The following is a 72,089-nucleotide window of genomic DNA, read 5'->3' on the forward strand; positions in this document are numbered from 1 at the left end:
GATTCAATTCCATCCCATTGCATTACATTCCTTTCCATTCCATTCCAAACCACTCCGCTCGTATTGATTCAATTCCATTCTATTCCATTCCATACCATACCATACCATTCCATTCCATTCAATTGGTTCAATTTCATTCTATTCCATTCCATTTCATTCCATTTCATTCCATCCCATTCCACTCGGGTTTATTCAATTCCATTCTATTCCATTCCATTCCATTTTTTCCATTCCATTCCATTCCATTTCATTCCCTTCCACTCAGGTAGATTCGATTCCATTCCATTCCATTCCATTCCATTCCCCTCCATTTCATTCCATTCTATTCTATTCCGTTCCATTTCATTCCATCGGGTTGATTCAATTCCATTCTATTCCTTTCCATTCCGTTCCATTCAGTTCCACTCCATTCCATTCCATTCCATGCCACTCGGGTTGATTCAATTTCATTCTATTCCATTCCATTCCATACCATTCCATTCCATTTCCTTCCATTCCATTACAATCCATTCCATTCCACTCCACATCACTCCATTCCATTCCAATCCAATCCATTCCACTCAGGTTGATTCCATTCCATTCCATTCCATTCAATTCCATTCAATTCCATTCCATTCCACTCCATTCCACTCGGGTTGATTCCATTCCATTCCATTCCATTCCATTTCAGTTGATTCAATTCCCTTCTATTCCATTCCATTCAATTCCATTCCACTATGGTAGATTCCATTCCATTCCATTCCATTCCATTCCATTCCATTGCATTCCATTCCATTCCACTCGGGTTCACTCCATTCCATTCCATTCCATTCCATTCCATTCCATTCCATTCCACTCCTCTCGGGTTGATTCCTTTCCATTCCATTGCATTCCGTTGTTTTTCATTCCTTTCCATTCCATTCCACTCGGGTTGATTCCATTCCATTCTATTCGTTTCCATTCCATTCCATTACATTCTGTTCCCTTCCACTCGGGTTGATTCCATTCCATTCCAATCCATTCCATTCCATTCCATTCCATTCCATTTCATTCCGTTCTATTTCATTCCATTACATTCCACTCGTGTTGATTCCATTCCATTCCATTGCATTCTATTCCATTCCTTTCCATTCCACTCGGGTTGATTGAATTCCCTGCATTCCATTCCATTCCATTCCGTTCCATTCCATTCCATTTCATTCCATTCCACTCGGGTTGATTCAATTCCATTCTATTGCATTCCAATCCATTCCTTTCCACTCCATTCCATTCCACTCGGGATGATTCACTTCCATTCTATTCCATTCCATTCCATTCCATTCCACTCAGGTTGATTCCTTTCCATTCTATTGGTTTTCACTCCATTTCATTCTATTCCATTCCATTCCATTCCGTTCTATTCCATTCCATTACATTCCACTCGTGGTGATTCCGTTCCATTCTATTCCATTCTATTCCATTCCTTTCCATTCCACTCGGGTTGATTGAATTCCCTGCATTCCATTCCATTCCATTCCATTCCCTTCCATTCCATTCCATTGCACTCGGGTTGATTCAATTCCCTTCTATTTCATTCCAATCCATTCCATTCCATTCCATTCCACTTGGTTTGATTCACTTCCATTCTATTCCATTCCATTCCATTCCATTCCATTCCCTTCCATTCCACTCGGGTTGATTCATTTCCATTCTATCGGGTTTCACTCCATTCCATTCCATTCCATTCCATTCCATTCATTTCCACTCGTGCTGATTCAATTCCATTCTATTGCATTTCACTCTATTCCATTCCATTCTATTCCACTCGAGTGGATTCCATTCCATTCTACTGCATTCCATTTAATTCCATTCCATTTTGCAAGAGCGGATTCCATACCATTCTAATGCATTCTTTTCCATTCCAATCCATTCCATTCCATTCCATTCCATTCCATTCCATTCCATTCCATTCCACTCGAGTTGATTCAATTACATTCTACTGCATTTCACTCTATTCCATTCCATTCCATTCCATTTCATTCCATTCCATTTCATTCCATTACATTCCACTCGTGTTGATTCAATTCCATTGTGTTCCATTCCATTCCATTCCATTCCACTCCGGTTGACTCCATTCCGTTAAATTCCATTCCACTAGGGTTGATTCCATTCCATTCAATTCCATTTGATTCCATTCTATACCATTCCATTTCATTCCATTCCATTCCATTCCATTCCACTCTGATTGATTCAATTCCATTCTATTCCATCTCATTCCATTCCATTCCACTCGGGTTGATTCATTCCCATTCTATTCGGTTTCTCTCCATTCCATTCCATTCCATTCATTTCCACTCGGGTTGATTCAATTCCATTCCGTTGCATTTCACTCCATTCCATTCCATTCCATTCCACTCGAGTGGATTCCATTCCATTCTATTGCATTCCATTCAATTACATTCCATTTTGCAAGAGTGGATTCCATAATATTCTATTGCATTCCTTTCCATTCTACTCCATTCCATTCCATTCCATTCCATTGCCTTCTCTTCCATTCCATTACACTCGGGTTGATTCAATTACATTCTACTGCATTTCACTTTGTTCCATTTCATTCCATTGCATTCCATTCCATTGCATTCCATTCCACGCCCTTACACTCGGGTTGATTCAATTCCATTGTGTTCCATTCCATTCCATTCCATTCCATTCCACTCCGGTTGATTCCATTCCATTCCATACCATTCCATTCCATTCCATTCCATTCCATTCCATTCCATTCCATTCCATTTGATTCAATTCCATTCTATTCCATTCCATTCCATTCCATTTCATTCCATTCCATTCCATTCCAATCCTCTTGGATTGATTCAATTCCATTCTATTCAATTCCATTCAATTCCATTCCATTCCAGGCCATTCTATTCCATTCCATTCCAATAGTGTTGATTAAATTCAATTCCATTCAATTGCATTCCATTCCATTCCATTCCGTTCCATTCCATTCCATTCCATTCTATTCCATTCCATTCCATTCCACTCTGGTTGATTCAATTCCATTCCATTCCACTCCATTCCATTTCATTCCATTCCATGCCATTCCATTCCATTCCGTTCCATTCCAATTGATTCAATTCCATTCTATTCCATTCCTTTTCATTCAATTACGTTCCATTCCATTCCATTCCATTTCGCTCCACTCCATTCCATTCCATTTCATTCCACTCCTCTCCATTCCATTCCATTCCAGTCCTCTCGTATTGACACAATTCCATCCCATCCCATTTCATTCCATTACATTCCAATCCACTCCACTCGGGTTGATTCAATTCCATTCGATTCCATTCCATACCATTCCATTCCTTTCCTTTCCATTAAATTCCATTCCATTCCTTTCCATTTGGTTCAATTTCATTCTATCGATTCCATTCCATTCCATTCCATTCCATTTCATTCCGTTCCATTCCATTTCATTACATTTCACTGGGGTTTTTTCAATTCCATTCTATTCCATTCCATTCCATTCCATTCCATTCCATTCAACTCAGGTTGATTCAATTCCATTCCATTTCATTCCAATCCATTCCATTCCATTCCATTCCATTCGATTCCATTCCATTTCATTCCAATTGTTTCAATTCCATTGCATTCCATTCCCTTCCATTCCATTCGACTCGGTTTCATTCAAGTCCATTCTACTCCATTCAATTCCATTCCATTCCAGTTGGGTTGATTCAGTTGCATTCAATTCCATTCCATTCCATTCCATTCCATTCCATTCCATTCCATTCCATTCATTCCCATTCAATTCCATTCAATCCCATTCTATTCCACTCAGGTTGATTCAATTCCTTTCCATACCATTCCATTAAATTCCATTCCATTCTATTCCATTCCTATTGATTAAATTCTATTCTATTCCATTCCGTTCAAATCCATTCCAGTTGTTTCCATTACATTCCTTTCCATTCCATTCCATTCCATTCCAGTTGATTCTATTCCGTTCTATTCCATTCCATTCCATTCCATTCCATTCCGTTTCATTCCATTCCATTTCATGCCATTTAATTCCATTCCAGTTGATTCAATTCCATTCTTTTCCATTCCATTCTATTCCATTCCCTTAAATTTCATTCCATTCCAATCAATTCCATTCCAATCAATTCCACTTCATTCCATTCCATTCTACTAAGTTTTATTCCATTCCGTTCCATTCCATTCCATTCCACTTGATTCAATTCCCTTCTATTCGATTCCATTCAATTCCATTCCAGTTCTTTCATTTGCATTCTACTCCATTCCATTCCACTCCATTCCATTCCATTCCATTCCATTCCATTCCTTTCCATTCCATTCGGGTTGATTCAATTTCTTTCTGTTCCATTCCATTCCATTCCTTTCCATTCCACTCGGGTTTAGTCCATTTCATTCCATTCCATACCTTTCCATTCTATTCCACTCCACTCGGGTTGATTCCTTTCCATTTCATTGCATTCCGTTCTTTTTCATTCCTTTCCATTCCACTCCACTCGGGTTGATTCCATTCCATTCCATTCCATTCTATTCCTTTCCATTACATTCCATTGCATTCTCTTCCATTCCACTCGGGTTGATTCCATTCCATTCCGTTCCATTCCATTCCATTTAATTCCATTCCATTCCATTCCATTCCATACCATTCCATTTAATTCCATTCCATTCCATTCCATTCTATTCCATTCCATTCCACTTCATTCCATTCTATTCCGTTCCGTTACATTCCCCTCGTGTTGATTCCATTCCATTCCATTCCATTCCATTCTATTCCATTCCTTTCCATTCCACTCGGGTTGATTGAATTCCATGCATTCCATTCCATTCCATTCCTTTCCATTTCATTTGATTCCACTCGGTTTGATTCAATTACATTCTATTTCATTCCAGTCCATTCCATTCCATTCCATTCCACTCGGGTTGATTCACTTCCATTCTATTCCATTCCATTCCATTCCATTCCATTCCGTTCCACTCAGGTTGATTCATTTCCATTCTATTGGGTTTCACTCCATTCCATTCCATTCCTTTCCATTCCATTCATTTCCACTCGTGCTGATTCAATTCCATTCTATTGCATTTCACTCCATTCCATTCCATTCTATTCCACTCGAGTGGATTCCATTCCATTCTATTGCATTCCTTTTAATTCCATTCCATTTTGCAAGAGTGGATTCCATACCATTCTAATGCATTCCTTTCCATTCCAATCCATTCCATTCCCTTCTATTCCATTCCATTCCACTCGGGTTGATTCAATTACATTCTACTGCATTTCACTCTATTCCATTCCATTCCTTTCCATTCCATTGCATTCCATTCCATTCCATTCCACTCGGGTTGATTCAGTTCCATTGTGTTCCATTCCATTCCATTCCATTCCACTCCATTCCATTCCATTCCACTCCGGTTGATTCCATTCCGTTAAATTCCATTCCACTAGGGTTGATTCCATTCCATTCAATTCCATTCGATTTCATTCCATAACATTCCATTTCATTCCTTTCCATTTCATTCCATTCCATTCCAATTGGTTCAATTTCATTCTATTCCATTGCATTCCATTCCATTTCATTCCATTCCATTCCATATGGCTTTATTCAATTCCATTCTATTCCATTCCATTCCATTCCACTCCGTTCCACTCAGGTTCATTCAATTCCATTCCATTCCAATCCATTCTTTTCCATTATATTACCTTCGATTCCATTCCATTCCATTCGAGTTGTTTCAATTCCATTGCATTCCATTGCATTCCATTCCATTCCATTCCATTCCATTCTGGTTTATTCAATTCCATTCTATACCATTCAATTCCATTCAATTCCAGTCAGGTTGATTCCATTCCATTCCATTCCATTCCATTCCATTCATTCCCATTTCATTATATTCCATCCCATTCCATTCCATTCCATTCATTCCCATTTCATTCTATTCCGTCCCATTCTATTCCACTCGGGTTGATTCAATTCCATTCCATTCCATTCCATTCCATTCCATTCCATTTCATTCCTACTGATTAAATGCCATTCTATTCCATTCCTTTCCATTCCAGTAGTTTTCATGACATTCCTTTCCATTCCATTACATTCCATTCCAGTTGATTCTATTCTGTTCTATTCCATTCCATTCCATTCCATTCCATTTCATCCCATTCCATTCCATTCCAGTTGATTCAATCTCATTCTTTTCCATTCCATTCCATTCCACTCCATTACATTCCAATCCAATCAATTCCACTCCATTCGATTCCTTTCTACTCGGGTTTATTCAATTCCATTCCATTCCATTCCATTCCACTTAATTCAATTCCTTTCTATTCCATTCCATTCAATTCCATTCAAGTTTATTATTTCCATTCTTCTCCATTCCATTCCATTCCATTCCTTTCCATTCCATTCCATTCCATTCCATTCGGGTTCATTCAAATACATTGTGTTCCATTCCATTCCATTCCATTCCATTCCATTCCATTCCATTCCACTCGGGTTTATTCCATTCCATTCCATTTCATTCCATTCTATTCCATTCCATTACATTCCCCTCGTGTTGATTCCATTCCATTCCATTCCATTCCATTTCATTCGATTCCACTCTGTTTTATTCAATTCTATTCTATTTCATTCCAATCCATTCCATTCCACTCGGGTTGATTCACTTCCATTCGATTCCATTCCATTCCTTTCCATTCCATTCCATTCCATTCCATTCCACTCGGGTTGATTCATTTCCATTCTATTGGGTTTCACTCCATTCCATTCCAATCCATTCCATTCCATTCATTTCCACTCGTGCTGATTCAATTCCATTCTATTGCATTTCACTCCATTCCATTCCATTCTATTCCACCCGAGTGAATTCCATTCCATTCTATTGCATTCCATTTAATTCCATTCCATTTTGCAAGAGTGGATTCCATACCATTCTAATGCATTCCTTTCCATTCCCATCCATTCCATTCCCTTCTATTCTATTCCATTCCACTCGGGTTGATTCAATTACATTCTACTGCATTTCACTCTATTCCATTGCATTCCATTCCATTCCATTCCATTCCACTCGGGTTGATTCAATTCCATTGTGTTCCATTCCATTCCATTCCATTCCATTTCATTCCACTCCGGTTGATTCCATTCCGTTAAATTCCATTCCACTAGGGTTGATTCCATTCCATTCAATTCCATTCGATTCCATTCCATACCATTCCATTTCATTCCATTCCATTCTATTCCAATTGGTTCAATTTCATTCTATTCCATTGCATTCCATTGCATTTCATTCCATTCCATTCCACATGGCTTTATTCAATTCCATTCTATTCCATTCCATTCCATTCCGTTCCACTCCATTCCACTCAGGTTGATTCAATTCCATTCCATTCCATTCCATTCCAATCCATTCCTTTCCATTATATTACATTCGATTCCATTCCATTCCATTCGAGTTGTTTCAATTCCATTGCATTCCATTGCATTCCATTCCATTCCACTCTGGCTTATTCAATTCCATTCTACTCCATTCAATTCCATTCAATTCCAGTCAGGTTGATTCAATTCCATTCTATTGCATTCCATTCCATTCCATTCATTCCCATTTCATTATATTCCATCCCATTCCATTCCATTCCATTCCATTCTATTCATTCCCATTTCATTCTATTCCATCCCATTCTATTCCACTCGGGTTGATTCAATTCCTTTACATTCCATTACATTCATTTCCATTTCATTCCTATGGATTAAATGCCATTCAATTCCATTCCATTCTGTTCCATTCCATTCCATTCCATTCCAGTTGTTTCCATGACATTCGTTTCCATTCCATTCCATTCCATTCCAGTTGATTCTATTCCGTTCTATTCCATTCCATTCTCTTCCATTCCATTTCACCCTATTCCATTCCATTCCAGTTGATTCAATTCCATTCTTTTCCATTCCATTCCATTCCACTCCATTCCATTCCATTCCAATCAATTCCACTCCATTCGATTCCATTCCGCTTGTGTTTATTCAATTCAATTCCATTCCATTCCATTCCATTCCATTCCACTTCATTCAATTCCTTTCTATTCAATTCCATTCAATTCCATTCCAGTTCATTGTTTCCATTCTTCTCCGTTCCATTCCATTCCTTTCCATTCCATTCCATTCCATTCCATTCCATTCCATTCGGGTTCATTCAAATACACTGTGTTCCATTCCTTTCCATTCCATTCTATTCCATTCCATTCCATTCCACTCGGGTTTGTTCCATTCCATTCCATTCTATTCCATTCCATTCCATTCCATTCCATTCCATACCATTGCAGTACGTTCCACTCCACTCGGGTTGATTCCTTTCCATTCCATTCCATTCCATTCCATTCCATTCTATTCCATTCCTTTCCTTTCCATTCCAATCGGGTTGATTCCACTCCATTCTATTCCTTTCCATTCCATTACATTACATTCCGTTCCATTCCACTCCAGTTGCGTCAATACCATTCTATTCCATTCCATTCCATTCCATTTCATTCCATTCCATTCTATTCTGCTCGGGTTGATTCAATTCCATTCCATTCCATTCCAGTCCATTCCAGTTGATTCAATTCCTTTCTATTCCATTCCATTCCATTCCACTCCATTCCATTCCATTCCAATCCATTCCAATTGGGATGATTCCATTCCATTCTATTCCATTCCATTCCATTCCATTCCATTCCATTACGTTCGATTCCATTCCATTCCACTTGAATTGATTCAATTCTATACTATTCCATTCCATTCCGCTTCATTCAATTCCATTCCATTCCATTCCATTCCATTTCATTCCTTTCCATTCCATTTCATTCCATTCCATTCCATTCCATTTCATTCCATTCCATTCCATTCCATTCCATTCCACTCCACTCGTCTCAACTCCAATCCACTCCACTCCACTCCATTCCACTCCATTCCATTCCAGTCCACTCCATTCCACTCCATTCCATTCCACTCCATTCCACTCCACTCCACTCCACTCCACTCCATTCCACTCCACTCCACTGCATTCCACTGCATTCCATTCCTTTCCAATCCATTCCATTCTACTCCATTACAATCAATTCCACTACATTCCGTTCCACTCCAGTCCACTCCACTCCACTCCACTCCATTCCACTACTCTACACTCCAATACACACCACTCCATTCCATTCCATTCCAATCCATTCCATTCCATTCCAATCCATTCCGTTCTATTCCAATACACTCCACTCCATTCCATTCCACTCCGTTCAATTCCATTTCACTCCACTCCACTCCATTCCACAGCACTCCACTCCACTCCACTCCATTCCACACCACTCCACTCCACTCCATTCCATTCCACTCCACTCCAATACACTCCACTCTACTCCATTCCATTCCACTGCACTCCACTCCAATCCATTCCATCCCAGGCCATTCCATTCTATTCCACCCTATTCCATTCCACTCCATTCCTCTCGACTCCATTGCATTCCACTCCACGCCACTCCAATCCACTCTACTCCATTCCATTGCATTCTGCTCCACTCCACTCCACTCCAATCCACTCCACTCCATTCCATTTGATTGCATTCCACTCCATTCCATTACATTCCATTACATTCCACTCCATTCCATTCCATTACATTACATTCCACTCCATTCCATACCATTAATTTTCACCCCATGCCACTCCATTCCACTCCACTCCATTCAACTCCACGACATTCCATTCCATTCCATTACTGTCCACTCCATTCCACACTACTCCATTCCATTCCACTACACTCAATTACACTCCATTCCACTCGATTCAGTTCCAATCCACACCACACCACTCCACTCCATTCCATTCCACTCCCCTCCATTACACTCTATTCCACTCCATTCCATTCCACTCCATTCAATTCCACTCCAATCCATTCCACTCCTTCCCACTCCAATATATTCCATTCCACTCCACTCCACTCCATTCCATTCCACTACACTCCACTCAATTCCACTCCATTACACACCACTGCATTTCATTCCACTCCATTCCATTCCATTCCATTCCATTCCACTCCATTCCATTCCATTCCATTCCATTCCATTCCATTCCACACCATTCCATTCCACTCCACTTCACTCCATTCCACTCCATTCTCCTCCATTCCATTCCACTCCCTTTCACTCCATTCCATTCCACTCCACTGCACTCCATTTCACTACAATCCATTCCACCCCATTCCATTCCATTCCTTTACGTTCCACTGCATTCCATTGAACTCCACTACATTCTATTCCACTACCCTTTTTACCAATCCATTCCACTCCTTTCATTCCACTCCACTCCACTGCCGTCCATTCCATTCCATTCTATTCCATGCCATTGCTTTCCATTCCGTTCCACTCCACTTCATTCCATTGAACTCCACTACATTCTATTCCACTACCCTTTTTACCAATCCATTCCACTCCTTTCATTCCACTCCACTCCACTGCCGTCCATTCCATTCCATTCTATTCCATGCCATTTCTTTCCATTCCATTCCACTCCACTTCATTCCACGCCATTGAATTCCATGGCATTCCATTTAATTCCACTCCATTCCATTCCATTCCATTCCATTCAATTGCATTCCAATCCACTAGACAAAATTCCATTACATTCCCTTCCATTCTGCTCCATTCCGTTCCACTCCACTTCATTCCATTCCACTCCACTCCAAATTATTCCATTCCATTCTATTCCACTCCATTCCATTCCACTCCAGTCAACTCCATTCCACTCAACTCCATTCCACTCCTCGCCACTCCAACACACACCACTCCATTCCATTCCATTTCAATCCATTCCATTCCACTCTATTCCAATACACTCCACTCCATTCCATTCCACTCCATTCAATTCCATTTCACTCCACTCCACTGCACTCCATTTCACACCACTCCACTCCACTCCACTCCAATCCACTCCACTCCACTCCATTCCACTCCTCTCCACTCCAATCTATTTCAACCCAGGCCATTCCATGCCATTCCACTCTATTCCATTCCACTCCATTCCTCTCAACTCCTTTCCATTCCACTCCATGCCACTCCAATGCACTCTACTCCACTCCATTGCATTCTGCTCCACTCCACTCCAATCCACTCCACTCCATTCCATTCGATTCCATTCCATTCCATTCCATTCCACTGCATTCCATTACATTCCATACCATTAAACTTCACCCCATGCCACTCCATTCCACTCCACTCCATTCAACTCCACGACATTCCATTCCATTCCATTCCTGTCCATTCCATTCCACACTACTCCATTCCATTCCACTCCACTCAATTACCCTCCATTCCACTCGATTCAGTTCCACTCCACACCACACCATTCCACTCCTGTCCACTCCATTCCATTCCACTCCATTACACTCCATTCCACTGCATCCCATTCCATTCCATTCCACTCCACTCCATTCCACTCCTTTCCACTGCATTATATTATATTCCACTCCACTCCACTCCATTCCACTCCATTCCACTCCATTGCACTCCATTCCATTCCATTCCACTCCATTCCATTCCACTCCACTCCATTCCATTCCACTCCACTCCATTCCACACCTTTCTACTCAATTATGTTATATTCCACTCCACTCCTCTCCACTCCACTCCATTGCTTTCCACTACTCTCTACTCAATTCCACTATTACACACCACTGCATTCCATTCCATTCCATTCCACTCCATTCCCTTCCATTCCATTTGATTCCACTCCATTCCATTCCATTCCACTCCAATCCATTCCATTCGACTCCACTCCATTCCACTCCTTTCTACTCAATTATGTTATATTCCACTGCACTCCTCTCCACTCCACTCCATTGCTTTCCACTACTCTCCACTCAATTCCACTATTACACACCACTGCATTCCATTCCATTCCACTCCATTCCCTTCCATTCCATTTGATTCCACTCCATTCCATTCCATTCCACTCCAATCCTTTCCACTTTATTGCGTTCCATACCACTCCATTACACTCCTCTCCACTCCATTCCACTCCATTACAGTCCTCTCTACTCCATTCCACTTCACTCCAATCCACTCCACTCCATGACACTCCATTCCACTCCACTCCACTCAACTCCACTCCAATCCACTCCTTTACACTCCTCTCCACTCCATTCCACTCCACTCCACTCCAAACCACTCCAATCCCCTCCATTCCACTCCACTCCATTCCACTCCACTCAATTTCATTACACTCCACTCCATTCAACTCTACTCCGTTCCGTTCCATTCCATTCCATTCCATTCCATTTCAATCCATTCAAATCCATTCCATTCCATTCCATTCCTTTCTAGTCCATTCCAGCCCACTCTAATAAATTCCATTCCCCTCCACTCCTTTCCACTCTATTCCACTCCATTCTATTTAACCCCACTCCACAACACTCCACTACTCTCCACTCCACTACACTCCACTCCATTCCATTAAATTCCATTCCTTTCTAGTCCATTCCAGCCCACACTAATCCATTCCATTCCCCTCCACTCCATTCCACTCTGTTCCACTCCATTCTATTTAACCCCACTCCACAACACTCCACTACTCTCCACTCCACTCCACTCCACTCCATTCCATTCAATTCCATTCAACTCCATTTCATTTCATTCCACTCCACTCCACTCCAGGACATTACATTCCACTCAACTCTATTCCATTTCGCTCCACTCCATTCCACTCCATTAAACTCCATTCAATTCCAGTCGTCTCCACTCTACTGCATTCCACTCCACTCCATTCAATTCTACTCCATTCCACACCACTCCATTCCTTTCTATTCCTTTCCTTTCCATTCCACTGCATTCCTTTCCATTCCATTCCACTCCACTCCAATCCATTCTGCTCCAATAACTCCACTCCATTCAGCTCCACTCCGTTCGACTCCACTCCATTCCACTCCTGTCCACTCCATTCCTCCCACTCCACTCCATTCCACTCAAATCTACTCCATTCCACTCCACTCCATTCCATTTTACTCCACTCCACTCCATTCAACTCCACTCTACTACTTTCCATTCCACTCCATTCCACTCCACTTCTTTCTACTGCACTCCATTCCACTCCACTCCATTCCACTCCACTAAAACCCATTCCACTCCAATCCACTCCATTCCACTCCATTCCATTACATTCAACTCCACTCCACTCCTTTCAACCCCAATCCACTCCATTCCATTCCACTCCACTCCACTCCATTCCACTGCACTCCACTCCATACCACTACACTCCATTCCACTCTGCTTCATTCCACTCCAGTCAATTCCAATCCAATCCATTCCTTTGCGTCTACCTCCACTCCATTCCATTCCAATACACACCATTCTACTCCATGCCCCTCCACTCCATTCGATCCCAATCCATTCCATTCCATCTCACTGTATTCCATTCCATTCCAATCCACTCAACTCCACTCCACCCCATTCCACTCCATTTCACTCCTGTCAATTCCATTGCCTTCCAATCAACTCCATTACATTCCAAACCACTACACTCCATTCCACTCGATGCCACTCCATTCAATTCCATTCCACTGCATTCCATTCCACTCCACTCCATTCCACTCCCTTCCATTCCATTCCATTCCATTCCACTGCATTCTATTCCACTCAACTCCATTCCAATCCATTCAACTCCAATCCATTCCAATCCATTCCACTCCACTCCATTCCACTCCCTTCCATTCCATTCCATTCCATTCCATTCCACTGCATTCTATTCCACTCAACTCCATTCCAATCCATTCAACTCCATTCCATTCCAATCCATTCCACTCCACTCCACTCCATTCCCCTCCACTCCACTCCAATCCACTCCACACCATAGCACTCCACTCCTTTCCATTTGATTCCAATCCATTCCAATCCACTCCATTCCAATCCATTCCATTCCACTGCAGTCCACTCCACTCAACTCCATTCCACTCCTCTCCACTCCACTACACACCACTCTATTCCATTCCATTCCAATCCATTCCATTCCACTCTATTCCAATCCAATCCACTCCATTCCATTCCACTACATTCTATTCCATTTCACTCCACTCCACTCCATTCCATACCAGCCCGCTCCACTCCACTCCTTTCCACTCCACTCCACTCCATTCTATTCCCCTCCACTCTATTCCACTCCATTCCACTCCACTTCACTCCACTCCATTCCATTCCATCTCAGGCCATTCCATTCCATTCCACTCTATTCCATTCCACACCATGCCTCTCCAATCTACTCCAGTCCACTCCATTGCATTCCATTCTACTCCAATCCACTCCAATCCATTCCATTCCATTCCTTTCCATTCCACTCCACTCCACTCCATAACAATCCATTCCATTCCACTCCATTCTGTTCCATTACACTCCACTCCATTCCACTCCACTTCATTCAACTCCACAACATTCCATTACATTCCTGTTCATTCCATTCCACTCTAACCCATCTAATTCCACTCCACTCAATTCCACTCCATTCCACTCCATTCCATTCCATTCCACTGATTTCCATTCCATTCCACTGCTTTCCATTCCATTCCACTCCACTTCACTCCACTCCATTCCACTACATTCCATTCCACTCCGGTCCACTCCACTCCCCTCGACCATATTCCACTCATCTCCACTCCACTGCACTCCACTCTATTCCATTCCATTCCAATCCATTCCATTCCACACCATTCCAATCCACCCCACTCTATTCCATTCCACTCCATTAAATTCCATTGCACTCTACTCCACTCCTTTCAATTCCACACCACTCCACTGCACTCCACTCCATTCCACTCCACTCCATTCCACTCCACTTAACTCCTTTCCATTCCACTCCACTCCATTCCTCTCCACTCAATTTCATTCTACTCTATTCCATTCCAATCCATTCCACTCCAATCCATTACACTCCACTCCACTCCATTCCACTGCCCTCCATTCCACTCCACTCCATTCCATTCCATTCCGTCCCACTGCTTTCTATTACACTCCACTACATTCTATTCCACTCCTCTACTTTCTACTCCTTTCCACTCCATTTCATTCCTCTCCATTCTAATCCACTCCACTGCCCTACACTCCATTCCATTCCATTCCCTGCCATTTCTTTCCATTCCATTCCACTCCAGTCCAATGAACTCCATTCCATTCCATTCCATGGCATTCCATTCCATTCCATGGCATTCCATTCCATTCCATGGCATTCCATTCCTTTCCCTGGCATTCCATTCCATTCCTTCCACTCCACTTCAGTCTATTCTATTCCACTCTATTCCACTCCAATCCATTCCACTCCACTCCACTCGACTCCACTCCATTCCACTCCTCTCCACTCCATTACTCTCCACTCCATTACTCTCACTCCACTCCCTTCCACTCCAATCTACTCCATTCCAGTCCACTGCATTCCTTTTCACTCCACTCCACTCCATTAAATGCCACTCTACTTCTTTCCATTCCACTCCACTCCACTCCATTCCAGTCCACTTACTTCTCCTGCACTCCACTACACTACACTCCATTCCACTCCTCTCCACTCCATTACACTCCACTGAAATCCATTCCACTCCAATCCACTGCATTCCACTCCACTCCATTTCATTCCATTCCACTCCACTCCTTTCAACTCCACGCCAGTCAATTCCATTCCACTCCACTCCACTCCATTCCACTGCACTCCACTACATTCCACTACACTCCATTCCACTGTGCTCCACTCCACTCCAGTCAATTCGAATCCACTCCATTCCTTTCCGTCCCACTCCATTCCACTCCAGTCCACTACAAACCATTCTACTCCATGCCACTCCACTCCATTCCATTCCCATCCATTCCATTCCATCCCACTGCATTCCATTCCATTCCAATCCACTCCACTCCACTCCACTCCACGCCATTCCACTGCATTCCAGTCCAATCAATTCCATTGTATTCCAGTACACTCCATTACATTCCACACCACTACACTCCATTCCACTCCATGCCACTCAATTCAATTCTATTCAACAGCATTCCATTCCACTCCATTCCATTTCATTCCACTCCACTCCATTCTACTCCACTCCTTCCCATTCCATTCCACTCCATTCCATTCCTTTCAGTTCCATTCCATTCCAATCCACTGCATTCCATTCCACTCCACTCCATTCAACTCCACAACATTCCATTCCATTCCTGTCCATTCCATTCCACTCTAACCCATTCCATTCCACTCCACCCAATTCCACTCCATTCCACTCCACTCCATTCCACACCACTCCACACCATTCCACTCCAGTCCACTCCATTCCATTCCATTCTATTCCACTCCATTCAATTCCATTCCACTCCACTTCACTCCATTCCATTCCACTCCATTGCACCCCATTCCATTCCATTCTTCTCCACTCCATTCCACTCCTTTCCACTACTTTATATTATATTCCACTACACTCCACTCCATTCCACTCCATTCAACTCGATTGCACTCCATTCCATTCCATTCCACTCCATTCCATGCCACTGAACTCCGTTCCATTCCTTTCTCCTCTATTACACTATATTCCACTCCACTCCTCTCCTCTCCTCTCCATTCCATTCCACTACTCTCCACTCAATTCCACTGTTTCACACCACTGCATTCCATTCTATTCTACTCCATTCCATCCCATTCCACTACACTCCACTCCATTTCACTCCATTTCCTTCCATTCCATTTGATTCAACTCCATTCCATTCCGTTCCACTCCATTCCATTCCGTTCCACTCCATTCCTTTCCACTCTATTCCGCTCGACTCCACTCGATTACACTCCTCTCCACTCTATTCCACTCCACTCCAATCCACTCCAATCCACTCCACTCCATGACACTCCATTCCACTCCAATCCACTCAACTCCTCTCCACTCCATTACACTCCTTTCCACTCCATTCCATTGTAGTCCACTCCAAACCACTCCAAACCAATCCATTCTTCTCCACTCCATTACATTCAACTCCACATCACTCCATTCCATTCCCTTCCAATCCATTCCACTCAGGTTGATTCCATTCCATTCAATTCCACTCCATCCCATTCCATTCCACTCCATTCCACTCCGGTTAATTCAATTCCATTGCATTCCATTCCATTCCATTTCAGTTGATTCAATTCTGTTCTATTCCATTCCATTCCATTTAAATTCTATTCAATTCCATTCCACTCTGGTTGATTCCATTCCATTCCATTCCAGTTGATTCAATTCCATCCCTTTCCATTTCATTCCATTCCATTCCATTTCATTCCATTCCACCCGGGTTGATTCAATTCCATTCTATTCCTTTCCATTCCAATCCATTCCATTCCATTCCATTCCACTCGGGTTGATTCATTTCCATTCTATTGGGTTTCACTCCATTCCATTCCATTCATTTCCACTCGGGTTGATTCAATTCCATTCTATTGCATTTCACTCCATTCCATTCCATTCCACTCGAGTGGATTCCATTCCATTCTATTGCATTCCATTCAATTCCATTACATTTTGAAAGAGTGGATTCCATAACATTCTAATGCATTCCTTTCCATTCCATTCCATTCCATTCCATTCCATTCCATTCCATTCCCTTCTATTCCATTCCATTACACTCCGGTTAATTCAATTACATTCTACTGCATTTCACTCCCATTCCATTCCATTCCATTCCCTTCCATTCCATTACACTCGGGTTGATTCAATTCCATTGTGTTCCATTCCATTCCATTCCATTCCATTCCGGTTAATTCCATTCCGTTCCATTCCATTCCACTAGGGTTGATTCCATTCCATTCAATTACATTCGATTGCATTCCATACCATTCCATTTCATTCCATTCCATTCCATTTCATTCCATTCCATTTCATTCCATTCCATTTCATTCCATTCCATTTCATTCCATTCCATTCCATTCCAATTGGTACAATTTCATTCTATTCCATTGCATTCCAACCATTTCATTCCATTCCATTCCACTTGGGTTTATTCAATTCCATTCTATTCCATTCCATTCCATTCCATTCCGTTCCACTCAGGTTGATTCCATTCCATTCCATTCCATTCCATTCCATTCCAATCCATTCCTTTCCATTACATTACATTCGATTCCATTCCATTCCATTCCAGTTGTTTCAATTCCATTGCATTCCATTCCATTCCACTCGGGTTGATTCAACTCCAGTCTACTCCATTCATTTCCATTCCATTCCAGTCAGGTTGACTCAATTCCATTCTATTCCATTCCATTCAATTCATTACCATTCCATTCAATTCCATCCCATTCTATTCCACTCCGGTTGATTCAATTACTTTCCATTCCATTCCATGTCGTTCCATTCCATTCTTATTGATTAAATTCCATTCCATTCCAGTTGTTTCCATTACATTTCTTTCCATTGCATTCCATTCCATTCCATGCCAGTTGATTCTATTCCGTTCTATTCCATTCCATTACATTCCATGCCATTCCATCTCATCCCATTCCATTCCATTCCAGTTGATTCAATTCCATTCTTTTCCATTCCATTCCATGCCATTCCATTCCAATCAATTCCACTCCATTCCATTACATTCTACTCGAGTTTATTCGATTCCATTCCATTCCATTCCATTCAAATCCATTCCATTCCATTCCATTACAATTCATTCAATTCCATTCTATTCCATTCCAGTTCATTCATTTCCATTCTACTCCATTCCGTTCCATTCCGTTCCATTCCATTCCATTCCATTCCATTCCATTCCATTCCATTCCATTCGGGTTGATTCAATTACATTCTGTTCCATTCCATTCCATTCCATTCTATTCCATTCCATTCCATTCCACTCGGGTTTATTCCATTCCATTCCATTCCATTCCATTCCATTCCATACCACTGCAGTCCATTCCACTCCACTTGGGTTGATTCCTTTCCCTTCCATTCCATTCCGATCTATTCCATCCCTTTCCATTCCATTCCACTCGGGTTGATTCCATTCCATTCCATTCCATTCTATTCCTTTCCATTCCATTCCATTACATTCCATTTCATTTCACTCAGGTTACTTCAATACCTTTCTATTCCATTCCATTCCATTCCAATCCATTCCATTCCATTCCACTCGAGTTGATTCAATTCCATTCCATTCCATTCCAGTCCATTCCAGTGGATTCAATTCCATTTTATTCCATTCCATTCCTTCCCATTCCATTCCACTCCATTCCATTCCAATCCATTCCATTCCAATCTATTCCACTTGGGATGATTCCATTCCATTCTATTCCATTCCATTCCATTTCATTCCATTCCATTACATTACGTTCGATTCCATTCCATTCCACTTGGGTTGACCCAATTCTATACTATTCCATTCCATTCCATTTCTGTGCATTCCATTCTATTCCATAGCATTCCATTCCACTCCGTTTCATTCCATTCCATTTCATTCCATTCCATTCCATTCCATGCCATTCCATTCCACTCCATTTCATTCCATTCCATTCCATTTCATTCCATTCCATTCCATTCCATTCCATTCCATTCCATTCCATTTCATTCCATTCCATTCCATTCCATTGCATTTCATTCCATTCCATTCCATTCCATTTCATTCCATTCCATTCCATTTCATTCCATTCCATTCCATTCCATTGCATTTCATTCCATTCCATTCCATTCCATTCCATTTCATTCCATTCCATTCCATTTCATTTCATTCCATTCCATTCCATTCCATTCCATTCCATTCCATTTCATTCCATTTCATTTCATTCCATTCCATTCCATTCCATTCCATTCCATTTCATTCCATTCCATTCCATTCCATTCCATTCCATTTCATTCCATTCCATTCCATTTCATTCCATTCCATTCCATTCCATTCCATTTCATTCCATTCCATTGCATTCCATCCCATTCCATTTCATTCCATCCCATTCCATTCCATTTCATTCCATTTCTTTCCATTCCATTGCATTCCATTCCATTTCATTCCATTCCATTCCATTCCATTCCATTCCATTGCATTCCATTCCTTTCCATTCCATTCCACTCCGCTCGTATTGATTCAATTCCATTCTATTCCATTCCACACCATACCATTCCATTCCATTCCATTCCATTCGATTCCATTCAATTGGTTCAATTTCATTCTATACCATTCCATTCCATTTCATTTCATTCCATTTCGTTCCATGCCATTCCACTCGGGTTTATTCAATTCCATTCTATTCCATTCCATTCCATTCCATTCCATTCCATTCCATTCCATTGCATTCCATCCCATTCCATTGCATTCCATTCTATTCCATTCCATTTCATTCCATTCCATTCCATTTCATTCCATTTCATTCCATTCCATTGCATTCCATCCCATTCCATTTCATTCCATTCCATTGCATTCCATTGCATTCCATCCCATTCCATTTCATTCCATTCCATTGCATTCCATTTCATTCCATTCCAATCCATTCCATTTCATTCCATTCCGTTGCATTCGATTCCATTCCATTTCATTCCATTCCATTGCATTCCATCCCATTCCATTTCATTCCATTTCTTTCCATTCCATTGCATTCCATCCCATTCCATTTCATTCCATTCCATTGCATTCCATTTCATTCCATTCCAATCCATTCCATTTCATTCCATTCCGTTGCATTCCATTCCATTCCATTTCATTCCATTCCATTCCATTCCATTCCATTCCATTCCATTACATTCCAAACATTATCCTCGGGTTGATTCCATTCCGTTCCATTCCATTCCATTCTATTCCATTCCTTTCCATTGCACTTCGGTTGATTGATTTCTATTGCTTTCCTTTACATTCCATTCCAATCCATGCCATTCCATTCCATTCCATTGCATTCCACTGCGGTTGATTCAGTTCCATTCCATTCCATTCCATTCCATCCCATTCAACTAGTGTTGATTCAATTCGATTCCATTCCATTCCACTCCATTCGTTTCCAGTCAATTCCATTCGTTTCCATTCCATTCCATACCACTCTGTTTGATTCAATTCCATTCCATTCCACTCCATTCCATTCCACTCCATTCCGTTCCATTCCAGTTGATTCAATTCCATTGTATTCTATTCCACTCCATTCCATTCCATTCCATTCCACTCCACTCCATTCCATTCCATTCCATTTCATTCCCGTCCACTCCATTCCATTGCACTCGGATTGATTCAATTCCATCCCATTCCATTACATTCCTTTCCATTCCATTCCAAACCACTCCGCTCGTATTGATTCAATTCCATTCTATTCCATTCCATACCATACCATACCATTCCATTCCATTCAATTGGTTCAATTTCATTCTATTCCATTCCATTTCATTCCATTTCATTCCATCCCATTCCACTCGGGTTTATTCAATTCCATTCTATTCCATTCCATTCCATTTTTTCCATTCCATTCCATTCCATTTCATTCCCTTCCACTCAGGTAGATTCGATTCCATTCCATTCCATTCCATTCCATTCCCCTCCATTTCATTCCATTCTATTCTATTCCGTTCCATTTCATTCCATCGGGTTGATTCAATTCCATTCTATTCCTTTCCATTCCGTTCCATTCAGTTCCACTCCATTCCATTCCATTCCATGCCACTCGGGTTGATTCAATTTCATTCTATTCCATTCCATTCCATACCAGTCCATTCCATTTCCTTCCATTCCATTACAATCCATTCCATTCCACTCCACATCACTCCATTCCATTCCAATCCAATCCATTCCACTCAGGTTGATTCCATTCCATTCCATTCAATTCCATTCAATTCCATTCCATTCCACTCCATTCCACTCGGGTTGATTCCATTCCATTCCATTCCATTCCATTTCAGTTGATTCAATTCCCTTCTATTCCATTCCATTCAATTCCATTCCACTATGGTAGATTCCATTCCATTCCATTCCATTCCATTCCATTCCATTCCATTCCATTCCACTCGGGTTCACTCCATTCCATTCCATTCCATTCCATTCCATTCCATTCCACTCCTCTCGGGTTGATTCCTTTCCATTCCATTGCATTCCGTTGTTTTTCATTCCTTTCCATTCCATTCCACTCGGGTTGATTCCATTCCATTCTATTCGTTTCCATTCCATTCCATTACATTCTGTTCCCTTCCACTCGGGTTGATTCCATTCCATTCCAATCCATTCCATTCCATTCCATTTCATTCCGTTCTATTTCATTCCATTACATTCCACTCGTGTTGATTCCATTCCATTCCATTGCATTCTATTCCATTCCTTTCCATTCCACTCGGGTTGATTGAATTCCCTGCATTCCATTCCATTCCATTCCGTTCCATTCCATTCCATTTCATTCCATTCCACTCGGGTTGATTCAATTCCATTCTATTGCATTCCAATCCATTCCTTTCCATTCCATTCCATTCCACTCGGGATGATTCACTTCCATTCTATTCCATTCCATTCCATTCCATTCCACTCAGGTTGATTCCTTTCCATTCTATTGGTTTTCACTCCATTTCATTCTATTCCATTCCATTCCATTCCGTTCTATTCCATTCCATTACATTCCACTCGTGGTGATTCCGTTCCATTCTATTCCATTCTATTCCATTCCTTTCCATTCCACTCGGGTTGATTGAATTCCCTTCTATTTCATTCCAATCCATTCCATTCCATTCCATTCCACTTGGGTTGATTCACTTCCATTCTATTCCATTCCATTCCATTCCATTCCCTTCCATTCCACTCGGGTTGATTCATTTCCATTCTATCGGGTTTCACTCCATTCCATTCCATTCCATTCCATTCCATTCCATTCCATTCATTTCCACTCGTGCTGATTCAATTCCATTCTATTGCATTTCACTCTATTCCATTCCATTCTATTCCACTCGAGTGGATTCCATTCCATTCTACTGCATTCCATTTAATTCCATTCCATTTTGCAAGAGCGGATTCCATACCATTCTAATGCATTCTTTTCCATTCCAATCCATTCCATTCCATTCCATTCCATTCCATTCCATTCCATTCCATTCCACTCGGGTTGATTCAATTACATTCTACTGCATTTCACTCTATTCCATTCCATTCCATTCCATTTCATTCCATTCCATTTCATTCCATTACATTCCACTCGTGTTGATTCAATTCCATTGTGTTCCATTCCATTCCATTCCATTCCACTCCCGTTGACTCCATTCCGTTAAATTCCATTCCACTAGGGTTGATTCCATTCCATTCAATTCCATTTGATTCCATTCTATACCATTCCATTTCATTCCATTCCATTCCATTCCATTCCACTCTGATTGATTCAATTCCATTCTATTCCATTTCATTCCATTCCATTCCACTCGGGTTGATTCATTCCCATTCTATTCGGTTTCTCTCCATTCCATTCCATTCCATTCATTTCCACTCGGGTTGATTCAATTCCATTCCGTTGCATTTCACTCCATTCCATTCCATTCCATTCCACTCGAGTGGATTCCATTCCATTCTATTGCATTCCATTCAATTACATTCCATTTTGCAAGAGTGGATTCCATACTATTCTATTGCATTCCTTTCCATTCTACTCCATTCCATTCCATTCCATTCCCTTCTCTTCCATTCCATTACACTCGGGTTGATTCAATTACGTTCTACTGCATTTCACTTTGTTCCATTTCATTCCATTGCATTCCATTCCATTGCATTCCATTCCACGCCCTTACACTCGGGTTGATTCAATTCCATTGTGTTCCATTCCATTCCATTCCATTCCATTCCACTCCGGTTGATTCCATTCCATACCATTCCATTCCATTCCATTCCATTCCATTCCATTCCATTCCAATTGATTCAATTCCATTCTATTCCTTTCCATTCCATTCCATTTCATTCCATTCCATTCCTTTCCAATCCTCTTGGATTGATTCAATTCCATTCTATTCAATTCCGTTCCATTCCATTCCATTCCAGGCCATTCTATTCCACTCCATTCCAATAGTGTTGATTCAATTCAATTCCATTCAATTCCATTCCATTCCAGGCCATTCTATTCCATTCCATTCCAATAGTGTTGACTCAGTTCAATTCCATTCAATTGCATTCCATTCCATTCCATTCCGTTCCATTCCATTCCATTCCACTCTGGTTGATTCAATTCCATTCCATTCCACTCCATTCCATTTCATTCCATTCCATGCCATTCCATTCCATTCCGTTCCATTCCAATTGATTCAATTCCATTCTATTCCATTCCATTTCATTCAATTACGTTCCATTCCATTCCATTCCATTTCACTCCACTCCATTCCATTCCATTTCATTCCACTCCACTCCATTCCATTCCATTCCAGTCCTCTCGGATTGACACAATTCCATCACATTTCATTCCATTACATTACATTCCAATCCACTCCACTCGGGTTGATTCAATTCCATTCGATTCCATTCCATACCATTCCATTCCTTTCCTTTCCATTAAATTCCATTCCATTCCTTTCCATTTGGTTCAATTTCATTCTATCGATTCCATTCCATTCCATTCCATTTCATTCCGTTCCATTTCATTCCATTTCATTCCATTCCATTCCATTCCATTTCATTTCATTCCATTCCATTCCATTTCATTCCATTCCATTCCATTCCATTCCATTCCATTCCATTTCATTCCATTTCATTTCATTCCATTCCATTCCATTCCATTCCATTCCATTCCATTCCATTCCATTTCATTCCATTCCATTCCATTCCATTTCATTTCATTCCATTCCATTCCATTCCATTTCATTTCATTCCATTCCATTCCATTTCATTCATTCCATTTCATTCCATTCCATTCTATTCCATTCCATTCCATTCCATTTCATTCCATTCCATTCCATTCCATTCCATTCCATTCCATTCCATTTCATTCCATTCCATTCCATTCCATTTCATTCCATTCCATTCCATTTCATTCCATTTCATTCCATTCCATTCCATTCCATTCCATTTCGTTCCATTTCATTTCATTCCATTCCATTCCATTCCATTTCATTCCATTCCATTCCGTTCAATTCCATTTCATTCATTCCATTTCATTCCATTCCATTCCATTCCATTCCATTCCATTCCATTCCATTCCATTCCATTTCATTCCATTCCATTTCATTCCATTCCATTTCATTCCATTTCATTCCATTCCATTCCATTCCATTCCATTCCATTTCATTCCATTCCATTGCATTCCATCCCATTCCATTTCATTCCATCCCATTCCATTCCATTTCATTCCATTTCTTTCCATTCCATTGCATTCCATTCCATTCCATTCCATTCCATTGCATTGCATTCCATTCCTTTCCATTCCATTCCATTCCATTCCATTCCAAACATTCTCCTCGGGTTGATTCCATTCCATTCCATTCCATTCTATTCCATTCCTTTCCATTCCACTTCGGTTGATTGAATTCTATTGCATTCCTTTCCATTCCATTCCAATCCATTCCATTCCATTCCATTCCACTGTGGTTGATTCAATTCCATTCTATTCCATTCCATTCCATTCCATTACATTCCACTCCATTCCATTCCATTCCATTCCATTCCACTCCATTCCATTCCATTCGGGTTCATTCCATTCCATTCCATTCCATTCCATTCCTTTCCAGTCGATTCCATTCCATTCCATTCCATTCCATTCCATTCCATTCCATACCACTCGGGTTGATTCAATTCCATTCCATTCCACTCCATTCCCTTCCATTCCATTCCATTCCATTCCATTCCATTCCATTCCAGTTGATTCAATTCCATTGTATTCTATTCCATTCGATTGCATTCCATGCCATTCCACTCCACTCCAATCCATTCCATTCCATTTCATTCCCGTCCACTCCATTCCATTGCACTCAGATTGATTCAATTCCTTCCCATTCCATTACATTCCTTTCCATTCCATTCCACTCCGCTCGTATTGATTCAATTCCATTCTATTCCATTCCATACGATACCATTCATTCCATTCGATTCCATTCAATTGGTTCAATTTCATTCTATTCCATTCCATTCCATTTCATTTCATTCCATTTCATTCCATGCAATTCCTCTCGGGTTTATTCAATTCCATTCTATTCCATTCCATTCCATTCCATTCCATTCCGTTGCATTCCATCCCATTCCATTTCATTCCATTCCATTCCATTCCATTTCATTCCATTCCATTCCGTTTCATTCCATTCCATTCCATTTCATTCCATTCCATTGCATTCCATCCCATTCCATTTCATTCCATTCCATTGCATTCCAATTCATTCCATTCCAATCCATTCCATTTCATTCCATTCCGTTGCATTCCATTCCATTCCATTTCATTCCGTTCCATTCCATTCCATTCCATTCCATTCTATTCCATTCCTTTCCATTGCACTTCGGTTGATTGAATCCTATTGCATTCCTTTCCATTCCATTCCAATCCATGCCATTCCATTCCATTCCATTCCATTCCATTTCATTCCATTCCATTCCATTCCACTGCGGTTGATTCAATTCCATTCTATTCCATTCCATTCCATTCCATTCCACTGCGGTTGATTCAATTCCATTCTATTGCATTTCACTCCATTCCATTCCATTCTATTCCACCCGAGTGAATTCCATTCCATTCTATTGCATTCCATTTAATTCCATTGCATTTTGCAAGAGTGGATTCCATACCATTCTAATGCATTCCTTTCCATTCCCATCCATTCCATTCCCTTCTATTCTATTCCATTCCACTCGGGTTGATTCATTTCCATTCTATTGGGTTTCACTCCATTCCATTCCATTCATTTCCACTCGGGTTGATTCAATTCCATTCTATTGCATTTCACTCATTTCCATTCCATTCCATTCCATTCCACTCGAGTGGATTCCATTCCATTCTATTGCATTCCATTCAATTCCATTACATTTTGAAAGAGTGGATTCCATAACGTTCTAATGCATTCCTTTCCATTCCATTCCATTCCATTCCATTCCATTCCATTCCATTCTATTCCATTCCATTACACTCTGGTTAATTCAATTACATTCTACTGCATTTCACTCCCATTCCATTCCATTCCATTCCCTTCCATTCCATTACACTCGGGTTGATTCAATTCCATTGTGTTCCATTCCATTCCATTCCATTCCATTTCATTCCACTCCGGTTGATTCCATTCCGTTAAATTCCATTCCACTAGGGTTGATTCCATTCCATTCAATTCCATTCTATTCCATTCCATACCATTCCATTTCATTCCATTCCATTCCATTCCATTCCAATTGGTTCAATTTCATTCTATTCCATTGCATTCCATTCCATTTCATTCCATTCCATTCCACATGGCTTTATTCAATTCCGTTCTATTCCATTCCATTCCATTCCATTCCGTTCCAGTCAGATTGATTCAATTCCATTCCATTCCATTCCATTCCAATCCATTCCTTTCCATTATATTACATTCGATTCCATTCCATTCCATTCGAGTTGTTTCAATTCCATTGCATTCCATTCCATTCCACTCTGGTTTATTCAATTCCATTCTACTCCATTCAATTCCATTCAATTCCAGTCAGGTTGATTCAATTCCATTCTATTCCATTCCATTCCATTCCATTCCATTCCATTCATTCCCATTTCATTATATTCCATCCCATTCCATTCCAATCTATTCATTCCCATTTCATTCTATTCCATCCCATTCTATTCCACTCGGGTTGATTCAATTCCTTTACATTCCATTTCATTCCATTCCATTTCATTCCTATGGATTAAATGCCATTCGATTCCATTCCATTCTATTCCATTCCATTCCATTCCAGTTGCTTCCATGACATTTGTTTCCATTCCATTCCATTCCATTCCAGTTGATTCTATTCCGTTCTATTCCATTCCATTCCATTCCATTCCATTTCATCCCATTCCATTCCATTCCAGTTGATTCAATTCCATTCTTTTCCATTCCATTCCATTCCACTCCATTGCATTCCATTCCAATCAATTCCACTCCATTCGATTCCATTCTACTTGGGTTTATTCCATTCCATTCCATTCCATTCCATTCCATTCCATTCCATTCCCTTCTATTCCATTCCATTCCACTTCATTCAATTCCTTTCTATTCAATTCCATTCAATTCCATTCCAGTTCATTGTTTCCATTCTTCTCCATTCCATTCCATTCCTTTCCATTCCATTCCTTTCCATTCCATTCCATTCCATTCCTTTCCATTCCATTCCATTCCATTCCATTCGGGTTCCTTCAAATACTTTGTGTTCCATTCCTTTCCATTCCATTCTATTCCATTCCATTCCATTCCACTCGGGTTTATTCCATTCCATTACATTCTATTCCATTCCAATCCATTCCATACCATTGCAGTACGTTCCACTCCACTCGGGTTGATTCCTTTCCATTCCATTCCATTCCATTCTATTCCATTCCTTTCCTTTCCATTCCAATCGGGTTGATTCCATTCCATTCTATTCCTTTCCATTCCACTCCATTACATTCCGTTCCATTCCACTCCAGTTGCTTCAATACCATTCTATTCCATTCCATTCCATTCCATTCCATTCCATTCCATTCCATTCTATTCTGCTCTGGTTGATTCAATTCCATTCCATTCCAGTCCAGTCCATTCCAGTTGATTCAATTCCTTTCTATTCCATTCCATTCCATTCCTCTCCATTCCATTCCATTCCAATCCATTCCAATTGGGATGATTCCATTCCATTCTATTCCATTCCATTCCATTCCATTCCATTCCATTGCATTCCATTCCATTTGATTCCATTTCATTCCATTCCATTCCATTTCATTCCATTCTATTGCATTCCATTCCATTTCATTCCATTCCATTTCATTCCATTCCATTCCATTCCCTTCTCTTCCATTCCATTACACTCGGGTTGATTCAATTACATTCTACTGCATTTCACTTTGTTCCATTTCCTTCCATTGCATTCCATTCCATTGCATTCCATTACACGCCCTTACACTCGGGTTGATTCAATTCCATTGTGTTCCATTCCATTCCATTCCATTCCACTCCGGTTGATTCCATTCCATTCCATACCATTCCATTCCATTCCATTCCAATCCACTGCATTCCATTCCACTCCACTCCATTCAACTCCACAACATTCCATTCCATTCCTGTCCATTCCATTCCACTCTAACCCATTCCATTCCACTCCACCCAATTCCACTCCATTCCACTCCACTCCATTCCACACCACTCCACACCATTCCACTCCAGTCCACTCCATTCCATTCCATTCTATTCCACTCCATTCAATTCCATTCCACTCCACTTCACTCCATTCCATTCCACTCCATTGCACCCTATTCCATTCCATTCTTCTCTACTCCATTCCACTCCTTTCCACTACTTTATATTATATTCCACTACACTCCACTCCATTCCACTCCATTCAACTCGATTGCACTCCATTCCATTCCATTCCACTCCATTCCATTCCACTGCACTCCTTTCCATTCCTTTCTCCTCTATTACACTATATTCCACTCCACTCCACTCCTCTCCTCTCCATTCCATTCCACTACTCTCCACTCAATTCCACTGTTTCACACCACTGCATTCCATTCTATTCTACTCCATTCCATCCCATTCCACTACACTCCACTCCATTTCACTCCATTTCCTTCCATTCCATTTGATTCCACTCCATTCCATTCCGTTCCACTCCATTCCATTCCGTTCCACTCCATTCCATTCAGTTCCACTCCATTCCTTTCCCCTCTATTCCACTCGACTCCACTCCATTACACTCCTCTCCACTCTATTCCACTCCACTCCAATCCACTCCAATCCATTCCACTCCATGACACTCCATTCCACTCCAATCCACTCCACTCCATGACACTCCATTCCACCCCAATCCACTGAACTCCTCTCCATTCCATTACACTCCTCTCCTCTCCATTCCAATGTAGTCAAATCCAAACCACTCCAAACCAATCCATTCTTCTCCACTCCATTTCATTCAACTCCACATCACTCCATTCCATTCCCTTCCAATCCATTCCACTCAGGTTGATTCCATTCCATTCCATTCCATTCCATTCCATTCCATCCCATTCCATTCCACTCCATTCCACTCCGGTTAATTCAATTCCATTGCATTCCATTCCATTCCATTTCAGTTGATTCAATTCTGTTCTATTCCATTCCATTCCATTCCATTTAAATTCCATTCAATTCCATTCCACTCTGGTTGATTCCATTCCATTCCATTCCAGTTGATTCAATTCCATCCTTTTCCGTTTCATTCCATTCCATTCCATTTCATTCCATTCCACTCGGGTTCATTCAATTCCATTCTATTCCTTTCCATTCCAATCCATTCCATTCCATTCCATTCCATTCCACTCGGGTTGATTCATTTCCATTCTATTGGGTTTCACTCCATTCCATTCCATTCCATTCATTTCCACTCAGGTTGATTCAATTCCATTCTATTGCATTTCACTCCATTCCATTCCATTCCATTCCACTCGAGTGGATTCCATTCCATTCTATTGCATTCCATTCAATTCCATTCCATTTTGAAAGAGTGGATTCCATAACATTCTAATGCATTCCATTCCATTCCATTCCATTCCATTCCATTCCATTCCATTCCATTCCCTTCTATTCCATTCCATTACACTCCGGTTAATTCAATTACATTCTACTGCATTTCACTCCCATTCCATTCCATTCCATTCCATTCCATTCCCTTCCATTCCATTACACTCGGGGTTATTCAATTCCATTGTGTTCCATTCCATTCAATTCCATTCCATTCCAGTTAATTCCATTCCGTTCCATTCCATTCCACTAGGGTTGATTCCATTCCATTCAATTACATTCGATTGCATTCCATACCAATCCATTTCATTCCATTCCATTCCATTTCATTCCATTCCATTCCATTCCATTCCATTCCAATTGGTACAATTTCATTCTATTCCATTGCATTCCAACCATTTCATTCCATTCCATTCCACTTGGGTTTATTCAATTCCATTCTATTCCATTCCATTCCATTCCATTCCATTCCGTTCCACTCAGGTTGATTCCATTCCATTCCATTCCATTCCATTCCAATCCATTCCTTTCCATTACATTACATTCGATTCCATTCCATTCCATTCCAGTTGTTTCAATTCCATTGCATTCCATTCCATTCCACTCGGGTTGATTCAATTCCAGTCTACTCCATTCAATTCCATTCCATTCCAGTCAGGTTGACTCAATTCCATTCTATTCCATTCCATTCCATTCATTACCATTCCATTCCATTCCATCCCATTCTATTCCACTCCGGTTGATTCAATTACTTTCCATTCCATTCCATTTCGTTCCATTCCATTCTTATTGATTAAATTCCATTCCATTCCATTCCATTCCATTCCAGTTGTTTCCATTACATTTCTTTCCATTGCATTCCATTCCATTCCATTCCATGCCAGTTGATTCTATTCCGTTCTATTCCATTCCATTCCATTCCATTCCATGCCATTCCATCTCATCCCATTCCATTCCATTCCAGTTGATTCAATTCCATTCTTTTCCATTCCAATCCATGCCATTCCATTCCAATCAATTCCACTCCATTCCATTCCATTCTACTCGAGTTTATTCGATTCCATTCCATTCCATTCCATTCCATTCCATTCCATTCCATTCCATTCCACTTCATTTAATTCCATTTTATTCCATTCCATTCAATTCCGTTCCAGTTCATTCATTTCCATTCTACTCCATTCCGTTCCATTCCATTCCATTCCATTCCATTCCATTCGGGTTGATTCAATTACATTCTGTTCTATTCCATTCCATTCCATTCTATTCCATTCCATTCCATTCCACTCGGGTTTATTGCATTTTATTCCATTCCATTCCAATCCATTCCATACCATTGCTGTCCATTCCACTCCACTTGGGTTGATTCCTTTCCATTCCATTCCATTCCAATCTATTCCATCCCTTTCCATTCCATTCCACTCGGGTTGATTCCATTCCATTCCATTCCATTCTATTCCCTTCCATTCCATTCCATTCCATTTCACTCGGGTTACTTCAATACCTTTCTATTCCATTCCATTCCATTTCATTCCATTCCATTCCATTCCATTCCATTCCGCTCGTGTTGATTCCATTCCATTCCATTCCATTCCAGTCCATTCCAGTGGATTCAATTCCATTTTATTCAACTCCATTCCATCCCATTCCATTCCACTCCATTCCATTCCAATCCATTCCATTCCAATCTATTCCACTTGGGATGATTCCATTCCATTCTATTCCATTCCATTCCATTTCATTCCATTACATTACATTACATTACGTTCGATTCCATTCCATTCCACTTGGTTTGACTCAATTCTATACTATTCCATTCCATTCCATTTCAGTACATTCCATTCTATTCCATTCCATTCCATTCCATTCCACTCCATTCCACTCCGTTTCATTCCATTCCATTTCATTCAATTCCATTCCATTCCATTCCATTCCATTCCATTCCATTCAATTCCATGCCATTCCATGCCACTCCATTCCATTCCATTCCATTCCATTCCATTCCATTCCAGTTGTTTCCATTACATTTCTTTCCATCGCATTCCATTCCATTCCATGCCAGTTGATTCTATTCCGTTCTATTCCATTCCATTCCATTCCATTCCATGCCATTCCATCTCATCCCATTCCATTCCATTCCAGTTGATTCAATTCCATTCTTTTCCATTCCATTCCATGCCATTCAATTCCAATCAATTCCACTCGATTCCATTCCATCCTACTCGAGTTTATTCGATTCCATTCCATTCCATTCCAATCCATTCCATTCCATTCCACTTCATTCAATTCCATTTTATTCCATTCCATTCAATTCCATTCCAGTTCATTCATTTCCATTCTACTCCATTCCGTTCCATTCCATTCCATTCCATTCGGGTTGATTCAATTACATTCTGTTCTATTCCATTCCATTCCATTCTATTCTATTCCATTCCATTCCATTCCACTCGGGTTTATTGCATTCCATTCCATTCCATTCCATTCCATTCCAATCCATTCCATACCATTGCAGTCCATTCCACTCCTCTTGGGTTGATTCCTTTCCATTCCATTCCATTCCGATCTATTCCATCCCTTTCCATTGCATTCCACTCGGGTTGATTCCATTCCATTCCATTCCATTCTATTCCCTTCCATTCCATTCCATTCCATTCCATTCCATTTCACTCGGGTTACTTCAATACCTTTCTATTCCATTCCATTCCATTTCATTCCATTCCATTCCATTCCATTCCGCTCGTGTTGATTCAATTCCATTCCATTCCATTCCAGTCCATTCCAGTGGATTCAATTCCATTTTATTCCATTCCATTCCATCCCATTCCATTCCAATCCATTCCATTCCAATCTCTTCCACTTGGGATGATTCCATTCCATTCTATTCCATTCCATTCCATTTCATTCCATTTCATTCCATTCCATTCCATTACGTTCGATTGCATTCCATTCCACTTGGTTTGACTCAATTCTATACTATTCCATTCCATTCCATTTCAGTACATTCCATTCTATTCCATTCCATTCCATTCCACTCCGTTTCATTCCATTCCATTTCATTGAATTCCATTCCATTGCCTTCCATTCCATTCCATTCCATTCCATGCCATTCCATTCCACTCCATTTCATTCCATTCCATTCCATTTCATTCCATTCCATTCCATTTCATTCCATTCCATTCCATTCCATTTCATTCCATTACATTCTATTCCATTCCATTCCATTTCATTCCATTACATTCTATTCCATTCCATTCCATTTCATTCCATTGTATTCCATTCCATTCCATTCCATTTCATTCCATTTCATTCCATTCCATTCCATTCCATTCCATTCCATTCCATTTCATTCCATTCCATTCCATTTCATTCCATTTCATTCCATTCCATTCCATTCCATTCCATTCCATTTCATTCCATTTCATTCCATTCCATTCCATTCCATTCTATTCCATTCCATTCCATTCCATTCAATTCCATTCCATTCCATTCCATTGCATTCCATCCCATTCCATTTCATTCCTTCCCATTCCATTCCAATTCATTCCATTTCATTCCATTCCATTGCATTCCATTCCATTTCATTCCATTCCATTCCATTCCATTCCACTCCATTCCATTCCATTCCTTTGCATTCCATTCCATTCCATTCCATTGCATTCCATTCCAAACATTCTCCTCGGGTTGATTCCATTCCATTCCATTCCATTCTATTGCATTCCTTTCCATTCCACTTCGGTTGATTGAATTCTACTGCATTCCTTTCCACTCCATTCCAATCCATTCCATTCCATTCCATTCCATTCCCTTCCTTTCCATTCCATTCCACTTGGGTTGATTCAATTCCATTCTATTCCATTCCATTCCATTCCATTCCATTCCATTCCATTCCATTCGGGTTCATTCCATTCCATTCCATTCCTTTCCAGTCGATTCAATTCCATTCCATTCCATTCCATTCCATACCACTCTGGTTGATTCAATTCCATTCCATTCCACTCCATTCCATTCCATTCCATTGCATTCCATTCCATTCCATTCCAGTTGATTCAATTCCATTGTATTCTATTCCATTTGATTCCATTCCATTCCATTCCACTCCACTCCAATCCATTCCATTCCATTTCATTCCCGTCCACTCCATTCCATTTCACTCAGATTGATTCAATTCCATCCCATTCCATTACATTCCTTTCCATTCCATTCCACTCCGCTCATATTGATTCAATTCCATTCTATTCCATTCCACACCATACCATTCCATTCCATTCCATTCCATTCGATTCCATTCAATTGGTTCAATTTCATTCTATACCATTCCATTCCATTTCATTTCATTCCATTTCATTCCATGCCATTCCACTCGGGTTTATTCAATTCCATTCTATTCCATTCCATTCCATTCCATTGCATTCCATCCCATTCCATTTCATTCCATTCCATTCCATTCCATTTCATTCCATTCCATTCCATTTCATTCCATTCCAATGCATTCCATCCCACTCCATTTCTTTCCATTCCATTGCATTCCATTGCATTCCATCCCATTCCATTTCATTCCATTCCATTGCATTCCATTTCATTCCATTCCAATCCATTCCATTTCATTCCATTCCGTTGCATTCCATTCCATTCCATTTCATTCCATTCCATTGCATTCCATCCCATTCCATTTCATTCCATTTCATTCAATTCCATTGCATTCCATTTCATTCCATTCCATTGCATTCCATCCCATTCCATTTCATTCCATTCCATTGCATTCCATTTCATTCCATTCCAATCCATTCCATTTCATTCCATTCCGTTGCATTCCATTCCATTCCATTCCAATCCATTCCATTCCATTACATTCCAAACATTATCCTTGGGTTGTTTCCATTCCGTTCCATTCCATTCCATTCCATTCTATTCCATTCCTTTCCATTGCACTTCGGTTGATTGATTTCTATTGCTTTGCTTTACATTCCTTTCCAATCCATGCCATTCCATTCCATTCCATTCCATTCCATTCCATTCCACTGCGGTTGATTCAATTCCATTCCATTCCATTCCATTCCATCCCATTCAACTAGTGTTGATTCAATTCGATTCCACTCCATTCCACTCCATTCGTTTCCAGTCAATTCCATTCGTTTCCATTCCATTCCATACCACTCTGGTTGATTCAATTCCATTCCATTCCACTCCATTCCATTCCATTCCATTCCACTCCATTCCGTTCCATTCCAGTTGATTCAATTCCATTGTATTCTATTCCATTCCATTCCATTCCATTCCGTTCCATTCCAATTGATTCAATTCCATTGTATTCTATTCCATTCCATTCCATTCCACTCCACTCCATTCCATTCCATTCCATTTCATTCCCGTCCACTTCATTCCATTGCACTCGGATTGATTCAATTCCATCCCAGTCCATTACATTCCTTTCCATTCCATTCCAAACCACTCCGCTCGTATTGATTCAATTCCATTCTATTCCATTCCATACCATACCATACCATTCCATTCCATTCAATTGGTTCAATTTCATTCTATTCCATTCCATTTCATTCCATTTCATTCCATCCCATTCCACTCGGGTTTATTCAATTCCATTCTATTCCATTCCATTCCATTTTTTCCATTCCATTCCATTCCATTTCATTCCCTTCCACTCAGGTAGATTCGATTCCATTCCATTCCATTCCATTCCATTCCCCTCCATTTCATTCCATTCTATTCTATTCCGTTCCATTTCATTCCATCGGGTTGATTCAATTCCATTCTATTCCTTTCCATTCCGTTCCATTCAGTTCCACTCCATTCCATTCCATTCCATGCCACTCGGGTTGATTCAATTTCATTCTATTCCATTCCATTCCATGCCATTCCATTCCATTTCCTTCCATTCCATTACAATCTATTCCATTCCACTCCACATCACTCCATTCCTTTCCAATCCAATCCATTCCACTCAGGTTGATTCCATTCCATTCCATTCAATTCCATTCAATTCCATTCCATTCCACTCCATTCCACTCGGGTTGATTCCATTCCATTCCATTCCATTCCATTTCAGTTGATTCAATTCCATTCTATTCCATTCCATTCAATTCCATTCCACTATGGTAGATTCCATTCCATTCCATTCCATTCCATTCCATTCCACTCGGGTTCACTCCATTCCATTCCATTCCATTCCATTCCATTCCATTCCACTCCACTCGGGTTGATTCCTTTCCATTCCATTGCATTCCGTTGTTTTTCATTCCTTTCCATTCCATTCCACTCGGGTTGATTCCATTCCATTCTATTCGTTTCCATTCCATTCCATTACATTCTGTTCCCTTCCACTCGGGTTGATTCCATTCCATTCCAATCCATTCCATTCCATTCCATTCCATTCCATTTCATTCCGTTCTATTTCATTCCATTACATTCCACTCGTGTTGATTCCATTCCATTCCATTGCATTCTATTCCATTCCTTTCCATTCCACTCGGGTTGATTGAATTCCCTGCATTCCATTCCATTCCATTCCGTTCCATTCCATTCCATTTCATTCCATTCCACTCGGGTTGATTCAATTCCATTCTATTGCATTCCAATCCATTCCTTTCCATTCCATTCCATTCCACTCGGGATGATTCACTTCCATTCTATTCCATTCCATTCCATTCCATTCCACTCAGGTTGATTCCTTTCCATTCTATTGGTTTTCACTCCATTTCATTCTATTCCATTCCATTCCATTCCGTTCTATTCCATTCCATTACATTCCACTCGTGGTGATTCCGTTCCATTCTATTCCATTCTATTCCATTCCTTTCCATTCCACTCGGGTTGATTGAATTCCCTGCATTCCATTCCATTCCATTCCATTCCATTCCATTCCATTCCATTCCACTTGGGTTGATTCAATTCCCTTCTATTTCATTCCAATCCATTCCATTCCATTCCATTCCACTTGGGTTGATTCACTTCCATTCTATTCCATTCCATTCCCTTCCATTCCACTCGGGTTGATTCATTTCCATTCTATCGGGTTTCACTCCATTCCATTCCATTCCATTCCATTCCATTCCATTCATTTCCACTCGTGCTGATTCAATTCCATTCTATTGCATTTCACTCTATTCCATTCCATTCTATTCCACTCGAGTGGATTCCATTCCATTCTACTGCATTCCATTTAATTCCATTCCATTTTGCAAGAGCGGATTCCATACCATTCTAATGCATTCTTTTCCATTCCAATCCATTCCATTCCATTCCATTCCATTCCATTCCATTCCATTCCATTCCATTCCATTCCACTCGGGTTGATTCAATTACATTCTACTGCATTTCACTCTATTCCATTCCATTCCATTCCATTTCATTCCATTCCATTTCATTCCATTACATTCCACTCGTGTTGATTCAATTCCATTGTGTTCCATTCCATTCCATTCCATTCCACTCCGGTTGACTCCATTCCGTTAAATTCCATTCCACTAGGGTTGATTCCATTCCATTCAATTCCATTTGATTCCATTCTATACCATTCCATTTCATTCCATTCCATTCCATTCCACTCTGATTGATTCAATTCCATTCTATTCCATTTCATTCCATTCCATTCCACTCGGGTTGATTCATTCCCATTCTATTCGGTTTCTCTCCATTCCATTCCATTCCATTCATTTCCACTCGGGTTGATTCAATTCCATTCCGTTGCATTTCACTCCATTCCATTCCATTCCATTCCACTCGAGTGGATTCCATTCCATTCTATTGCATTCCATTCAATTACATTCCATTTTGCAAGAGTGGATTCCATACTATTCTATTGCATTCCTTTCCATTCTACTCCATTCCATTCCATTCCATTCCATTGCCTTCTCTTCCATTCCATTACACTCGGGTTGATTCAATTACATTCTACTGCATTTCACTTTGTTCCATTTCATTCCATTGCATTCCATTCCATTGCATTCCATTCCACGCCCTTACACTCGGGTTGATTCAATTCCATTGTGTTCCATTCCATTCCATTCCATTCCATTCCATTCCACTCCGGTTGATTCCATTCCATTCCATACCATTCCATTCCATTCCATTCCATTCCATTCCATTCCATTCCAATTGATTCAATTCCATTCTATTCCATTCCATTCCATTCCATTTCATTCCATTCCATTCCATTCCAATCCTCTTGGATTGATTCAATTCCATTCTATTCAATTCCATTCAATTCCATTCCATTCCAGGCCATTCTATTCCATTCCATTCCAATAGTGTTGATTCAATTCAATTCCATTCAATTGCATTCCATTCCATTCCATTCCGTTCCATTCCATTCCATTCCATTCAATTCCATTCCATTCCATTCCACTCTGGTTGATTCAATTCCATTCCATTCCACTCCATTCCATTTCATTCCATTCCATGCCATTCCATTCCATTCCGTTCCATTCCAATTGATTCAATTCCATTCTATTCCATTCCTTTTCATTCAATTACGTTCCATTCCATTCCATTCCATTTCGCTCCAGTCCATTCCATTCCATTTCATTCCACTCCTCTCCATTCCATTCCATTCCAGTCCTCTCGTATTGACACAATTCCATCCCATCCCATTTCATTCCATTACATTCCAATCCACTCCACTCGGGTTGATTCAATTCCATTCGATTCCATTCCATACCATTCCATTCCTTTCCTTTCCATTAAATTCCATTCCATTCCTTTCCATTTGGTTCAATTTCATTCTATCGATTCCATTCCATTCCATTCCATTCCTTTCCATTTGGTTCAATTTCATTCTATCGATTCCATTCCATTCCATTCCATTTCATTCCGTTCCATTCCATTTCATTACATTTCACTGGGGTTTTTTCAATTCCATTCTATTCCATTCCATTCCATTCCATTCAACTCAGGTTGATTCAATTCCATTCCATTTCATTCCAATCCATTCCATTCCATTCCATTCCATTCGATTCCATTCCATTTCATTCCAGTTGTTTCAATTCCATTGCATTCCATTCCCTTCCATTCCATTCGACTCGGTTTCATTCAAGTCCATTCTACTCCATTCAATTCCATTCCATTCCAGTTGGGTTGATTCAGTTGCATTCTATTCCATTCCATTCCATTCCATTCCATTCATTCCCATTCAATTCCATTCAATCCCATTCTATTCCACTCAAGTTGATTCAATTCCTTTCCATACCATTCCATTAAATTCCATTCCATTCTATTCCATTCCTATGGATTAAATTCTATTCTATTCCATTCCGTTCAAATCCATTCCAGTTGTTTCCATTACATTCCTTTCCATTCCATTCCATTCCATTCCAGTTGATTCTATTCCGTTCTATTCCATTCCATTCAGTTCCATTCCATTCCATTCCGTTTCATTCCATTCCATTTCATGCCATTTAATTCCATTCCAGTTGATTCAATTCCATTCTTTTCCATTCCATTCTATTCCATTCCATTAAATTTCATTCCATTCCAATCAATTCCATTCCAATCAATTCCACTTCATTCCATTCCATTCTACTAGGTTTTATTCCATTCCGTTCCATTCCATTCCATTGCACTTGATTCAATTCCCTTCTATTCGATTCCATTCAATTCCATTCCAGTTCTTTCATTTGCATTCTACTCCATTCCATTCCACTCCATTCCATTCCATTCCATTCCATTCCATTCCATTCCATTCCTTTCCATTCCATTCTGGTTGATTCAATTTCATTCTGTTCCATTCCATTCCATTCCTTTCCATTGCACTCGGGTTTAGTCCATTTCATTCCATTGCATACCTTTCCATTCTATTCCACTCCACTCGGGTTGATTCCTTTCCATTTCATTGCATTCCGTTCTTTTTCATTCCTTTCCATTCCACTCCACTCGGGTTGATTCCATTCCATTCCATTCCATTCTATTCCTTTCCATTACATTCCATTGCATTCTCTTCCATTCCACTCGGGTTGATTCCATTCCATTCCGTTCCATTCCATTCCATTTAATTCCATTCCATTCCATTCCATTCCATACCATTCCATTTAATTCCATTCCATTCCATTCCATTCTATTCCATTCCATTCCACTTCATTCCATTCTATTCCATTCCATTACATTCCCCTCGTGTTGATTCCATTCCATTCCATTCCATTCCATTCCATTCTATTCCATTCCTTTCCATTCCACTCGGGTTGATTGAATTCCATGCATTCCATTCCATTCCATTCCATTCCATTTCATTTGATTCCACTCGGTTTGATTCAATTACATTCTATTTCATTCCAGTCCATTCCATTCCATTCCATTCCACTCGGGTTGATTCACTTCCATTCTATTCCATTCCATTCCATTCCATTCCATTCCACTCAGGTTGATTCATTTCCATTCTATTGGGTTTCACTCCATTCCATTCCATTCCTTTCCATTCCATTCATTTCCACTCGTGCTGATTCAATTCCATTCTATTGCATTTCACTCCATTCCATTCCATTCTATTCCACTCGAGTGGATTCCATTCCATTCTATTGCATTCCATTTAATTCCATTCCATTTTGCAAGAGTGGATTCCATACCATTCTAATGCATTCCTTTCCATTCCAATCCATTCCATTCCCTTCTATTCCATTCCATTCCACTCGGGTTGATTCAATTACATTCTACTGCATTTCACTCTATTCCATTCCATTCCTTTCCATTCCATTGCATTCCATTCCATTCCATTCCACTCGGGTTGATTCAATTCCATTGTGTTCCATTCCATTCCATTCCATTCCACTCCATTCCATTCCATTCCACTCCGGTTGATTCCATTCCGTTAAATTCCATTCCACTAGGTTTGATTCCATTCCATTCAATTCCATTCGATTTCATTCCATAAAATTCCATTTCATTCCTTTCCATTCCATTCCATTCCATTCCATTCCAATTGGTTCAATTTCATTCTATTCCATTGCCTTCCATTCCATTTCATTCCATTCCATTCCATATGGCTTTATTCAATTCCATTCTATTCCATTCCATTCCATTCCAATCCGTTCCACTCAGGTTCATTCAATTCCATTCCATTCCAATCCATTCTTTTCCATTATATTACCTTAGATTCCATTCCATTCCATTCGAGTTGTTTCAATTCCATTGCATTCCATTGCATTCCATTCCATTCCATTCCATTCTGGTTTATTCAATTCCATTCTACACCATTCAATTCCATTCAATTCCAGTCAGGTTGATTCCATTCCATTCCATTCCATTCCATTCCATTCCATTCCATTCATTCCCATTTCATTATATTCCATCCCATTCCATTCCATTCCATTCATTCCCATTTCATTCTATTCCGTCCCATTCTATTCCACTCGGGTTGATTCAATTCCTTTCCATTCCATTCCATTCCATTCCATTCCATTCCATTCCATTTCATTCCTACTGATTAAATGCCATTCTATTCCATTCCATTCCATTCCAGTAGTTTTCATGACATTCCTTTCCATTCCATTCCATTCCATTCCAGTTGATTCTATTCCATTCTATTCCATTCCATTCCATTCCATTCCATTCCATTTCATCCCATTCCATTCCATTCCAGTTGATTCAATCTCATTCTTTTCCATTCCATTCCATTCCACTCCATTACATTCCATTCCAATCAATTCCACTCCATTCGATTCCTTTCTACTCGGGTTTATTCAATTCCATTCCATTCCATTCCATTCCACTTAATTCAATTCCTTTCTATTCCATTCCATTCAATTCCATTCAAGTTTATTATTTCCATTCTTCTCCATTCCATTCCATTCCATTCCTTTCCATTCCATTCCATTCCATTCGGGTTCATTCAAATACATTGTGTTCCATTCCATTCCATTCCATTCTATTCCATTCCATTCCATTCCACTCGGGTTTATTCCATTCCATTCCATTTCATTCCGTTCTATTCCATTCCATTACATTCCCCTCGTGTTGATTCCATTCCATTCCATTTCATTCGATTCCACTCGGTTTTATTCAATTCCATTCTATTTCATTCCAATCCATTCCATTCCACTCGGGTTGATTCACTTCCATTCGATTCCATTCCATTCCTTTCCATTCCATTCCATTCCATTCCATTCCACTCGGGTTGATTCATTTCCATTCTATTGGGTTTCACTCCATTCCATTCCATTCCATTCATTTCCACTCGTGCTGATTCAATTCCATTCTATTGCATTTCACTCCATTCCATTCCATTCTATTCCACCCGAGTGAATTCCATTCCATTCTATTGCATTCCATTTAATTCCATTCCATTTTGCAAGAGTGGATTCCATACCATTCTAATGCATTCCTTTCCATTCCCATCCATTCCATTCCCTTCTATTCTATTCCATTCCACTCGGGTTGATTCAATTACATTCTACTGCATTTCACTCTATTCCATTGCATTCCACTCCATTCCATTCCATTCCACTCGGGTTGATTCAATTCCATTGTGTTCCATTCCATTCCATTCCATTCCATTTCATTCCACTCCGGTTGATTCCATTCCGTTAAATTCCATTCCACTAGGGTTGATTCCATTCCATTCAATTCCATTCGATTCCATTCCATACCATTCCATTTCATTCCATTCCATTCCATTCCATTCCAATTGGTTCAATTTCATTCTATTCCATTGCATTCCATTCCATTTCATTCCATTCCATTCCACATGGCTTTATTCAATTCCATTCTATTCCATTCCATTCCATTCCGTTCCACTCTGTTCCACTCAGGTTGATTCAATTCCATTCCATTCCATTCCATTCCAATCCATTCCTTTCCATTATATTACATTCGATTCCATTCCATTCCATTCGAGTTGTTTCAATTCCATTGCATTCCATTGCATTCCATTCCATTCCACTCTGGTTTATTCAATTCCATTCTACTCCATTCAATTCCATTCAATTCCAGTCAGGTTGATTCAATTCCATTCTATTGCATTCCATTCCATTCCATTCATTCCCATTTCATTATATTCCATCCCATTCCATTCCATTCCATTCCATTCTATTCATTCCCATTTCATTCTATTCCATCCCATTCTATTCCACTCGGGTTGATTCAATTCCTTTACATTCCATTATATTCCTTTCCATTTCATTCCTATGGATTAAATGCCATTCAATTCCATTCCATTCTATTCCATTCCATTCCATTCCAGTTGTTTCCATGACATTCGTTTCCATTCCATTCCATTCCATTCCATTCCATTCCATTCCATTCCAGTTGATTCTATTCCGTTCTATTCCATTCCATTCTATTCCATTCCATTTCACCCGATTCCATTCCATTCCAGTTGATTCAATTCCATTCTTTTCCATTCCATTCCATTCCACTCCATTCCATTCCATTCCAATCAATTCCACTCCATTCGATTCCATTCCGCTTGTGTTTATTCCATTCCATTCCATTCCATTCCATTCCATTCCATTCCACTTCATTCAATTCCTTTCTATTCAATTCCATTCCAGTTCATTTTTTCCATTCTTCTCCATTCCATTCCATTCCTTTCCATTCCATTCCATTCCATTCGGGTTCATTCAAATACACTGTGTTCCATTCCTTTCCATTCCATTCTATTCCATTCCATTCCATTCCACTCGGGTTTATTCCATTCCATTCCATTCTATTCCATTCCATTCCATTCCATACCATTGCAGTACGTTCCACTCCACTCGGGTTGATTCCTTTCCATTCCATTCCATTCCATTCTATTCCATTCCTTTCCTTTCCATTCCAATCGGGTTGATTCCACTCCATTCTATTCCTTTCCATTCCATTACATTTCATTCCGTTCCATTCCAGTCCAGTTGCGTCAATACCATTCTATTCCATTCCATTCCATTCCATTTCATTCCATTCCATTCTATTCTGCTCGGGTTGATTCAATTCCATTCCATTCCATTCCAGTCCATTGCAGTTGATTCAATTCCTTTCTATTCCATTCCATTCCATTCCACTCCATTCCATTCCATTCCAATCCATTCCAATTGGGATGATTCCATTCCATTCTATTCCATTCCATTCCATTCCATTCCATTCCATTACGTTCGATTCCATTCCATTCCACTTGAGTTGATTCAATTCTATACTATTCCATTCCATTCCGCTTCATTCAATTCCATTCCATTCCATTCCATTCCATTCCATTCCTTTCCATTCCATTTCATTCCATTCCATTCCATTTCATTCCATTCCATTCCATTCCATTCCATTCCATTCCATTTCATTCCATTCCATTCCATTCCATTCCATTCCATTCCATTCCATTCCATTCCATTTCATTTCATTCCATTCCATTCCATTCCATTCCATTCCATTTCATTCCATTCCATTCCATTCCATTCCATTTCATTCCATTCCATTTCATTCCATTCCATTCCATTCCATTCCATTTCATTCCATTCCATTCCATTCCATTCCATTCCATTGCATTCCATTCCATTAGATTCCATTTCATTCCATTCCATTCCATTTCATTCCATTCTATTGCATTCCATTCCATTTCATTCCATTCCATTTCATTTCATTTCATTCCATTCCATTCCATTCCATTCCATTCCATTCCACTCCGTTCCGTTCCATTCCATTCCATTACATTCCAGTCCATTCCATTCAACTTGTGTTGATTCAATTCAATTCTATTCCATTCCATTCCATTCCTTTCCAGTCGATTCAATTCTGTCCCATTCCATTCCGTTCCATTCCATTCCATTCCATTCCATTCCATTCCAATCCATACTACTCTGGTTGATTCAATTATATTCCATTCCACTCCATTCCATTCCATTCCTTTCCATTCCATTCCGTTCCATTCCAGATGATTCAATTCCATTGTATGCCATTCCATTCCATTCCAATCCATTCCATTCCACTCCACTACGTTCCAATGCATTTCATTCCACTCCACTCCATTCCATTCCATTTCATTCCGCTCCACTCCACTCAATTCCATTCCATTGCCCTCGGATTGATTCAATTCCATCCCATCCCATCCCATTCCATTCCATTCCATTCCGATCCACTCCGCTCATGTTGATTCAATTCCATTCTATGCCATTCCATACCATTCCCTTCCATTCCATTCCTTTCCATTGCATTCCAATTGATTCAATTCCATCCTATTCCATTTCATTCCATTCCATTCCATTTCATTCCATTTCACTCGAGTTGATTCAATTCCATTCTATGCCATTCCTTTCCATTCCATTCCATTCCATTCCTCTCTGGTTGATTCAATTCCATTCTTTTCCATTTCATTCCATTCCATTCCATTCCGTTCCACTCGGGTTGATTCATTCCCATTCTATTGGGTTTCACTCCATTCCACTCCATTCCATTCCATTCCATTCCATTCCATTCCATTCCATTCATTTCCACTCGGGTTGATTCAATTCCATTCTATTGAATTTCACTCCATTCCATTCCATTCCATTCCACTAGAGTGGATTCCATTCCATTCTATTGCATTCCATTCAATTCCACTCCATTTTGCAAGAGTGGATTCCATACCATTCTATTGCATTCCTTTCCATTCTACTCCATTCATTTCCATTCCATTCCATTCCATTTTCTTCTCTTCCATTCCAGTACACGCAGGTTGATTCAATTACATTCTACTGCATTTCACTCTATTCCATTCCGTTCCGTTCCGTTCCGTTCCATTCCATTACACTAGGGTTGATTCAATTCCATTGTGTTCCATTCCATTCCATTCCATTCCGTTCCATTCCATTCCATTCCATTCCACTCCTGTTGATTCCATTCCATTCCATACCATTCCTTTCCATTCCATTCCATTCCATTCTATTCCATTCCAATTGATTCAATTCCATTCTATTCCATTGCATTCCATTCCATTCCATTCCACACCATTCCTCTTGGATTGATTCAATTCCATTCTATTCCATTCCATTCCATTCCATTCCATGCCATTTCATTCCATTCCATTCCACTAGTGTTGATTCCATTCAATTCCATTCAATTCAATTCCATTCCTTTCCATTCCACTCCATTCTATCCCATTCCATTCCATACCACTCTGTTTGATTCAATTCCATTCCATTACACTCCATTCTATTCCATTCCATTCCATTCCATGCCATTCCATTCCTTTCCGTTCCATTCCAATTGATTCAATTCCATTCTGTTCCATTCCATTCCATTCCATTCCATTCCATTCCGCTCGGGTTGATTAAATTCCATTCCACTCCCTTCCATTCCATTACACTCGGGTTGACTCAATTCCATGGTGTTCCGTTCCATTCCATTCCATTCCATTCCACTCCAGTTGATTCCATTCAGTTCCATTCCATTCCACTCGGTTTGATTCCATTCCATTCAATTCCATTCGATTTCTTTCCATACCATTCCATTTCTTTCCATTCCATTCCATTCCAGTTGGTTCAATTTCATTCTATTCCATTGCATTCCATTCCATTTCATTCCATTCCATTCCACTTGGGTTTCTTCAATTCCATTCTATTCCATTCCATTCCATTGCATTCCATTCCATTCCATTCCGTTCCAATTAGGTTGATTCAATTCCATTCCACTCGATTCCATTCCATTCCATTCCAAACCATTCCTTTCCATTGCATTACATTGGATTCAATTCCATTCCATTCCAGTTGTTTCTATTACATTGCATTGCATTCCATTCCATTCCATTCCCTCCCATCATATTCCACTCGGGTTGATTCCATTCCTTTCCATTCCATTCCATTCCATTCATTCCCATTCCATTCCATTCCATCCCATTCTATTCCACTCGGGTTGATTCTATTCCTTTCAATTCCATTCCGTTCCATTCTATTCCATTCCATTCCATTCCGGTTGTTTCCATGAAATTCCTTTCCATTGCCTTCCATTCCATTCTGTTCCATTCCAGTTGATTTTATTCCGTTCTATTCCATTCCATTCCATTCCTTTTCATCCCATTCCATTCCATTCCATTCCATTCCATTCCAATCAATTCCACTCCATTCGATTCCATTCTACTCGGGTTTATTCAATTCCATTCCTTTCCATTCCATTCCGTTCCATTCCATTCCATTCCACTTCATTCAATTCCATTCTATTCCATACCATTCAATTCCATTCCTGTTAATTCATTTCCATTCTACTCCCATTCCATTCCATTCTATTCCTTTCAACTCGGATTGATTAAATTACCTTCTGTTCCATTCCATTCTACTCCATTCCATTGCATTCCACTCGGGTTTATTCCATTCCATTCCATTCCATACCATTGCAGTCCATTCCACTACACTCGGGTTCATTCCTTTCCATTCCATTCCATTCCGTTCTTTTCCATTCCTTTCCTTTCCATTCCACTCGGGTTTATTCCATTCCATTCCATTCCATTCTATTCCTTTCCTTTCCTTTCCACTCGGGTTTATTCCATTCCATTCCATTCCATTCTATTCCTTTCCTTTCCTTTCCATTACATTCTCTTCCATTCCACTCCGGTTGCTTCAATACCATTCTATTCCATTCCATTGCATTCCATTCCATTCCATTCCGCTCAGGTTGATTCAATTCCATTCCATTCCATTACAGTCCATTCCAGTTGATTCAATTACATTCTATTCCATTCCATTCCACTCCATTCCATTCTATTCCATTCCATTCCATTCCAATCCATTCCACTTGGGATGATTCCATTCCATTCTATTCCATTCCATTCCATTCCATTCTATTCCATTACATTACATTACGTTCGATTCCATTCCATTCCACTTGGGTTGATTCCATTCTATACTATTCCATTCCATTCCATTTCATTCCATTCCATTCCATTCCAGTCCATACCATTCCATTTCATTCCATTTAATTCCATTGCAATCCATTCCATTCCATTCCACTCCATTTAATTCCGTTCCATTTCATTTCATTCCATTTCATTCCATTCCATTCCATTCCATTCCCTTGCATTCCATCCCATTCCATTTCATTCCATTCCATAGCATTCCATTCCATTTCATTCCATTCCATTGCTTTAAATTCCTTTTCATTCCATTCCATTCCATTCCTTTCCATTCCATTCCATTTCATTGCATTCCATTCCATTCAATTCCATTCCATTCCTTTCCATTCCTCTTGGGTTGATTGAATTCTATTGCATTCCTTTCCATTCCATTCCATTCCATTGCATTGCATTCCATTTCATTCCATTCCATTTCATTCCATTCCATTCCATTTCATTCCATTCCATTCCATTTCATTCCATTTCATTCCATTCCATTCCATTTCATTCCATTCCATTCCATTTCATTCCATTTCATTCCATTCCATTCCATTTCATTCCATTCCATTCCATTTCATTCCATTTCATTCCATTCCATTCCATTCCAATGGGGTTGATTCAATTTCATTCCATTCCATTCCATTCCATTCCATTCCAATCCACTCCATTCCATTCCACTCCATTCCATTCCATTCGGGTTCAATCAATTCCATTCTATTCCATTCCATTCCATTCCATTCCATTCCATTCGGGTTCGTTCAATTCCATTCCATTCCATTCCATTCCATTCCATTCCATTCCATTCAACTAGTGTTGATTCAATTCAATTCCATTCCATTTCATACCATTCCTTTCCAGTTGATTCCATTCCATTCCATTCCATTGCATTCCATTCCATTCCAATCCATACCACTCTGTTTGATTCAATTCCATTCCATTCCACTCCATTCCATTCCATTCCATTCCGTTCCATTCCCTTCCATTCCATTCCATTCCGTTCCATTCCAGTTGATTCAATTCCATTGTATTCCATTCCATTCCATTCCATTCCATTCCATTCCATTCCATTCCATTCCACTCCTTTCCATTCCATTCCATTGCTCTTGGATTGATTCCATTCCATTCCATTCCATTCCATTCCATTCCAATCCACTCCGCTCGTGTTGATTCATTTCCATTCTATGCCATTCCATACCATTCCATTCCATTCCATTCAGTTGGTTAAATTTCATTCTACTCCATTCCATTCCATTCCATTCCATTCCCCTGCATTTCATTCCATTCCATTCTATTCCATTCCATTCCATCGGGTTGATTCAATTCCATTCTATTCTTTTCCATTCCGTTCCATTCAATTCCACTCCGTCCCATTCCATTCCATTCCACTCGGCTTGATTCAATTTCATTCTATTCCATTCCATTCCATACCATTCCATTCCATTCCATTCCCTTCCATTCCATTCCAATCCATTCCGTTCCACTCCACATCACTCCATTCCATTCCATTCCAATCCATTCCACTCAGGTTGATTCCATTCCATTCCATTCCATTCTATTCCATTCAATCCCATTCCATTCCACTCCATTCCACTCGGGTTAATTGAATTCCATTCCATTCCACTCGTGTTCATTCAATTCCATTCCATTCCATTCCATTCCTTTTCATCCCACTCCATTCCATTCCATTCCATTCCAATCAATTCCACTCCATTCGATTCCATTCTACTCGGGTTTATTCAATTCCACTCCATTCCATTCCATTCCATTCCAATCCATTCCACTTGGGATGATTCCATTCCATTCTATTCCATTCCATTCCATTCCATTTCATTCTATTCCATTACATTGCATTATGTTCGATTGAATTCCATTCCACTTGGGTTGATTCTATTCTATACTATTCTATTCCATTCCATTTCATTTCATTCCATTCCATTCCATTCCATTCCATACCATTCCATTTCATTCCATTTAATTCCATTGCATTCCATTCCATTCCATTCCACTCCATTTAATTCCATTCCATTTTATTTCATTCCATTCCATTCCATTCCATTCCATTGCGTTCCATCCCATTCCATTTCATTCCATTCCATTCCATTCCATTTCAATCCATTTCATTCCATTCCATTGCTTTAAATTCCTTTTCATTCCATTCCATTCCATTCCTTTCCATTCCATTCCATTCCATTCCTTTCCATTCCATTCCATTCCATTCCATTCCATACCATACCATTACATTCCCCTTGGGTTGATTCCATTCCATTCTATTCCATTCCTATCCATTCCACTTGGGTTGATTGAATTCTATTGCATTCCTTTCCATTCCATTTCATTCCATTCCTTTCCATTCCACTGGGGTTGATTCAGTTCCATTCCATTCCATTCCATTCCACTCAATTCCATTCCATTCCACTCCATTCCATTCTATTCCATTCGGGTTCATTCAACTCCATTCTATTCCATTCCATTCTGTTCCATTCCATTCCATTCCATTCGGGTTCATTCAATTCCATTCTATTCCATTCCATTCCATTCCATTCCATTCAACTAGTGTTGATTCAGTTCAATTCCATTCCATTTCATACCATTCCTTTCCAGTCGATTGAATTCCATTCTATTCCATTCCATTCCATTCCATTCCATTCAACTAGTGTTGATTCAATTCCATTCCATTCCATTTCATACCATTCCTTTCCAGTCGATTCAATTCCATTCCATTCCATTCCATTGCATTGCATTCCATTCCAATCCCTACCACTCTGTTTAATTCAATTCCATTCCATTCCACTCCATTCCATTCCATTCCATTCAGTTCCATTCCCTTCCATTCCATTCCATTCTGTTCCATTCCAGTTGATTCAATTCCATTGTATTCCATTCCATTCCATTCCATTCCATTCCACTCCATTCCATTCCATTTCATTCCATTCCACTCCATTCCATTCCATTTCATTCCACTCCACTCCATTCCATTACATTCCATTGCCCTTGGATTGACTCAATTCCATCCCATTCCATTCCATTCCATTCCATTCCATTCCAATCAACTCCGCTCGTGTTGATTCATTTCCATTCTATGCCATTCCATACCATTCTATTCCATTCCATTCCATTCAGTTGGTTCAATTTCATTCTACTCCATTCCATTCCATTCCCCTCCATTTCATTCCATTCCATTCTATTCCATTCCATTCCATTTCATTGGGTTGATTCAATTCCATTCTATTCGTTTCTATTCCGTTCCATTCAGTTCCACTCCGTTCCATTCCATTCCATTCCACTCGGCTTGATTAAATTTCATTGTATTCCATTCCATTCCATACCATTCCATTCCATTCTATTCCCTTCCATTCAATTCCAATCCTTTCCTTTCCACTCCACATCACTCCATTCCATTCCATTCCAATCCATTCCACTCAGGTTGATTCCATTCCATTCCATTCCATTCTATTCCATTCAATCCCGTTCCATTGCACTCCATTCCACTCGGGTTCATTGAATTCCATTCCATTCCACTCGGGTTCATTCAATTCCATTCCATTCCATTCCATTTCAGTTGATTCTATTCTGTTCTATTCCATTCCATTCCATTCCATTCCTTTCCATTCCATTCCATTACATTCTGTTCCATTCCATTCCGGTTGCTTCAATACCATTCTAATCCATTCCATTCCATTCCATTGCATTCCATTCCATTCCATTCCGCTCGGGTTGATTCAATTCCATTCCATTCCATTACAGTCCATTCCAGTGGATTCAATTACATTCTATTCCATTCCATTCCACTCCATTCCATTCCATTCCATTCCAATCCATTCCACTTGGGATGATTCCATTCCATTCCATTGCATTCTATTCTATTCCATTCCATTACATTATGTTCGATTCCATTCCATTCCACTTGGGTTGATTCTAGTCTATACTATTCCATTCAATTCCATTTCATTTCATTCCATTCCATTCCATTCCATTCCATACCATTCCATTTCATTCCATTTAATTCCATTGCATTCCATTCCATTCCATTCCACTCCATTTAATTCCATTTCATTTCATTTCATTCCATTCCATTCCATTCCATTTCATTTCATTCCATTCCATTCCGTTTCATTCCATTGCATTCCATCCCATTCCATTCCATCCCATTCCATTTCATTCCATTTCATTCCATTCCATTGCTTTAAATTCCTTTTCATTCCATTCCATTGCATTCCTTTCCATTCAATTCTATTCCATTCCATTCCATTCCATACCATACCATTACATTCCCTTCGGGTTGATTCCATTCCATTCCATTCCATTCTATTCCATTCCTTTCCATTCTACTTGGGTTTATTGAATTCTAATGCATTCCTTTCCATTCCATTCTATTCCATTTCATTCCATTCCATTCCATTCCATTTCATTCCATTCCATTCCATTCCATTCCATTCCATTCCATTCCACTCCATTCCATTCCATTCCATTCGGGTTCATTCAATTCCATTCTATTCCATTCCATTCCATTCCATTCGGGTTCATTCAATTCCATTGTGTTCCATTCCATTCCACTCCATTCCATTCCATTCCATTCAACTAGTGTTGATTCAATTCCATTCCATTCCATTCCATTCCATTCCATTCCATTCCATTCCATTCCACTTCATTCAATTCCATTCTATTCCATACCATTCAATTCCATTCCAGTTCATTCATTTCCATTCTACTCCCATTCCATTCCATTCCATTCCATTCCATTCAACTCGGGTTGATTCAATAACATTCTGTTCCCTTCCATTCTATTCCATTCCATTGCATTCCACTCGGGTTTATTCCATTCCATTCCATTCCATACCATTGCAGTCCATTCCACTCCACTCGGGTTCATTCCTTTCCATTCCATTCTATTCCGTTCTTTTCCATTCCTTTCCTTTCCATTACACTCGGGTTTATTCCATTCCATTCCATTCCATTCTGTTCCTTTCCATTCCATTCCATTACATTCTGTTCCATTCCACTCCGGTTGCTTCAATACCATTCTAATCCATTCCATTCCATTCCATTGCATTCCATTCCATTCCATTCCGCTCGGGTTGATTCAATTCCATTCCATTCCATTACAGTCCATTCCAGTGGATTCAATTACATTCTATTCCATTCCATTCCACTCCATTCCATTCCATTCCATTCCATTCCATTCCAATCCATTCCACTTGGGATGATTCCATTCCATTCCATTGCATTCTATTCTATTCCATTCCATTACATTACGTTCGATTCCATTCCATTCCACTTGGGTTGATTCTATTCTATACTATTCCATTCAATTCCATTTCATTTCATTCCATTCCATTCCATTCCATTCCATACCATTCCATTTCATTCCATTTAATTCCATTGCATTCCATTCCATTCCATTCCACTCCATTTAATTCCATTCCATTTCATTTCATTCCATTCCATTCCATTCCATTTCATTTCATTCCATTCCATTCCGTTCCATTCCATTGCATTCCATCCCATTCCATTCCATCCCATTCCATTTCATTCCATTTCATTCCATTCCATTGCTTTAAATTCCTTTTCATTCCATTCCATTGCATTCCTTTCCATTCCATTCTATTCCATTCCATTCCATTCCATTCAATTCCATTCCATTCCATACCATACCATTACATTCCCTACGGGTTGATTCCATTCCATTCCATTCCATTCTATTCCATTCCTTTCCATTCCACTTGGGTTTATTGAATTCTATTGCATTCCTTTCCATTCCATTCTATTCCATTTCATTCCATTCCATTCCATTTCATTCCATTCCATTCCATTCCATTCCATTCCATTCCACTCCATTCCATTCCATTCCATTCGGGTTCATTCAATTCCACTCTATTCCATTCCATTCCATTCGGGTTCATTCAATTCCATTCTATTCCATTCCATTCCACTCCATTCCATTCCATTCCATTCAACTAGTGTTGATTCAATTCCATTCCATTCCATTTCATACCATTCCTTTCCAGTCGATTCCATTCCATTCCATTGCATTCCATTCCATTCCAATCCATACCACTCTGTTTGATTCCATTCCATTCCATTCCATTCCGTTCCATTCCCTTCCATTCCATTCCATTCCATTCCATTCTAGTTGATTCAATTCCATTGTATTTCATTCCTTTCCAGTCGATTCCATTCCATTCCATTCCATTCCATTGCATTCCATTCCATTCCAATCCATACCACTCTGTTTGATTCCATTCCATTCCATTCCATTCCGTTCCATTCCCTTCCATTCCATTCCATTCCGTTACATTCCAGTTGATTCAATTCCATTGTATTCCATTCCTTTCCATTCCATTCCATTCCACTCCTTTCCATTCCATTTCATTCCACTCCACTCCATTCCATTCCATTCCATTGCCCTTGGATTGATTCAATTCCATCCCATTCCATTCCATTGCATTCCATTCCAATCCACTCCGCTCATGTTGATTCATTTCCATTCTATGCCATTCCATGCCATTCCATTCCATTCCATTCAGGTGGTTCAATTTCATTCTACTCCATTCCATTCCATTAGATTCCCATCCGTTTCATTCCATTCCATTCTATTCCATTCCATTCCATTCCATCGGGTTGATTCAATTCCATTCTATTCATTTCTATTCCGTTCCATTCAGTTCCACTCCGTTCCTTTCCATTCCATTCTACTCGGCTTGATTCAATTTCATTGTATTCCATTCCATTCCATACCATTCCATACCATTCCACTCCATTCCATTCCCTTCCCTTCCATTCCATTCCAATCCATTCCATTCCACTCCACATCACTCCATTCCTTTCCATTCCAATCCATTCCACTCAGGTTGATTCCATTCCATTCCATTCCATTCTATTCCATTCAATCCCATTCCATTCCACTCCATTCCACTCGGGTTCATTCAATTCCATTCCATTCCACTCGGGTTCATTCCATTCCATTCCATTCCATTCCATTTCAGTTGATTCAATTCTGTTCTATTCCATTCCATTCCTTCCCATTGCATTCCAGTTGATTCAATTCCATCCTATTCCATTTCATTCCATTCCATTCCATTTCATTCCATTCCACTCGGGTTGATTCAATTCCATTCTATTCCATTCCTATCCATTCCATCCCATTCCATTCCATTCCACTCTGGTTGATTCAATTCCATTCTATTCCATTTCATTCCATTGCATTCCATTCCATTCCACTCGGGTTGATTTATTCCCATTCTATTGGGTTTCACTCCATTCCATTCCATTCCATTCCATTCCTTTCATTTCCACTCGGGTTGATTCAATTCCATTCTATTGCATTTCGCTCCATTCCATGCCATTCCATTCCACCCGAGTGGATTCCATTCCATTCTATTGCATTCCATTCAATTACATTCCATTTTGCAAGAGTGGATTCCATACCATTCTATTGCATTCCTTTCCATTCTACTCCATTCCATTCCACTTTATTCCATTCCATTGCCTTCTCTTCCATTCCATTACACTCGGGTTGATTCAATTACATTCTACTGCATTTCACTCTATTCCATTCCATTCCATTCCATTCCATTCCTTACACTCGGATTTATTTAATTCCATTGTGTTCCATTCCATTCCATTCCATTCCATTCCACTCCGGTTGATTCCATACCATTCCATATCTTTCCTTTACATTCCATTCCATTCCAATTGATTCAGTTCCATTCTATTCCATTCCATTCCATTCCATTTCATTCCATTCCATTCCATTCCATTCCTCTTGGATTGATTCAACTCTATTGTATTCAATTCCATTCCATTCCATGCCATTACATTCCATTCCATTGCACTAATATTGATTCAATTAAATTCCATTCCATTCCATTCCATTCCATTCAATTCCACACCACTCTGGTTGATTCAATTCCATTCCATTCCACTCCATTCCATTTCATTCCACTCCATGCCATTCCATTCCATTCTGTTCCATTCCAAATGATTCAATTCCATTCTAATCCATTCCATTCCATTCGATTCCATTCCATTCCATTGCACTCCACTCCAGTCCATTCCATTCCATTTCATTCCACTCCACTCCATTCCATTCCATTCCACTCCACTTGGATTGATTCAACTCCATCCCATTCCATTCCATTCCATTCCATTCCAATCCACTCCACTTGGGTTGATTCAATTCCATTTGATTCCATTCCATACCATTCCATTCCGTTCCATTCCATTCCATTCCTTTCCAATTGGTTCAATTTCAATCCATTCCATTCCATTCCATTCCATTCCATTCCATTCCACTCAGGTTTATTCAATTGCATTCTACTCAATTCCATTCCATTCCATTCCATTCTATTCCATTCCATTCCACTCAGGTTGATTCAATTCCATTCCATTTCATTCCAATCCATTCCATTCCATTCCATTCGGTTCCATTCCATTCCATTCCACTTGTTTCAATTCCATTCCATTCCATTGCATTCCATTCGACTCGGGTTCATTCAATTCCATTCTACTCCATTCAATTCCATTCCATTCCAGTCGGGTTGATTCAATTCCATTCTATTCCATTCCACTCCATTCCATTCCATTCCATTCCATTCCTTTCCATTCCATTCCATTCATTCCCATTCCATACCATTCCATTCCATTCATTCCCATTCCATTCCATTCCATCCCATTCTATTCCACCCGGGTTGATTCAGTTCCTTTCCATTCTATTCCATTAAATTCCATTCCATTCCATTCCATTCCTTTCCATTCCAGTTGTTTCCATTACATTCCTTTCCATTCTATTCCATTCCATTCCATTCCATTCCATTCCAGTTGATTCTTTTCTGTTGTATTCCATTCCATTCCATTCCATTCCAATTCTTTCCATTCCATTCCATTCCATTTCATGCCATTCCATTCCATTCCAGTTTACTCAATTCCATTCTTTTCCATTCCATTCCATTCCATTCCATTCCATTCCATTCCATTCCAATCAATTCCATTCCATTCCATTCCATTCTACTATGGTTTATTTCATTCCATTCCATTCCATTCCACTTGATTCAATTCCATTCTATTCCATTCCATTCAATTCCATTCCAGTTCATTCATTTACATTCTACTCCATTCCATTCCATTCCATTTCATTCCATTCCATTTCATTCCATTCCATTCCATTACATTCCCCTCGTGTTGATTCCATTCCATTCCATTCCATTCTATTTCACTCTTTTCCATTCCACTCAGGTTGATTTAATTGCATGCATTCGTTTCCTGCCATTCCATTCCATTCCATTTCATTCCATTCCATTCCATTCCACTGGGGTTGATTCAATTGCATTCTATTCCATTGAATTCCATTCCATTCCACTCCACTTCATTCCATTGCATTCCATTCGGGTTCATTCAATTGCATTCTATTCCATTCCATTCCATCCCATTCCATTCCATTCCATTCCATTCCACTAGTGTTGATTCCATTCCATTCCATTCCATTCCATTCCATTGCATTCTTTTCCATTTGATTCAATTCCATTGCATTCCATTCCATTCCATTGCATTCTTTTCCATTTGATTCAATTCCATTGCATTCCATTCCATTCCATTCCATTCCATTCCATTATATACCACTCTGGCTAATTCAATTCCATTCCATTCCACTCCATTCCATGCCATTCCATTCCGTTCCATTCCAGTTGATTCAATTCCATAGCATTCCATTCCATTCCATTCCATTCCTATCCACTCCACTCCGTTCCATTCCATTTCATTCCACTCCACACCATTCCATTCCATTGCATTAAACTCCACTCTATTCCATTCCATTCAATCCCACTCGGATTGATTCAATTCCATCTCATTCTATTCCATTCCAATCCACTCCACTCTTCTTGATTCATTTCCATTCTATTCTATTTCATATCTTACCATTCCATTCCATTCCATTCCATTCCAATTGGTTCAATTTCATTCTATTCTATTCCATTCCATTCCATTCCATTTCATTCCATTCCATTCCATTCCATTCTATTCCTCTCGGGTTTATTCACTTCCGTTATATTCCATTCCATTCCATTCCCTTCCATTCCATTCCATTCCACTCAGGTTGATTCCATTCCATTCCGTTCCATTCCAGTCCATTGAATCATTCCCATTCCATTCCATTCCATCCCATTCCATTCTCTCGGGTTGATTCTGTTCCTTTCCATTCCATTGCATTCCATTCCATTCCATTAGTATTGATTAAATTCCGTTCTATTCCATTCCATTCCATTCCATTCCAGTTGTTTCCATTACATTCCTTTCCATTGCATTCCATTCCCTTCCGTTCCAGTTGATGCTATTTCGTTCTATTCCATTCCATTCCATTCCATTCCATTCCAGTTGATTCTATTCCGTTCTATTCCATTCCATTGCATTCTATTCCATTCCAGTTGATTCAATTCCAATCTTTTTCATTCCATTCCATTCCATTCCATAACATTGCAATCAATTCCACTCCATTCCATTCCATTGTACTCGAATTGATTGCATTCCATTCCATTCCATACCATTCCTTTCCACTCCACTTGAATCAATTACATTCTATTCCATTCCATTTCATTCCATTCCAGTTCATTCAATTCCATTTTATTCCATCCCATTCCATTCAGGTTGATTCAATTGCATTCTGTTCCATTCCATTCCATTCCATTCCATTCCTTTCCATTCCATTCCACTCGGGTTGATTCCATTCCATTCCATTCCATTCCATTCCAATCTATTCCTTTCCATTCCATTCCATTCATTTAAATTCCATTCCATTCCATTTCACTCGGTTTCATTCAATACCATTCTATTTCATTCCATTGCATTGCATTCCGTTCCATTCCATTACGCTCAGGTTGATTCAATTCCTTTCCATTCCATTCCATTCCAGTTCATTCGATTCAATTCCATTCCATTCCGTACCATTCCATTCCATTGCATTCCACAGGGGTTGATTCAAATCCATTCTATTCCATTACATTCCATTCCACTCATTTCCATTCCAATCCATTCCACTCAGTTTGATTCAACTGCATACTATTCCATTCCATTCCATTCCACTTGTTTCCATTCCAATCCATTCCACTCAATTTGATTCAACTGCATACTATTCCATTACATTACATTCCATTCCATTCCAATCCTTTCCATTCCACTTGTATTCAATCCATTCCTTTCCATTCCATTCCACTCGTGCTGATACCGTTCCATTCCATTCCATTCCCTTCAATTTCACTCGGGTTGATTCAATTCTATTCTATTCTATTCCATTCCATTCCATTCCATTCCATTCCATTCCATTCGGGTTGATTCAATTGCATTCCATTCCATTCTGTTCCATTCCATTCCATTGCATTACACTCGGTTTGATTCAATTCCCTTCTATACCATTCCCTTCCATTGCAGTTTATTCTACTCCGTTCTATTCCATTCCATTCCATTCCATAACATTCCATTCCATTTCAATCCTTTCCATTCCATTCCAGTTGTTTCAATTGCATTCTTTTCCATTCCATTCCATTCCATTCCATTCCACTACATTCCATTCCATTCCATTCCATTTCACTACATTCCATTCCATTCTACTCTTGTTGATTCCATTGCATTCCATTCCATTCCATTCCTTTCCACTTGATTCAATTCCATTCTATTCCATTCCATTCCACTTCATTCAATTCCATTCTATTCCATTCCATTCCATTCCATTCCATTCCATTCCATTCCATTCCATTCCATTCGGGTTAATTCAGTTACATTCTGTTCCATTCCATTCTATTCCATTCCATTGCAATCCATTCCACTCGGGTTTATTCCATTCCACTCCATTCCATTCCATTCCATTCCAATCCATTCCATTCCACTCCACTCGGTTTGATTCCATTCCATTCCATTCCGTTCTGTTTCATTCTTTTCCATTCCATTCCACTGCGGTTGATTCCATTCCATTCCATTCCATTCCATTCTTTTCCACTCCATTCCATTCCATTCCATTCCTTTCCATTCCATTCCATTACATTCCATTCATTTCCACTCGGGTTGATTCAATACCGTTCTACTCCATTCCATTACATTCCATTCCACTCAGGTTGATTCAATTCCATTCCCTTCCATTGCATTCCATTCCATTTGACTCAATTACACTTTATTCCATTCCATTCCATTCCATTGCATTCCATTACATTGCATTCCGCTCGGGTTGAGTCAATTCAAATTCGTTGCATTCCATTCCATTCTAGTTGATTGAATTCCATTCTATTCAATTCCATTCCATTCCTTTCCATTCCATTCCATCCCATTCCATTCCATTCCATTCCACTGGGGTTCATTCAATTCCATTCTATTCCATTCCATTCCTTTCCGCTCTTTTCCATTCCATTCCATTCCACTCTGTTTGATTCAATTGCATTTTATTCCATTCCATTCCACTCTGTTTGATTCAATTGCATTCTATTCCATTCCATTCCAGTCCAGTCCATTCAAGTTGATTCAATTCCATTCTATTCCATTTCATTCCATTCCATTCCATTCCATTGCATTCCAATCCATTCCACTTGGGATGATTCCATTCCATTCCATCCATTCCATAACATTACATTACGTTCGATTCCACTCCATTCCATTCCATTCCATTCAATTCCACTTGGGTTGACTCAATTCTTTACTATTCCATTCCATTCCATTCCTTTCCATTCCATTCATTTCTTTCCATTCCATTCTATTCCATTCAATTTCATTCCATTCCATTCCATTCCATTCCATTCCATTCCATTCCATTCCGTTCCATTCCATTTCCCTCGTGTTGATTCCATTCCATTCCATTCCCTTCAATTCTATTCCATTCTTTTCCATTCCACTCGGGTTGATTGAATTCCATGCATTCCATTCCATTCCATTCCATTCCATTCCATTCCATTTCATTCCATTCCATTCCATTTCATTCCATTCCATTCCATTCCACTGGGGTTGATTCAATTCCAATCTATTCCATTCCATTCCATTCCATTCCATTCTATTCCATTCCTTTCCATTCCACTCAGGTTGATTGAATTCCATACATTCCATTCCATTCCATTCCATTCCATTCCATTCCACTGGGGTTGATTCAATTCCATTCTATTCCATTCAATTCCATTCCACTCCACTCCACTCCATTCCATTCCATTCTTTCGGGTTCATTCAACTCCATTCTATTCCATTCCATTCCATTCCTTTCCATTCCATTCCAATCTATTCCTTTCCATTCCATTTCATTCATTTAAATTCCATTCCATTTCACTCGGTTTCATTCAATACCATTCTATTTCATTCCATTCCATTGCATTCCGTTCCATTCCATTACGCTCAGGTTGATTCAATTCCATTCCATTCCATTCCATTCCATTCCATTTGATTCAATTCAATTCAATTCCATTCCATTCCATTCCACAGGGGTTGATTCAATTCCATTCTATTCCATTACATTCCATTACGTTCCATTCCACTCGTTTCCATTCCAATCCATTCCACTCAGTTTGATTCAACTGCATACTATTCCATTCCATTCCTTTCCATTCCATTCCACTCGTTTCCATTCCAATCCATTCCACTCAATTTGATTCAACTGCATACTATTCCATTCCATTCCATTCCAATCCTTTCCATTCCACTTGTATTCAATCCATTCCTTTCCATTCCATTCCACTCGTGCTGATACCGTTCCATTCCATTCCATTCCATTCCCTTCAATTTCACTCGGGTTGATTCAATTCTATTCTATTCTATTCCATTCCATTCCATTCCATTCCATTCCATTCCATTCCATTCCATTCGGGTTGATTCAATTGCATTCCATTCCATTCCATTCCATTCCATTGCATTACACTCGGTTTGATTCAATTCCATTCTATAACATTGCCTTCCATTGCAGTTTATTCTACTCCGTTCTATTCCATTCCATTCCATTGCATAACATTCCATTCCATTTCATTCCTTTCCATTCCACTCCAGTTGTTTCAATTACATTCTTTTCCATTCCATTCCATTCCATTCCACTACATTCCATTCCATTCCATTCCATTTCGCTACATTCCATTCCATTCTACTCTGGTTGATTCCATTGCATTCCATTCCATTCCATTCCTTTCCAATTGGTTCAACTCCATTCTATTCCATTCCATTCCAGTTCATTCAATTCCACTCTATTCCATTCCATTCCATTCCATTCGGGTTAATTCAGTGACATTCTGTTCCATTCCATTCTATTCCATTCCATTACAATCCATTCCACTCGGGTTTATTCCATTCCATTCCATTCCATTCCCTTCCATTCCAATCCATTCCATTCGATTCCATTCCACTCCACTCGATTTGATTCCATTCCATTCCATTCCGTTCTATTTCATTCTTTTCCATTCCATTCCACTGCGGTTGATTCCATTCCATTCCATTCCATTCCATTGTTTTCCATTCCATTCCATTCCATTCCATTCCATTCCTTTCCATTCCATTCCATTCCATTCCATTCCATTTCCTTCCATTCCATTCCATACCATTCCATTTCCCTCGTGTTGATTCCATTCCATTCCATTCCATTCTATTCCATTCCTTTCCATTCCACTCGGGTTGATTGATTTCCATGCATTCCATTCCATTCCATTCCATTCCATTTCATTCCATTCCATTCCATTCCACTGGGGTTGATTCAATTCCATTCTATTCCATTCAATTCCCTTCCACTCCACTCCACTCCATTCCATTCCATTCCTTTCGGGTTCATTCAATTCCATTCTCTTCCATTCCATTCCATTCCACTAGTGTTGATTCAATTCCATTCCATTCCATTCCATTCTTTTCCAGTTGATTCCATTCCATTCCATTCCATTCCATTCCATTCCATTCCATTGCATACCACTCTGACGGATTCAATTCCATTCCATTCCACTCCATTCCATTCAATTCCGTTCCATTCCAGTTGATTCAATTCCATTTTATTCCATTCCATTCCATTCCATTCCATTCCACTCCACTCCATTCCATTCCATTTCATTCCACTACACACCATTCCATTCCATTTCATTCCACTCCACTCCATTCCATTCCATTCCAGTCGGATTTATTCAATTCCATCCCATTCCATTCCATTCCATTCCACTCCACTCATGTTGATTCAATTCCATTCTATTGCATTCCATACCATTCCATTCCATTTCATTCCATTGATTTCCAATTGTTTCAATTTCATTCTATCCCATTCCATTCCATTCCATTTCATTCCATTCCATTGCATTCCATTCCTCTCGAGTTTATTCACTTCCATTCTATTCCATTCCATTCCATTCCATTCCATTCCATTCCACTCAGGTTGATTCCATTGCATTCCATTCCATTCCATTCCATTCCATCCCATTCCATTCCAGTCGAGTTGATTCTGTTCCTTTCCATTCCATTGCATTCCATTCCATTCCTTTCCTATTGATTAAATTCCATTCTATTCCATTCCATTCCAGTTGTTTCCATTACATTCCTTTCCTATCCCTTCCATTCCCTTCTGTTCCAGTTGACTCTATTCCATTCCATTCCGTTCCATTCCATTCCAGTTGATTCTATTCCGTTCTATTCCATTCCATTGCATTCCATTCCATTCCAGTTGATTCATTTCCAACCTTTTCCATTCCATTGCATTCCAATCAATTCCACTGCATTCCATTCCATTCTACTCGAGTTGATTCCATTCCATTCCATTCCATTCCAGTTGATTCTATTCCGTTCTATTCCATTCCATTGCATTCCATTCCATTCCCGTTGATTCAGTTCCAATCTTTCTCATTCCATTCCTTTCCATTCCATTCCAATCAATTCCACTGCATTCCATTCCATTCTACTCGAGTTGATTCAATTCCATTCCATTCCCTTCCATTCCGTACCATTCCGTTCCATTCCACTTGATTCAATGCCATTCTGTTCCATTCCATTCCATTCCATTCCAGTTCATTCAATTCCATTCTATTCCATTCCATTCCATTCCATTCTGGTTGATTAAATTACAGTCTGTTCCATTCCATTTTATTCCATTCCATTCCAATCCTTTCCAATCGGGTTGATTCCATTCCATTCCATTCCATTCTATTCCGCTCTACTCCATTCCTTTCTATTCCATTCCTCTTGGGTTGATTCCATTGCATTCCATTCCATTCCATTCCATTCCTTTCCATTTCATTTCTTTCCATTCCATTCCATTCCATTCCACTCGGTTTGATTCAATATCATTCTATTCCAATCCATTCCATTCCATTGCATTCTGTTCCATTCCATTACGCTCGGGTTGATTCAATTCCATTCCATTCCATTCCATTCCATTCCATTCCATTCCATTCCATTCCATTCGAGTTGATTCACTACCATTCTAATCCATTCCATTCCATTCCATTCCATCCCATTCCATTCCATTCCTTTCCTTTCCACTGGGGTTGATATAATTCCATTGTATTCCATTACATTCCATTACATTCCATTACATTCCATTCCTCTCCTTTCCATTCCAATCCGTTCCACTCGGTTTGATTCTATTGCATTCTATTCCATTCCATTCCATTCCATTCCAATCCTTTCCATTCCACTCCAATTCAATCCATTCAATTCCATTCCATTCACCTCGTGCTGATTCCATTCCATTCCATTCCATTCCCTTCAATTTCACTCGGATTGATTCCATTCCATTCCATTCTATTCCATTTCATTCCATTCCATTCCATTGCATTCTATTCCATTCCATTCCATTCGGGTTGATTCAATTGCATTCCATTCGGTTCCGTTATATTCCATTCCATTGCATTACACTCTGGTTGATTCAATTCCATTGTATACCACTCCATTCCATTGCAGTTCATTGTATTCCGTTCTATTCCATTCCATTCCATTCCATTCCATTTCATTCCATTCCATTCCATTCCATTCCAGTTGATTCAATTCCATTCTTTTCCATTCCATTCCATTCCATTCTTTTCCATTCCATTCCATTCCATTCCATTCCATTCCTTTCCATTCCATTCCATTCCATTCCATTCATTCCGATTCCATTCCATTCCATCCCATTCCATTCCAGTCGAGTTGATTCTGTTCCTTTCCATTCCATTGCATTCCATTCCATTCCATTCCTATTGATTAAATTCCATTCTATTCCATTCTATTCCATTCCATTCCAGTTGTTTCCATTACATTCCTTTCCTATCCCTTCCACTCCCTTCTGTTCTAGTTGACTCTATTCCATTCCATTCCATTCCGTTCCATTCCATTCCAGTTGATTCTATTCCGTTCTATTCCATTCCATTGCATTCCATTCCATTCCAGTTGATTGAGTTCCATTCTTTTCCATTCCATTCCATTCCAATCAATTCCACTGCATTCCATTCCATTCTACTCGAGTTGATTCCATTCCATTCCATTCCATTCCGTTCCATTCCATTCCAGTTGATTCTATTCCGTTCTATTCCATTCCATTGCATTCCATTCCATTCCAGTTGATTCAGTTCCAATCTTTTCCATTCCATTCCATTCCATTCCATTCCAATCAATTCCACTGCATTCCATTCCATTCTACTCGAGTTGATTCCATTCCATTCCATTCCCTTCCATTTCGTACCATTCCGTTCCATTCCATTTGATTCAATGCCATTCCGTTCCATTCCATTCCATTCCATTCCATTCCATTCCAGTTCATTCAATTCCATTCTATTCCATTCCATTCCATTCCATTCTGGTTGATTAAATTACAGTCTGTTCCATTCCATTTTATTCCATTCCATTCCATTCTGGTTGATTAAATTACAGTCTGTTCCATTCCATTTTATTCCATTCCATTCCAATCCTTTCCAATCGGGTTGATTCCATTCCATTCCATTCCATTCCATTCCGCTCTACTCCATTCCTTTCTATTCCATTCCTCTTGGGTTGATTCCATTGCATTCCATTCCATTCCATTCCATTCCTTTCCATTCCATTTCATTCCATTCCATTCCATTCCATTCCACTCGGTTTGATTCAATATCATTCTATTCCATTCCATTCCATTCCATTGCATTCTGTTCCATTCCATTACGCTCGGGTTGATTCAATTCCATTCCATTCCATTCCAGTTCATTCAATACCATTCTAATCCATTCCTTTCCATTCCATTCCATTCCATCCCATTCCATTCCATTCCTTTCCTTTCCACTGGGGTTGATTCAATTCCATTGTATTCCATTACATTCCATTCCATTCCATTCCTCTCCTTTCCATTCCAATCCGTTCCACTCGGTTTGATTCTATTGCAGTCTATTCCATTCTATTCCATTCCATTCCAATCCTTTCCATTCCACTCCAATTCAATCCATTCCATTCCATTCCATTCACCTCGTGCTGATTCCACTCCATTCCATTCCATTCCCTTCAATTTCACTCGGATTGATTCCATTCCATTCCATTCTATTCCATTTTATTCCATTCCATTCCATTGCATTCTATTCCATTCCATTCCATTCGGGTTGATTCAATTGCATTCCATTCGGTTCCGTTATATTCCATTCCATTGCATTACACTCTGGTTGATTCAATTCCATTGTATACCACTCCATTCCATTGCAGTTCATTGTATTCCGTTCTATTCCATTCCATTCCATTCCATTCCATTCCATTTCATTCCATTCCATTCCATTCCAGTTGATTCAATTCCATTCTTTTCCATTCCATTCCATTCCATTCTTTTCCATTCCATTCCGTTCCATTCCATTCCATTCCATTCCATTCCATTCGGATTAATTCAATTGCTTTCTGTTCCATTCCATTCCATTCCTTTCCATTCCAATCCATTCTACTTGGGATTTTTCCATTCCATTCCGTACCATTCCATTCTATTCCACTACACTCGGGTTGATTCCATTCCATTCCATTCTGTTCTATTCCATTCCTTTCCATTCCATTCCACTCGGGTTTATTCCATTCCATTCCATTCCATTCCATTCCGTTCCATTCCATTCGGGTTGATTCAATTGTATTCCTTTCGGTTCTGTTATATTCCATTCCGTTGCATTACACTCGGGTTAATTTAATTCCATTGTATACCATTCCATTCCATTCCACTTCATTGTATTCCGTTCTATTCCATTCCATTCCATTCCATTCCCTTCCATTTCATTACATTCCATTGCATTCCAGTTCATTCAATTCCATTCTTTTCCATTCCATTCCATTCCATTCCATTCTACTCGGGTTGATTCCATTGAAGTCCATTCCCTTCCATTCCATTCCATTCCACTTGATTCAATTCCATTCTCTTCCATTCCATTCCAGTTCATTCAATTCCATTCTATTCCATTCGATTCCATTCCATTCCATTCCGTTCCATTTCATTCCATTCCATTCCATTCCATTTGGATTAATTCAATTACATTCTGTTCCATTCCATTCCATTCCATTCCATTCCGCTCGGGATTTTTCCATTCCATTCCATACCATTCCATTCTATTCCACTACATTCGGGTTGATTCCATTCCATTCCATTCCGTTCTATTCCTTTCGTTTCCATTCCATTCCACTCGGGTTTATTCCATTCCATTCCATTCCATTCCATTCCATTCCATTCCATTCCTTTCCATTCCATTCCATTCCATTCCATTCCATTCCATTCCTCTCCATTCCATTCCAGTCCATTCTGTTAATTTCCCTTCCAATCCATTTCACTCTGGTTGATTCCATTCCATTCCATTCCATTACAATCCAATCCATTCCATTCCAGTCGTCTTGATTCCATTCCATTCCGTTCCATTCCATTCCATTCCATGTGATTCCATTCCTTTCCATTCCATTCCATTCCATTACACTTATGTTGATTCCGTTGCCTTCCCTTCCATTTTGTTCTATTCTTTTCCATCCCATTCCATTCCATTCCATTCCATTCCATTCCACACGGGATGATTCCATTCCATTCCATTCCATTACATTCTTTCCCACTCAGGTTGATAACATTCTATTGCACTCCATTCCATTCCGTTACATTCTTTTGCACTCAGATTGATGCCATTCTATTCCATTCCATTCCATTCCACTCGGGTTAATTCCATTCCATTCCATTCCATTTCATTCTATTTCATTCCGTTCCTTTCCTCTACACTGGGGTGGATTTCATTGCATTCCAATCTATTCCAATCTATTCCATTCCATTCCATTCCATTCCATTGCATTGTTTTCCACTCAGGTTTATTCCATTCCCTTCCACTCCATTCCAGTTGATTCCATTCCATTCCTTTCCATTCCATTTCACTCGTGTTGATTCCATTGCATTCCATTCCATTTCATTCTATTCCATTCTATTCCATTACACTCCACTTGGGATGATTTTATTCCATTCCATTCCATTCCATTCCATTCCATTCCATTCCATTCCATTGCATTCTATTCCACTCTGGATGATTCCATTCTATTCCATTCCATTCCATTCCATTCCATTCCACTCGGGTTGATTCCATTGCATTCCATTTCAATGCGTTCCTTTCCATTCCATTCCATTCCATTCCACTCCATTCCATTCCATTCCACTCGGGTTGATTCCATTCCATTCCATTTCATTCTATTCCGTGCCATTCCATTTCATTCCATTCCTGTTGATTGCATTCGTTTCCACTCCATTCCATTCCATTCCATTCCGTTCCATTCCATTTGATTCCATTCCATTCCATTCCACTCCATTCCATTCCACTCGATTTCATTCCATTCAACTAGGGTTGATTCCATTCCATTCCATTGCAATTCATTCCATTCTACTCTGGTTGATTCCATTCCAATCCATTCCATTCGAATCCATTCCATTCCACTCGGATTAATTTCATTCCTTCCATTCCATTCAATTCCATTCCATTCCATCTCATTCCAGTTGATTCCCTTCCATTCCATTTGATTCCATTCCATTCCATTCAGTTTATTCCATTCCTTTCCACTTGTGTTGATTCGATACCATTCCATTCTATTCTACTCCATTCCATTCTATTCCACTCAGGTTTACTCCATTCCATTCCATTGCATTGCATTCCATTTTATTCCACTCGGGTTGTTTCCATTCCATTCCACTCAGGTTGATTCCATTCCATTCAATTCCATTCCATTCCATTCCATTCCATTCCATTCCATTCCATTCCATTTCATTCCCCTCGGGATGATTTGATTCCATTCCATTTCATTCTGTTCCATTCCATTTCATTCCATCCTATTACTTTTTATTCCATTCCAATCCATTTCATTCCATTGCATTCCATTCCAATCCATTCCGTTCCATTCCTTTCCATTCCATTTCATTCAATTCCATTCCATTTGATTCTATTCCATTCCATTCCCTTCCATTCCAGTTGATTAGATTCCGTTCCATTCCATTCCTTTAAATTTGTTTCCATTCCATTTCTCTCATATTGATTCCCTTCCATTGTATTCCATTCCATTCCATTCCATTTCATTCCATTCCATGTATATATATATATATATATAATGTATATTTTGTGTACTTTGATATATTATGTACAATATATCATATATAGTTTGTGTGATTTACTTTCATATTTTATGTAGAATATATAATATATATTTTGTGTACTTTGATATTGTATGAACAATATATGATACATATTTTTTGTACTTTGATATTTTATGTTCAATAAATGACATATATTTTGTGTATTTTCATATTTTATGTATAGTATATGATATATATTTTGTGTACTTTCATATTTTATATGCAATTTATTATATATATTTTGTGTACTTTGATATTTCATATACAATATATAACCTATATTTTGTGTATTTTGGTATTTCATGTAGAATATATAATACATATTTTGTGTACTTTGATATTTTATGTAATTTATACCATATATATTTTGTATAATTTGATATTTTATGTACAATATATGATACAAATTTTGTGTATTTTGATATTTTATGTACTATATATGATATATATTTTGTGTACTTTGATATTCTATGTACAACATATGATATATATTTAGTGTACTTTGATATTTATGTACTGTATATATTATATATTTTGTTTACTTTGATATTTTATGAACTATATATATTTGGTGTACTTTGATATTTTATGTACTATATATGTTTTGTGTACTTTGATATTGTATGTACAATATATAACATATATTTTGTGTACTTTGATATATTATGTATAATGTATAATATATATTTTGTGTACTTTGATACTTTATGGCCAATGTATAAGTATTTTGTGTACTTTGATATTTTATGTACAATATATAAAATATATTTTGTGTACTTTGATATTTTATGTACAATATATGATATATATGATATATATTTTGTGTAGTTTGATATATTATGTACAGGATATGTCATATATTTTGTGTACTTTGATATTTTATATACAATATTTGATATATATTATGTGTACTTTGATATTTTATGTACAATATATAATACATATTTTGTGTCCTTTGATATTTAATGTACAATATATGATATATATTTTGTGTACTTTGATATTTTATGTACAATACATGATATATATTTTTTGTATTTTGATGTTTTATGTACAAAATATAAGATATATTTTGTGTACTTTGATTTGATATTTTACGTATGATATATAATATATATTTTGTGGACTTTGATATTTTATGTACAATATATGATACATATTTTGTGTACTTTGATATTTTTTTACAATATACGATATTTATTTTGTTTACTTTCATATTTTATGTACAATATATAATATATATTTTGTGTACTTTGATATTTTACGTGCAATACATAATACATGTTTTGTGTACTTTGATGTTTTACGTACAATATATAATATATATTTTGTGTAGTTTGATATTTTATGGCCTCTATAATATAAATTTTGTTTACTTTGATATTTTATGTACAATATATAATATATATTTTGTGTAATTTGATATATTATGTACAATATATAATATTAATTTCGTGTGATTTGATATTTTATGGCGAATATGTAATACATATTTTGTGTATTTTGATATTTTATGTACAATATAAGATATATATTTTGCATATTTTATATTTTTTGTACAATATATAATACATATATTGTGTACTTTGATATTTTATGTGCAAATTGTGATATATATTTTGTGTTATTTTATATTTTATGTGCAATATATGATATATATTTTGTGTACTTTGATATTTTATGTACAATATATAAGATTTATTTTGTGTATTCTGATATTTTATGTGCAATATATAAGATATATTTTGGGTCCTTTGATACTTTATATACTATATATAGGATATATTTTGTGTACTTTGATATTTTATGTACAATATAAAAGATATATTTTGTTTTCTTTGATATTTTATGTACAATCTGTAAGATATATTTTGTGAACTTTGATGTTTTATGTACAATATACAAGACATATTTTGTATACTTTGATATTTTTGTACAATATATAAGATATATTTTGTGTACATTGATATTTTATGTACAACAATTAGGATATATTTAGTGTACTTTGATATTTTATGTACAATATGTGCCATATATTTTGTGTAGTTTTTGATATTATATGTACAATATGTAATATTTTTTGTACTTTGATATTTTATGTACAATACATAATATATATTTTGTGTACTTTGATATTTTATGTGAAATATAGGATATATATTTTCTGTACTTTGATATTTTATGAACAATATATCATATATATTTTGTGAATTTTGATATTTTGTGTA

This window comes from Pan troglodytes, chromosome 22, assembly GCF_028858775.2.
Source record: "Pan troglodytes isolate AG18354 chromosome 22, NHGRI_mPanTro3-v2.0_pri, whole genome shotgun sequence".
NCBI lineage: Eukaryota > Metazoa > Chordata > Mammalia > Primates > Hominidae > Pan > Pan troglodytes.